The 62,515-nt window shown below is 40.4% G+C and overlaps 1 protein-coding gene across 3 annotated transcripts; it reads right to left on the bottom strand.

Moving 5' to 3' along the window:
- Positions 1–3,212: 3,212 nt before the first annotated feature.
- Positions 3,213–41,095, bottom strand: LOC124125080 (ras-related protein Rap1-like). Of its 3 annotated transcripts, none has more exons than XM_046488400.2 (8): positions 41,016–41,095; positions 22,959–23,045; positions 9,615–9,683; positions 8,910–8,966; positions 8,159–8,299; positions 7,565–7,705; positions 6,558–6,655; positions 3,213–5,672 (listed from the first exon to the last, which is right to left on the bottom strand). In XM_046488400.2, the coding sequence occupies exons 2-7, from the start codon at positions 23,013–23,015 to the stop codon at positions 6,566–6,568; spliced, it is 555 nt and encodes a 184-aa protein (XP_046344356.1). In that variant the 5' UTR covers positions 23,016–23,045; positions 41,016–41,095; the 3' UTR covers positions 3,213–5,672; positions 6,558–6,565. The 3 variants fall into 3 exon arrangements, with proteins under 3 accessions (XP_046344356.1, XP_046344358.1, XP_046344357.1); XM_046488402.2 differs by lacking the exon at positions 41,016–41,095 and adding an exon at positions 29,528–29,684; XM_046488401.2 differs by lacking the exon at positions 41,016–41,095 and adding an exon at positions 29,449–29,483.
- Positions 41,096–62,515: the final 21,420 nt, after the last annotated feature.

Raw genomic sequence — 62,515 nt, 5'->3', positions numbered from 1 at the left:
GGACAACTGCAGCATTGTATCTGTGTACAATTCACACATCCATACTAATTGTTATGAAAAAATTATACAAAATATTTACTTCGCAAGAATACATTAATTGGAAGTTTGTCAACAACATTGATTTGAAGTATTATTTCTATTAAATTTGTGTTTCCGAACTCAGAAATGTAAAATACAAATTTATTCTGTTTGCTGTGTGGAGTTGTGTCCTTTACTTGTTCATGGGTTTGATCAGTTACATGTGTGTGCTTGAGATACCAAAGTGGTAAACATTTATTTCCTGCATCACTTTGAGCTAACTTGCCACTGTAACAATCCTGAAATACTGTTTATGGCCTTACTCAATATTCAAATGTATGGTTCTGGAGGCATGTGTGGCCCAGTCAGTTGTCTGAGGCGCCGCAATCGCTGGGCAGAGTTGCGTTCCTTGGGCACGCCAGAAACCTATGATTGTGGCTTCGAATCTCGGTTCGCCCCAATTATGTTGTCAGCACCATACCCGTGCTCGTGGGTTTCACCGAAGTGGTAAACATCCGAGACTGCATCACTTCAGGCTTTCCTCGCACCTTAAGCTGACACGCCGTGATATAACTGGAATACTGTTAAAAGCGGCATTAAACCAAACTCACTCACTCAATGTTCGGTTCCAATATCATATGGTTTCTCTTCTCCTGCATTTACAAGGCAAATACAATAGCGGTAATCTGACCGTGGTTGCTGTAAATAAGGATGAGTTGTGCTATCTATCTATCACTTCACTCACGATTTCGCCGAAATGATTGTAAACAATATTGAAAGGAATGTTTAATAAAAGAGCAGGGAGAAGTAAAAAATAGCGGTTGCCCCCAGAAAAACCAAGAGTTGGAAGTGACCTTGTCTCCATGACCACCTGGTACAGATCATGGGATGTTCTGTCACTTTTTTTTTTATCAGTGGGAATATTCAATTCTACTGAACTAAAATAATTAAGGGGTGCCTGGATGTGGACCTGTTTGAAAGATGTTGTAACTTGTGGGTTTTTTGCAGTGTTTGTAGCCTGAAACCTTTACTGAAGAGAGTTGGATATGTTCTGATTAGGTTTGGATAAACCTCTAGCATTTACGTAGACACCCGACTCTTGTTCAGGGATTAGCATACAATACAGAAATCATGGTTAGGTGGTAGAGCTTTGTCTAGTTGCATCTAGTTACCAAGATAGGACCTTGTTATCTCATCGATAGTGATGTCCAATTTCAGTGCAATATTACTTGATGTTACACTAGTTCTGTACACTATACAAGCTAATATGTAAAGTTTAAAGTGTAATCATTTATTTGACATACCTGTTTCTGGAGTAACCTGTTAAAACTTCTCTAACGACTGTAAACTTAGATGCATAATTCTTTCAAAAATCAGGTTATTAAACTCTCTGAATTGGTCATGTCTTAGATTAAGACATCATGCAAAGCTATTTTAGTAGATTAGATATACATGGCTATCAAGTGTTGTCATTGTGTCAAATCAACGGTCTGAAAATGTACAGTATGTATAAATATTGTTGTGTTTAAATGTGCCATTTTCATACTCTAAATAAATATTGTTATATCACCGAGAGACCATGTGTTATGTTTTGTCTTCCCAACCATTGATGGAGGCACCCGTGAACATCCGGGTTAGAATAGGTCTTCAGCAGCCCATGCTTGCCATTTGGTTGATGCTTGCCATCCAATCACTATTGCGTGGATTGATGCTCATGACAATGGTTGTCTGGTCCAGACTCGATTATTTACAGACTGCCGTCATATAGCTGGAATGTTGCTGAGTGCGGTGTTAAACAACCAAACATTGATTGAGGATGTTCTGATATCAGCATCAAAGATCACATGTGGACCTAATTGTTGCAAGAGCCGACTGATGACAATAAGATGGCAGCAATGATTGACCAGGCTTATTTTGCCCCACACGTGGATCATACTGGTCCCTCACTCACTCCATACGTGGAGAGAGCAGGGATCAAACCAAAACGGAAACATTGGTGACCGAGTTATAAAATGACTTCATACCCCAAAACGTGTGACTGATACTCTCAGGAACAGTTGAAGGATGCAAACTTAGGTTCACATTCACATTTGTTATTCATCAGCCGTTCTGTATTGACTGTGTGAGTGAGTTGGTTTAACATTGCTTTCAACAGTTTTTCATTTACAACAAGGCATGTCTGCTTGTTGTGGGAGGCAAGCCTGAAGTTATGTCGGTCTCAGACGTGGAACACAAGCATTGGACAATCCAAACTACGATCAGCGTCATGTTTTGTCCAGAAAGTAGGTGCAACATAAGAATTGCATTACTTCTACATGTCAATATTTTATTGCATTGTCTGAGTGTGTACACATGTAAGGATTTTTACCATCCACGTTTGTTCATGCTCTTTTATGAATATCTAATTTTGACCAACAGTCATTGGATTTGCATGTTCTATACCATGTATACTTCTTCCATCAGGGCAGGTTAAAATCTATACGATAATCAAAAAATTCAGATAAACGTAAAACAGAAAATTGATCTGGCATCATTTGGCAATGGGGATGAATCAGAGATGAAATTGGTAGCTGCCTGAACATTGAAAAGGATACTTGTGTGATCTGTTGAGCCACTGCACATCTACTTAATAGACCCCATTACTACAAGGCAACAAACCTTTACTCATAAAATTAAGTCATATTAAATCAATTATTACATTTTAATCTTCACCTCACGACCAAAGACCACTCCTCACATTTTACTGTCTCCAAGTACGTACAGAAAGATAAATTATTACATGTGCAGTCTGTGCCAATTTGAGACTACTAACCAGAATTTGTGTCTTAGAATCATTTTCAGTAGATCTTGGTGTTATTATACTATTATTATTTGAACTTACTAGACCGAAAAGCATTTTACATGGCTTCTGACTAGTGGCTGACATCACCGACTGCATATGTGTTCTAATACCGGTACATTGTATATGGGGATCCCTAGATTAAGGAACCAACCACAAGGGATCCTGGACTTCACCTGATTTAACTTTGAGAAACATTAAAGTCACAATTTCCAGTCAAATACCTGCATGTATAAAACCAACAACTGAACTTCTAAGATGCATGCGATGATGCTTGCTAATGATTCGAAATAATGTTGTACATCCAACTGTGCACAAACCCACACTGCACCAACAAACACAACTCAAGTCAAACTGAAAGAGCAATTAATTTTTTATTAAGAAAAATAATGGTCCTAAATGAGTGATAAAGTCAATGATAAAATGTAAAGCACAAGCTCAGAGGGGCATGCTCTACACTAAACATGAGGACCGGGAGCTGTTGGGGACGGGCAGGGTACACCATTCCGTTTTAGCATCTCCGACAGTTCAACAAATCAGGTTCTTAGACTCTAAGCAACCCAGAATCTATGCATCAAAAGGAAATTTATACATTGTAAGGGAGTTTATCCATCATGCTAAGGGTTACATAAATATCTGAATACATGCAGTAAAATACAATCAAAAGTGGTATTTTGACTGAAAATGTTGCTCACTGAAAATGATCAAAATTGTAATTGAAACTTGGTCATATATCCAACTAGTTAACTAGCAGAATGTTAACACTGCATAAAGAAAGGAAAGAATGTGGTTACATTAAAACCTGATTAGATGCATCAACAGAGTTGTCTCCCCTTAAACACCACCACCAGGGGGCTTGCTCCTCCATTTTCTCTTTTTTCCTTCCAAGGAAAGTTCCTACATTGCTTGCACAACTAAACCTTTACCACACTTGCAAGATGCTCAACGTCTTCACCATCACTTTGATGAAAGAAATCTAAGCATAGGAATGAACTTCAACAGTTTTTATTTCAGATTTTGCGTTGACATCCAAAAGACATTCACATTGCCATTGAAATCAGACAATGAAATGTGTTGTTTGTGTTGATACTGCATGTCCTCTGGTGGTGTGATTGGCTCAAGGGCAAATAACTCCAACGTGACGTGTCACACTTTTCTATGTTATCAACTACCGTCCTATTTTCTTAATACTTTGTAAGCGTAAGAAAGAAATTTGCAATCGGATCTTGGCTTCGAAGCTTCACAAGGAATTTCAAATAGAGGCAATTAAACCATTAAGGCTTCAACCAACACCATATTTAAAAGCCTCCCACTTCTGATAAGCAGCTTGTATGTGGCCTTTTACCAACAGCAAGTTCCCAACAGGCTCTAGTGGGCTAGCAAACTTATATAGTCAACACTAACTTCAAGTACACCAACAAGTGAATCAACTTGATGCTTTGCACCTGAACCAACATGCTACAGCACTTGCAACCAGCACATAACTGTGCTTGCACCCATCACGTCACCGTGCTTGCACCCAACACATCACCGTGCTTGCACCTGACCCAACATGTCACCGTGCTTGCACCCAACATGTCACCGTGCTTGTACATGTTTCCTGTGTTTCAGTGCTTTCAAGTGAACTAATGTTTTGCAATGCTTCCACCTGAAAGTGCCTCACTGCTTGCATCCCATGCCATATTTTGGCAGGTGCTTTCACTTGAACAAACTTGTGCAGTATACTTGTGACTGAACCTCCAAGTACTGCAATACTCTACCAAAACTCACGGCAAGAACCTCCTCAAATGTAGCAGTCTTTATGCAAAAGACTTTTGTTAATTCCACTAGCTACCAGTGCTTGAAAAAAACACTCAATTATATACAAAAAAGGGCAGGGCAGGATGGGTCTACAATGTATAGGGTTTGGGGCTAGGGAGTTGTGTATCCACCATTTTCTTCTTACACAAGAGTACTCAGTTTACAACAATAAAAGATTAATATAATGTAAAGGAGTCTATTAAAGTTTTATTGAATTATGTTTCATCATCAGCAGGGTACTTAAGTCCTCATTAACTTTATCGTCTTCGTCAACATCTTCAATTTATCTCATGATACTATAGCAATACAAGGAGAGAAACTGGGAACCGAGGAATTAAATGGGGGTATTTTGGTAAAAAATATTGTGTAAACATCCACACTGTACAAGGAATAAATACAGAATTAGGAAAAGCGGGCTTATCAACGGTAGAAACTACACTATGAGAAACAAGAGGTTATCACATACGTTGTGTTCTACAAATAACTGACGTTACTGAATGGCCCATAGTTAAAACTGGAGAGTTATATACACAGGCAGGTTGGTGCAGTGGGTACGAACTGAAAGTTTTGTGGAATACTTGATGTTTCTATCAAGACATTATTACATCAACGTTTAACAATACATGCTCAAGCATATAGTAAAGAGTTCCATAAACCAACAAGTAGATGATGAAAGCAACAAAAAGCACTATCACCTGGCTTAAAACGCATCCTTTCACTGTGCACAGATGCTTCGTCAGTTTGCCAAACAACTGCATCAGCACGAGACTGATCAGAAACCTGCAACGGACAGCATTCAGTTTTCCCTTAAATTATCAGATCCTATGTCAATGGGAAAGTTGTCCGAATAAAAAGTAGTAAAGACTAGTGGTGAAAATATCTCTGGTCCTTGAATGCCCTGTTGTGGAGTGGTCACTTTGTCCTTCGATATTCCCACTGCTAGTATCCCAGGCTGTCCATGCCTTCATCTCTTACACTCTGTTGCTTACAGTAGTCCTATCTCAAACAATGGAGCCTGCAACAGGATATGGCATGGGTTAGCGGTGAGTTGAGATGGGCTTTAACATCGCATTCATGATGATTTCACTCAAATAGCATCAGCATGCATGTGTGTGCGTGTGTATGTGGCTGCTTATAGTAGTACACCTTATCATTATGCCTGTTTGAAAGTGCTAGCCCACTGAATACCATTGCCACAGTTAAACATGGATACTCGACTCAGATACATTATACTGTCTCCGAGCTGGCCAGTCTTAGTTTTATCCCAATAATGCTGAGCACCAGGCAGAGTAAAAACAAGTACCATCTTGTGACGCCGGCCAGGGATCGGACCACCAAACTTATTCTCTCCAGGCAGACGGTCTATCCACTACACCAGAGAGGTAGCGGCATGGGTTAGAGCTTGAGCTAGTGAGTGAGTTTTGGTTTTATGCCTCTTTCAGCAATATTCCAGCAATATCACGGCGGGGGACACCAGAAATGGGTTTCTCACATTGTACCCATGTCAGGAATCGAACCCCGGTCCTTGGCGTGACAAACTATGCTTTAACCACTTTAACTGCTTCAGATAGAGTACTTGACGTTTGCCACAGTCAGCAATATTCCAGCTATGTCACAGCAGCCAGTAATTTTAAGTCTGGGCCCGACAAACCAATGCTTGATCATGTCGCATGCAAATCAATTTAGACGTATCAGAACATGATGGCACACAATCAATCAGGTTCCTAACTACCTAGCGACCCCTAATTTCAGTCAGGTCCTACTACAAGCATGGGTACTTGGAGCCTGATGCCGAATCCGCACTGGGTCAAAAGCAAAGAGGGAAACACATACTGATCACACGTTTCACTTCCCTCACATCCAACACTCACACAAGGCGAGTAGAGCATGGCATACTTACCACAAAATTTAGAGTAAAGTGCAGCCGGATTTCTTCTTCTTCTTGGTAGAGTGCTCTGGGTTCTTTTTGTTGATCATCCGAACTAAATCACAGAAAATCTGAAACAGGAAAAAAGCCCTCAGTTTATGATTAGTCTCAATTAACATCACCTTTGTAATTGGGCGAGTAAAATGTCTGGCCCATACAATCCAGTGATTGATAACAGATATTGCGAGCAACACGCCATCAGGGTACAATGACACACCATCAACCAGGTCACTGACCAACCAATCTATTAAGTTGCCTGTTACAACCAGCATAGGTTGCTGGGGACATATTCTAACCTGGAATACCCACAGTGATTGTCATTAAATACAGAAAGTTGTAGGACTTTGTGATCAGAATTGTCCACATGTGGTTACTGCATTTTTTCAACATACGTATTTTCACTTGAGCAGGGATTTAACATTGAAACCAAAAACCTTCTCCTATTGTTTGGGAACTGCCGTCTTGTTCTCACAAACCATGTGTTAATATTTTGATCTGTTCATTTTGGTTTATGAGTGAGTGAGTGAGTTTGGTTTTACGCCGCTTATAGCAATATTCCAGCAATATCACGGCGGGGAACACCAGAAATGGGCTTCACACATTGTACCCATGTCGGGATTCGAACCCGGGTCTTCGGCGTGACGAGCGAACGCTTTAACCACTAGGCTACCCGATTTTGGTTTATGATCTATGGTAAGGGTAACTCAGCTGATACCTCATCAAATGACATGGGCGACTGGACAGGCACACTTCAGGTGTTTGTGGATTTTGATCAGTGACATTTCCCTTTGTGAATTGTGAAGGGTTTTTTTATATAAAGGTATGGTATCCTTAAGATTTTATTAGTATTTCAATCTAGAGACCCCTTGACTTTTAAGTTAAATTTCAAACAAGGAATTGTGTCCATCTGAGAGCCTTTACACTTTAGAAACAAGCTATTTATATCCCTTGTGCTTCGAAAAGAAACATAGAAAACCTACCTCATTAACATTGATCTTGGCTTTAGCTGAAGTCTCGAGGTAGGAACAGTTGTTGTGTCTGGCCAGATTGATGCCCTGGTCCTTTCCCACCACACGCTCGTCCTCAAGGTCACACTTGTTGCCCACCAGGATCATCGGAACCTGCACATCAGCAAACAGTTACATATCATCCTTCATAGCTCCGACCAGGGTCATCGGAACCTGCACATCATCACACAGCTATAGATCATCCTTCATAGCAACAACCAGGGTCATTGGAACTTGCACACCATCACCCAGCAACAGAGTTCCCTGTTACAAGCATGTGACCAACCATTCCAACAGGCCCTTTTTTCATGGACATGAGCTAAAAATTATCTCTGCACCAAAAGATTAACCATCATATTTCTATGTAATTATGTATTGAAGGATTTGTCCGGATTATGATGCTGAAAATGACCATAAGGCACTTCAAATGCCCAGTGACCTATTTCAAACCTTAATAACCCCCAGCTTCTCCACACACCTCCAACATGGAACTCCAACATCACCTAAATGGTGCTGCAACATCAACCCACTTACTACATCACTTGGAGCTTCTGAACAACTACTCACACATTCAGTGTCTTTCACTCGTAGAATCTGTTCTCGCAACTCCTCAAGGTCGTTAAAAGTGGACTGAGCGGTTATAGAGTAGACGAGGAGGAAGCCCTGGCCGTTCTTCATGTACAGGTCTCGCATGGCTGTGAATTGTTCCTGGAAAAAGAGAAGCATAAAGATGACAATACTATCTCAGTAGTCGCCATCTTCCCTTCTCAGGTAACACTCATGAAACTCACAAAAAATAATATTCAAACCTACGTGTTTCTGATCAGGTATACATGGTATAATCCTGGTTAATGTTTCTGAGCATTACTAGTAGGGCTAGTATTTGTTGTTGGTTGTTTAATGCTGCACTCAGCAATATTCCAGTTATATGACAGCAGTCTGTAAATAATCAAGTCTGGACCAGACAATCCATAGATTAATATCATGAGCATCAATCCACGCAATTGGGATACAATGACATGCATCAACGAAGTCAGTGAGCCTGACCACCCGATCCTGTTAGTTGCCTCTTACAACAAGCATAGTCACTTTTTACGGCAAGCATGGTTTGGTGAAGATCTATTCTGCCCCGGTTCTTCACGGGTCAGTAGGGCTAGTAGATGAGTCTTGACTACATGTAGCTAATGAAGCCAGAAACATGAATCTGAACATGCAACAATGTCTTCTTTTTCACTAAGACTTAACAAGAGTTGGGCCTTCACAAGCCAAGCCTACAGGACCTACAGACATTGTACTAGTGGCCCAGGCTGCTACTCACCGTGCCAGCGGTGTCCAGAATCTCCAGCATACACTGTTGGCCATCCACTTCCACTTGCTGAAAAACATATCCACATGGCATAAAAAATCTTTTCACAATTTTTGCTCATCATGTACACATTTCGGTTAACAATGGATAATTTAGTGTTGATTTGACTGAATAACATATTATGGAAGGTGCAGTCATGATTGCATTCACCAAAAATGTTGACCTATTTCATGACCGAGTGATTTAGATGTCTAACTAAAGTGTCATTTCATAAACATTCTCTAGAAAGTAAAATTGATAAATCCATCAAGATCAAGACACCCTGCAACCAATATAACATCTAAAAAACACTGTACAAGGTATGCAATTTGTTATGAACTGTTATTAAAATATTTTAAGTGGCAGTTATAAGACAGTGCAGACATGTATATTGACTTCAAATTCTCTGACGGACATTTTGGCACATGTGTCAGTACCTTTATCAAACATTCAAAAAATAAAGTCTTCATTTTCATAAAATTGTTACGAAAGGAAGCCGGTATGGAGATACCTTGTATCTCCAGTTTGAGCTCAGATGATTCAAAACTAAATGTACAGGTATAAAAATATTTTGCCACAAAGATTCTGGAGCACATGCTTGAAATGGTTGTGACTTCCCCAGTAGTCAGGACAACTCTAGCATACCACCCCAGGTGTACCTGAAGGGATTGTGCTCACCTTCCTGTAACTGTCTTCTATTGTTGGATCATACTTCTCCACGAAAATACCCTGGACAAACTGCACCGTCTGAAAACAGAAGTGGAAGGTAAAAGGATGACAAAACAAAGCCAGCATGAACAGTATCTGCGCTGCATTTGAAATCATTTAAACAAACATAACCTACAGTGTTTCCATGCTTTCAAAAATGTGGGAAGTGTTGGGAAATGTTTGAGATTTCATCATGTGCCACTAATATTAACAGTTGGTGCCCCAAACCACCAGCTTTCTGCTCTTCTCGCCCAAAATTGTATCATAGCATCATTTTGAAACATGTTCTGGTGTAATTAGCTGAGTGTGCTAGACCATACAAAATTTCACTAGATTCGTGCACTGCAGTAGTTCATCAGTTTGTTGCAACTGATCAGTTAAATTTAATAACCACCTCATAATACTTTCACTTTTCTGAAACCGAGCCTATTTTAATGTCCTACATAAAAATGCCTTATCAGTTTCACATTGAAGATGTCTGCTAATATATATATCATTTGTACATTTAATGAATGATTGAACATTTGACATATACATAATTTTAACTTAACATTTGGCACAATCAATCATTGCAACAGTACTGGGTATGTGTGTCACAAACCAATCATTGCATCAGTAAAGGGTATGTGCGTCACAAACCAATCATTGTTACAATCAATCATTGCATCAGTACAGGGTATGTGTGTCACAAATCAATCATTATTGCAATCAATCACTGCATCAGTACTGGGTATGTGTGTCACAAACCAATCATTATTGCAATCAATCATTGCATCAGTACAGGGTATGTGTGTCACAAACCAATCATTATTGCAATCAATCACTGCATCAGCAACTGATCAGTACAGGGTATGTGTGTCACAAACCAATCATTATTGCAATCAATCATTGCATCAGTACAGGGTATGTGTGTCACAAACCAATCATTATTGCAATCAATCATTGCATCAGTACAGGGTATGTGTGTCACAAACCAATCATTATTGCAATCAACCATTGCATCAGTACAGGGTATGTGTGTCACAAACCAATCATTATTGCAATTGATCCTCAGAAAATCACAAAGGCTATCATGATAATCATCGCTAATGCCACAGTACAAGAGATCAGCACTTATGCTAATACAGGCAAAATGTCCGCTATCAAAAAAGAGAAATATCCTCTCACTAGAGGATAACATTATCAGGGGGAAGGCAGCTTTAAGAGAACATTTGATATCTTCTCTGTTGTAGTGAGTCATGCCAGAGTTTTAGTTTAGAACATGTGAAGACATACAAACGTCATCAATCAGATAAGCATGTTACCTATGAAAGACTATCACTACCTCTTTTGACACTGAAAATAGTAGGACATGATTTTGTTACTATGGATAGTTGAGAAAAATATCTGTGTTGATGGGATTACCACTATTAGTATTATGCTCATAGTCATCAGTTTGTAACTTGAATTTCAAGGAAATGTACATGTATTAACAGAATACTGAACTGGCAGGCCCAAAAGTTTAATTATAGCCATATGGCTGCAACTACTTTTTTTCCAGATAACCACTGGTAAAATCAAGTCAAGCCAATATTGTAGGTAGCCAAAAACATTTGAAATTATCTCTTAAAAGCATTTTAATCAGATCCCTGTTGTAATATGTACAAGGCATAAGCATTAGTCTTGGAATCTTATATCATGTTCTATTAGGGCACTGTGACCACCCAAACACCCAGCCTGTTGTGACAAACCCACACCAATCCCCTTCTCCCAACACACAACCTGCTGAGACACCAACCCCCTACTCCCAACACACAACCTGCTGAGACACCAACCCCCTACTCCCAACACACAACCTGCTGAGACACCAACCCCCTACTCCCAACACACAACCTGCTGTGACACCAACCCCATACTCCCAACACACAACCTGCTGTGACACCAACTCCATACTCCCTACACACAACCTGCTGTGACACCAACCCCATACTCCCAACACACAACCTGCTGTGACACCAACCCCATACTCCCAACACACAACCTGCTGTGACACCAACCCCATACTCCCAACACACAACCTGCTGTGACACCAACCCCATACTCCCAACACACAACCTGCTGTGACACCAACCCCATACTCCCAACACACAACCTGCTGTGACACCAACCCCATACTCCCAACACACAACCTGCTGTGACACCAACCCCATACTCCCAACACACAACCTGCTGTGACACCAACCCCATACTCCCAACACACAACCTGCTGTGACACCAACCCCATACTCCCTACACACAACCTGCTGTGACACCAACTCCATACTCCCTACACACAACCTGCTGTGACACCAACCCCATACTCCCTACACACAACCTGCTGTGACACCAACCCCATACTCCCAACACACAACCTGCTGTGACACCAACCCCATACTCCCTACACACAACCTGCTGTGACACCAACCCCATACTCCCTACACACAACCTGCTGTGACACCAACCCCATACTCCCAACACACAACCTGCTGTGACACCAACCCCATACTCCCTACACACAACCTGCTGTGACACCAACTCCATACTCCCTACACACAACCTGCTGTGACACCAACCCCATACTCCCAACACACAACCTGCTGTGACACCAACCCCATACTCCCTACACACAACCTGCTGTGGCAGTCCAACCCCCAACCCCTACCACTGAAGAACCCGCTGTGACATTACAACCCTTCTTTGAGATCCATCCCACTCAATCATCCCCTTCATAATGTGAGGTGAAGCAGGGTCTTCCCAGTATCAAATGTCAGCCTACATACAGGAGATGACTTCTCCCGTACTCCCAGCAAGAGTTAGCTGTGTTATGTGAGGCACACCCTCGCTGTTGACTCCCAGTCACTGAGAATCTTTCTGGTACTATCACCTCACGTACAGTTTACATTCCCTCAATCTTGATACTGATGCCACACACATAGAATATTCCTCAGAGGACTGGGTTAGTTGGTTTGTTGTTTAGCACCGCACTCAACAATATTCCAGCTATGTCATGGCAGTCTGTAAATAATCAAGTCTGGACCAGACAATCCAGTGATTAAAACCATGAGAATGGATCCACGCAATTGGGATCGATGACATGCATCAACCAAGTCAGCGAGCCTGACCACCCGATCCCGTTAGTTGCCTCTTACGACAAGCATAATCGCCTTTTATGGCAAGCATGGGTTGCTGAAGACCTATTCTACCCCGGATCTTCACGGGTATTCAGAGGACTGGGGAAAATGTGAAATCTGACACATTTTAGACTAGTTTTCCATGGACTCTGACATGCCCTCAAATGTATCTAATGCAAGAGTATTTCACTCTGAAATATATATACTCAAAGAATAAAATAAGGGAACACATAACATACTCCAATCCTAACAACAATAGTTTTACATACATCATAATCTATAAATACAGCGTAACGTGACACGAAGAAGCCGCTGCATACCATTGACAAACTATCACAGTCTTTCAAATACTATGTCAACAGTAACTTGTTAATCATCCCAATTAATAGTAATTAGTACCCCAGCGTCAAAACAAAATCAGAGGCCAAAGAGTGCAAGGATAACTGGATACTATCTGGGATTCGAGGAGCACGAGGAGCATTTATCAGTACCAATAAACTATTCTCAGGGTTCATTCTAGACTGTGAACAATTGTTCTCACGCTCATTACCGAAATACAACTATAACTCATACAATAGTGCATGGTACTGGTAACATTATCAAGTAGAACAATGGAACAAGTTCAGATAATGTCTTGTCACGTAATTATGGCAAGAAATTTGCAGAAAATCGGTTTGATTTTATAAAATATTCATTTCCATTATTAAACATGATAACCCAACTTTGGAGGGGTTGGAGATTCATGTTGAGGTTGAGATTGAGGGTGGAGGTAGATCAACATCTAGTCTCTGAAATGAACACATCTTACAGAAAAAAAAGCAGTTATTAAATTATCTTAATAAGAACATAATAAAAAGGAGCCCAGAAACTCTCTGAAACTGCAGTAATCTAGACTTGCCAAACATTATAGACTTGCCAAACATTATAGACTTGCATGGGCTGTATTGGGTATATTTGTTTCAGGACAGACAAGGATGGAGGGTGAGAGTGGGGGTGGGGGTGGGTTTATTTTGAGAATCATAGGGAGGGGGAGGGATACACACTCTTATCAGCGATACTGTGGCAAGGGGATGGGCTACTTATATAAGGGAAGGGTCTCACTTACATGACATACAGTTATGTGTCTAGACTACAGCATACTGATACTATGACAAAGATTTAACCAGACACCAGATCCACTGGCATTGTCTGCCTTTCTACGACTGTCAATGATACATACTGGCTGTTGATGTAGTATCCCCTCTGCTCTGCTATTTATATCTACGAGCAAACAATCTAGTGAATCCCATGAGAATGTTGTTTGTGACATTTGACAGTCTGGAGCAAAGTGAATTACCCAATACAGCTGGGCTCGGCTCTATCCATTACTAATGGCCTACCGTATATTATGGGGCATAGGCCAAGCATTTCATATAAAAATGGAAAAGGAGGTCACCCAATACCATAAAACAATGTTCTTCAGGCTTAGAAAATAACACTAGCTCACTAAGCCCTTGGGTAGTACAAATTCCCGTGGGCTAGTACAAATTCCGCAGGCTAGTACAAATTCCCGCAGGCAAGTACAAATTTCCCAAATTCCCCATTGTTTTAACATAAGAATGGTATTTTATCTTACCCGGGCTAGTAAAGATTTTTTAGTTTAGATCTCAAACTGTTCTTTGAAGTATTTTGCAGAGACACTGATTTACAATGAGTACGGACAGAAATCGGCCGCTGAATATTTTCACCTTCCGTTGGTTGTATACAATACCATACATCAACTGGAAGAAATATCACAAACCTTTAACAAAAACCATAATTCATACTTTTCAAATTATATGTTTTGTAAAGAACTTGGATTTTCTATTCCGTTTACAAAAGTATAAAACACCTTAAACAGTTACATTATTGATAATGATAAGCAAATACGCATATATACATATACTGAGACACTGAAAAAGCATATTCGATATTTTTGTGATGCTTGGCAAAATGGCCACAAAACTAAAATCACGTTTTTGGGGTGTTTAGGCATGAGGTGACCACATACAATCTTGTCATTGTACAGGTTCGAATCTCATTTGTTAGGAGATGGATTTGAGCATAAAAACACATCTTTTCTGATTTCAAGTTAAAGATGATTGTGTGTTCTCAGTGTCTCAGCATATATATGATGCAGTTTTCAAAATGAACATATTAATCCACTAGTCAGGGATATATTAGTATTATTACATTGTGGACTACCACTTTTACCAAGTCAGCGAGCTTGACCACCCAATCCTGTTAGTCGCCTCTTACGACAAGCATAGTCGCCTTTTACGGCAAGCATGGGTTGCTGAAGACCTATTCTACACCGGATCTTCACAGGTATAAAGAGTATACAGGGTATGGATGTATTTTTTTTAAGCCTGCCAGTTACAGGTACTCATTAGTTTGTTTGTTTGTTGTTTAACGCCGCCATCAGCAATATTCCAGCTTCCAGCCTGATCTTCACAGGTGATGTGCTTTTTGAGATGTATGTCTGCCAACCAGGCAAAATATTTCAATGAACAAAGAATTAGGTTATATGAAAGGTTTGAACATAACTTGTGTTCATGATCATAATAATTAAATGTAAAACATAGAAATGTTTGGCCAAATAACTTGGCTTGACATAACATAAACTGGCACAAGGTTTTTCAGTTTAAAATATGCCATTTCAAGATGTACCTAATAACATGCAGTAAGGCACAGGGAGTTCACTTAAATGTGCCATTATGATTGTAACCTTGCCATTGGCATTTTAAGACCAATAATATTGAACCCTGAGTACTGCCTGCCAGGCCATATCCTTCATCCAAGGCCATACTATCCCTCCAGCCCTCAACCCACACGGCAACCTATTCAGCAACCCCATGACATTCACAGGAAAACACAACTCTGACTCTAGAAATTATTGCTAGCTTGCTAGCCACTGGCTACAAAAAACACTCAAAGGCAGGTCAAATATAGGTCACAACTAGCAGACTTACTTTGTAAGGTTATTTCAGAGTGACATTTTTTTCATTTATTCAATGGACTTGATGGATTGCTACACATCTTCAGCATGAGTACTTGTCGCGACAGAGCAATCACTGTCTGTTTCCATCTTATGAAAAAGCATTGGGTCAAACCAGTGTATGATCATGTTCATCAGGGCCAGTACATGTCTCTGTTGGTTGTGAAACACTGCACTCAGCAATATTCCAGCTATATGATGGGGGCCCTCAAATAATCGATTCCGGCTATATGATGGTGGCCCTCAAATAATCGATTCCGGCTATATGATGGTGGCCCTCAAATAATCGATTCCGGCTATATGATGGTGGCCCTCAAATTATCGATTCCGGCTATATGATGGGGGCCCTCAAATAATCGATTCCGGCTATATGATGGTGGCCCTCAAATTATCGATTCCGGCTATATGATGGTGGCCCTCAAATTATCGATTCCGGCTATATGATGGTGGCCCTCAAATTATCGATTCCGGCTATATGATGGGAGCCCTCAAATAATCGATTCCGGCTATATGATGGTGGCCCTCAAATTATCGATTCCGGCTATATGATGGGAGCCCTCAAATAATTGATTCCGGCTATATGATGGTGGCCCTCAAATAATCGATTCCAGCTATATGACGGGGGCCCTCAATCAATTCCAGCTATATGACGGGGGCCCTCAAATAATCGATTTCTGCTATATGACGGGGGCCCTCAAATAATCGATTCCGGCTATATAACGGGGGCCCTCAAATAATCGATTCCGGCTATATGATGGGGGCCCTCAAATAATTGATTCCAGGTATATGATGGTGGCCCTCAAATAATTGATTCCGGCTATATGATGGTGGCCCTCAAATAATCGATTCCAGGTATATGATGGTGGCCCTCAAATAATTGATTCCGGCTATATGATGGGGGCCCTCAAATAATCGATTCCGGCTATATGATGGTGGCCCTCAAATAATCGATTCCGGCTATATGATGGTGGCCCTCAAATAATCGATTCCGGCTATATGATGGTGGCCCTCAAATAATCGATTCCGGCTATATGATGGGGGCCCTCAAATAATCGATTCCGGCTATATAACGGGGGCCCTCAAATAATCGATTCCAGGTATATGATGGTGGCCCTCAATCGATTCCGGCTATATGATGGGGGCCCTCAAATAATCGATTCCAGCTATATGACGGTGGCCCTTAAATTTTCAAGTCTGGACCAGATTATCAGTGATTGATATTATGAACATTGATCCAAACCATCGGGGTACAATGAAAAGTCAGACCACCCGATCCATGAGTTGTCTCTTATGACCAGCATAGGTAGCTGGGGACCTTTTCTATCCTGATATCCAAAAAGGTTCCCGATTAAGTTGCTTCTTATAACTAGCCATGGGGTGTTAGAGTTACACTCTACTCCAGTGAGTGAATGAGTGAGTATGGTTTTACGCCGCTTTTAGCAATATTCCAGCAATATCACGGGGGGGGACACCAGAAATGGGCTTCACACATTGTACCCATGTGGGGAATCAAACCCGGGTCTTCGACGTGACGAGCGAACACTAAAACCACTAGGCTACCCCACCGGCTACGACACCAGCTACCCCACTCTACTCCAGAAACCCAAAGGGGTCAATGTAGCTGGAATTTTTCATATCAATTTATTATGTTGTTGACACAGGAAAACTAATACTAAATAGTTCTGCACAATGACAACTATGCAACTTCCCAGCAGAGAGATACTATTACCACTTTGGTGAAACCCAAGAGCACTGGTTTGGTGCTGACAAACCTAGAAACATAATCAGTGCAAATCTAGGATTGGAACCCACAATTAGATTTCGTGAAGGCCTGAGGGACTTTACCCTATAAAGCAAATTGAAGAGCCTCCAATGCCCCCAGCTCTTAAGTAAGTAAGTCTAAACAGGTTTATGAACTCACCATGGTGGAAACAGACTTTAAAAGAATAAAATCAAAACAAATTTAAACAACGGATTTCATCACATTCATAGAGAATAACGATCTCATGGACTAAATGTTAGTCACAAAAAACTATCAAAGTTTAGTTCTTAAAATAAATGCCTGAAGCAGATGGTTCGTGGCAAATGAGCAGTGGCAAATTCTGTATAGATCACATGCTGCGGATGAGTATTCAAAAACCAGACTTTAGACTCAGGCCTGGCATACTGCGTTACCTGTAGCCTGACAATGAGTTTTGCACTGTCAGCGATACGTTTATAATGTTAGACATATCTGCAGGCAGCATTGTGGGAGATTTCCATTCAGGGTCTGAGAGCTATAGTGCAAGGAATATATTGCATCAAGGCTCTGTTGCTTCTAGTCCAACTCGTGTAAACAAGAAACACTAAATGTTAGGAGGGATACCCATAGAAACACTCATGATCTGGTGGTTTCCTTCACTTGAGAGTGAGCTCGTTCCCTTACAGTAGCATCATTAGTTATGTCCAGGTTGAAAATGAATAAGTTGCCCAGAAAGGTAGGACAACATGTACAGCAGATTGAACAGGCCCAGGGAGGCAATACATGTAGTCTCTGCATTGTCAATAGGTGTTAGTTTTGCAGAGGGAGAACGGTAATCTTCAGAGAGAAAGAGCAAATGTTGTCTATGCCAGTCTGAGCACATACAGGGACACAGACAAGTCAGCATGACACACTATCAGCCAATCACGATCTGTAACCACCCAATCTCTAGTTTAGCTGGTTCACTGGACAAGAAAGAGGTACGAGGACCTCTATTGCCTAAGAATTCCCACAGCCTAAGATCCTAATTGTAAGAATCAATCAAACCATGGTAACCTGACCTACCAACACTGTCTGGCTAGGGGTCACCTCGGTGGTCACTCCTCGTGTACAGGGGTATTATACACTCCCAGGAGAGTACTAACCATGCTAACAGTGCTCCCAACTTGTGTTACCCTGGATGTACACGAGTCCATCAAACATGAGCCCATCTGTCACCGTCACATGTCAGGTCATTCATCAATACCACTAAAACTAATACTAAATAGTTCTGCACAATGACAGAGGGAACTATGCATTCCTAGCAAAGTGATATATTTACCACAAACCTAAGAGCACTGGTTTGGTGCTGACAAACCTAGGATTCAAACCCACATTCAGATTTTGTGCATGCCAAAGGGCCTCATTTCTATAAAGCAAATTGAAGAGCCTCAGACACCATGGCTAGTCAGTGGTCACTCCTCATGTACAGGGGTATAACACGCTCCCAGGAGAATACTAACACTACTACTGTGCTACTAACTTGTGTTACCTACACGAGTCCATCAAGCCCATCTGTCACCGACACACGTCAGGTGATTCATCATTACCATAAAGAGACATGTGACCGCAAGACAAACACGTGGATGTACTCTCTGAATCAAGTAACTTTCACACAGCAATATTCTAGCTGTATGATGGCAGCCTGCAAAGAATCGAGTTTGGTCCAGATAAACTAGTAACTGATGTCAGTGTTCAATAAAACCAACTGCCCGTAGGCCCGTTACAGGTAGATCTCATGCTGGGCACATAGTTTCAGATTTGTATGTGTCTTTATAGCCTGCAGTTAATTTACGTGTCGATTTATTTGTCACCATACGCTGCAGTTTTTTTTAAAATGACGGCCTGAAGTGTTTAGTCAGGGCCTGCAGCTTCTATAAAGTCTGTGGCTCCAGATGAGGACCTGCTCTGTAGGAGTGAAATGATACAGCAAGGTCATGATACGATACGTATCTCGATACATAGGTAACGAAATAATACGTATCACAATACACATATTCACGTCAAATTGCGTGGAAACATCTTCACTATAATTTATAAATAATTCGGGGCATGATCTAAATGGAAAGCTCCCTGTAGACATATGTTCATTATATTCATAGCCGCTATTTTTAGTAGTGAACTTGGAACTCTAAGTATAACACATTTTGTAATATTTGACTGACAAAATTGCTTGGGGTCAATAAACGAGTAGTAAGTAATATATTTTAGCAAGTGTATTGTCTTGTATCGAAAAAAAAAAAAAAGGACTTTGAACAGGTTTTTTATCATAGGTTTTGATCCAAGTTTTTTTTTTTAGTGAAATGGGCTTTACAATGACAGATTGTGACCTGTTTAACCATTATGATAGCTTCAAAATATAAAACAAGAATCATCAGAAGAGGACAAATCCCCCTGGCCCCTACAAATTCGAAAAAAACAAATCATCTGACTGTTATTTTAAGTCCAACTTGATGAGAGAATCTGTCTGTCCGATTACAAGAGTAATTTTGGAGCTATCAAAACAATACCATGAAATTGTGATTCGGAACTTTGTTCTAGGGGTGTAACGTTAAATCAAAATATCAATATACTGCTATTGGTAAGCACTTTAAGTCAATAAATTGATTGTTAAATCAGTTTCTGATCAATGGTATCGATTTCAGTTGGGAATATTGATAGTTTGGATTGTATTCACCATAGTTTTACAGTTTCAATAAAATACATACAATGCTGTTCAAATTTGTTTTTCTTTAGAGCATGAGTGGAAGTAATTTACACATGGTAATGTGGGAGTTTCTTTTTCTTAAATTATTTGGGTAAAGAAAAAATAAATCAGTAAAATCTCAAACTTTACTTTCTATTTGATGTTATGGTTATCACATTCAAAGGAAACTTCAGTTCCAAGGTTTAATTCAACTCTAAAATCCATCTAAAGTGAAAGTGAAACTTGTTGCCGAGGAAATGGTGAAAAACATATATTCTAAAAATCCCTAAATAGCAAAAGGCACCAGTTGACAACCTGGTCTTTGTGTGTGCACAGTTTCATGAAAGAATACCTGGTTATTGTCTAGACACACCATACCACTATGAACAGAGTCAAAGTCAAACTTGTTGCCATGGAAACAGGAATTTAAAAAAATAAATAATTAAATTCCTAAATAGCAAAAGGCACCACTTCAGCGCTGTAGTGGTGCCTTTTGCTATTTAGGAATTTAATATATTTTGTTCAATCGTAAAAGATCAAGGCAACTTAAACCCATTGACGGGACCCATCAAAGTTAGGTTTTGGTTTCTTTTAACGTCTTTTGGTATGATGGGCCGGGGATCAAACACCCGGCCTGCCGCTCCCCAAGCAGACCATCTACCATGAGATCACAGAGGTCGTCGGTACAGTGTTGAAAACGCAAGGATGACCAAAAGATCACGTCATTGCTAAAGGAGTGAGTTAGTGAGTGAGTTGGGTTTAACACCGCTTTTAACAGTATTCCAGTTATATCATGGCGTGTTAGCTTAATTTGGAAAGCCTGAAGTGATGCAGGTCTCAGACATTTACCACTTTGGTGAAACCAACGAGCCCGGGTATGGTGCTGACAAACCTAGATACATAATTGGGCGAACTTGGATTTGAACCCACAATCATAGTTTCTGGCGTGCCCAAGGGACGCAACTCTGCACAGCGAATCGTGGCGCCTTAGACGACTAGCCCATGCGTGCCCCCCATTGCTATAGGATACAACTCGGAACAGTACACTGCATTACACCATGCCTTCCTCTCTAAGGAAGTGTTGACAGGCTGTTTTCCATTACTAGTCATAAAGTTTATCAGAATTGTTAATAAACAGTTTTATTCACTTTTGCTGGACCAAATCACTAAATTTTGAAAATGCCTACCATAACAACTTAGAGAATTCTAAAAGCCAAACAATCAAAATGACTGTCATGATCATCACACATTATCAAATTGCTTGTCAAGTGTCTTAACAATCTGTCTATAAAAACATCTATTATTAGAAGTCAAGTTGAACAAATTCATTTGACATTTGGCTTAAGTATGTTCAGTGTCAAACATGGTAAAATGACAAATATCTTCTCTAATTAATCTTGACTTTTGTATTGATTTAGTGTCTCCAGAAATATTTAATTGATACATTGATTTCCTACGACAGTAAATCAACATGATCAAGTTAAATACAGATAGATGGACATGGTGTTCGTTGTTATGCTTGTGCAGAGAGAAAACTAGATGACTGTCTGTGATGTTAGCCACTAGTCCAAATTTTGTTGGTCTAGTAAGCTCAGGTAATAATATACATTGTCGAACCGATCTCGAGGGGTATATGGTTTGATGTACCCTGTGTGTGAGCCTATGTACATAAATAGGCTCACACACAGGGTACATCACACTATATGCCCCGAGGGATCGGTTGACAACAAAGTTACCTCACCGACATTCCTTCATATAGACCTGGAATAGATATCTGAAGTGTCACCGATTAAAACGCTTTGATTCAGCCATTTTTACCATTAGCAGATGACGCAAACAAACAGTTACTTCCCTTTACCAAATGCATTCAAATAAACATCGGTTCATTTCATTCCATGGTACTTATGCGAGATAAGCAAGTTACCAAAGGTGTGTTCCGATTGATTTTCCAGCAGGGTATATGACATCTTCCAGAGGCAAGTGAGTGAACTGACTGTAAAAGTCCAGTTTCCACCCTTGCCGAACTAGGCTGGTAATATGGAGTTACATTTTAGCTGGACTAAAGAGTCTATGCATAGTCCAATCAAAATCGCGCACCAAAATTGAAATCCGGTTCGTAAAGTGTCATGCATAAGTCGGTTGACTGCAGGATTTGCAAAGCATGTGCACCGCTAACTCGTTGTCAACAAATATTTTCTATATCTTTTCATGTTTTTGATCAAGGTGCTCACGTGATTTGATGCACTTCGCGATGTAAGACTCGTTTGATCACAATATAGATCTTGATTATCGATCAGATCGTCTTGAGTGGGCGCCACCGTTTTGTTTGAAGCAAATGTTAGTGATACGAGAGGCTGAATCTGATTGGTCAATAGGAGAGGCATAGAAAGGACATTACGATCGAGCCCAGCAATTCCAGGCTAGTTCGGCAAGGGTGGAAACTGGACTTTTAAAGTCAGTTAACTCTCTTGCCTCGGGAAGATGGGTATATGAGGGGGCTACATGAGCAGGCAACATGGAAAATAACTGCTCTCTCCTTAACCAATCAGAAGCTAGTATTTTAATATAAATGAGATAATAGTCCATATACACGACATTCTACTGAAAATGATGCCAAGAGGTCAGGTTAGAAGACTGAAAAGACTTGCACAGATTGAGATGTAATTGAACTTTCAGTACTTACCAAAGCACTCTTGCCCACACCTCCACTGCCGAGAACCACGATCTTGTATTCCCTCATCTTGTGTGTCTACCCTAGAAATGATCTCACCTGCAAAACATGGAAAAAACCCACTAAGATAAGCAATACAGTTGGTCAAATACTATATCCTTGTCTTAAAAGTAAATGTAAAACTGAAGTACACGTCACCTTGTCTTGGAAATGGAGCAAGTGTCGGCAGTATAGCTGTCAGTCTTTATATAATGCTGACCCTATGACATCAATGGATGTGTCATCAAGGAAAATCAGTTTTATGACGGGTGTGAAAACTTACCGGTACATGAGTCTCATACATGTCATTAGCCACGTTGACCTGGAGATGAACGTCTCCTTGTCTTTTTATGGAAGTTACCCATACTTATAAGGTCATAAGTACATGTATTCCTCAAACATGTAAAATACATTGAGTCACAGAGAACATTTGGATCTTTAGAACACGAAATTTAACCTGTAACCATGGTAACTGTTTGACTGAAGACCCAAGCCAGTGCTTGTAAACTTGCAGTAATCTATACCTCTGACAAATTTACTAACCACAGGCAATCTGGCTAGTGCTTATATCTTACAATGACAAGCCTTAAGCACTGAAATACCATGTCATCTTTGTTAAAATATATATATATATATATAGTAACTGCAGACCTAGGATGTAAACCTTGATTAGCAGGAACTGTTACAATTAGGGTACACAATTCTGCACGACAAACTGTGGTGGTTTAAGAGTTCGACCACTTGACCATCCATGTCGCAAGAACGTCAATAAAACTAATAGGATTACAGCCACTAGATGGGTCTGTGGAGTAGTCCTGATCGCAATTTACAACATGTACAAGGGTCATATGATCCTACACACTGCACTTTGATTGTTGACATTGACCTGGTTAAGCTGCTAATTAACAACAAAAACTGTCAACATGGATACATCCTGTTCCTGGCTATCACATGCACATGGTGACATCAGGCTACAACTGCTGCACACATCTCTATCATGTCTGTGTACAGTGAACATAGTGTTAGAAATTAAGGGAGGGTTCCTTGGTTAGGGATCGCCTATTTAGTATACTATGGACACCCAGCTCCAATTTTTTTTATTTAAACATGTTCAACATGTTCAAAGCTGATGTAAACAAATAAATCAACATTTTTCTGGAACAAACCTTCTCCCTTTTAAAAATACCAGGCCTATCACATAACGTCAAAATTAATGGTCTGTCCCTCATGTTTTATGCTACTGTAATTTAATCTAGAGACCCCTACAGTTTTTTAAATTAGGGTTATGACAAGGACCTCTCGACGTTTCTGCTTAATTTTGAACATTAAACCTTCATGGCTAAATATGGCAATAAAGGACCAGTGGAGTCAGATGTGATCATAAAACCGTAACCAATTCAATGAATGTTTCTAGGTCAGCATGGTCAGTTGGTCATGAGCATCATGAGGCAGACAATGAAAACCAAAACAGTACAAAAGTTGTTCATTTAGAACTGACCATGCTGACTGCATAAGAAAACGCTTGAAATAATATTAACAATCTGACACTGTTTTTACTTTTGAAACATATGTGGAACCTTTTGTGTAAAAGAAGATAAAAAAATGACCTTGCGTAAACATGCTATAGATCCTCATACCGCTGTCAAGCAAAGGATGTATTGCTTGTCAATGGTATAAGGATCCATACCAAAACATTGCCTTTAAATTACAGTAAATAAAGGAGTTGTTATCCATAAATTGTGTCTACTTCATCATATGTAAACCTGTTCATAAGCAAACACAAATGCATTAAGGTAGCCCTGTTCTTGCCTAAAATATTGCCTACAATTTCCAAATGGTGAAAACAAAATCCAATACAATGTACCTCATCTTCGTCTTTCAGCAACGTTCTAATCAGATGATAATGATTATAATGATGCTAAAGATTAAATGTCACCTCCTGATGGTAAATTCCAAGTCCACAAGGAAGAACCACTTGTGAATTACAAATCTTACAAGTCTTGAACTTTGGACTAAAAGTGTTCATTTTGTACTCTGTATACGGACTAGTAGCTCAACCTAACTATTTACCAGCCAAACAAAAAGTTGACAGGACTTACTGGACCAGATGCGTTATCCCACACACCCTGACCTAACATGCCACCATACCTGTCAACTGTCCAGCAACCACCGCAATGCTTTCCCCTAGAACCTATTCCTCTGTTTATGTGAAAAATGTATCAAGGATTACGTAATACCCTGACATGGAATACACCCTACCTGCACTACTGACCTTATACAGTGAACCAGTGTTATCAATGGCTAGCTGTATACAACAATCAAGGCCATCCAAACAAGACAAGACAGTGATATCTGTAGTTATGACAACACTCTCACAGCTAGACAAGGATTAACTGATTGGCCATTAAATGCCCTCTTTGATGGCACGGACCACAAGCATAATAACAATTCATGTCTTCGGGATTAATGGGTGTGGATCTAGATACTGATATACAGTTAAGTAGCAGAGTATTATTATTGTGATTATGTTTGTATTGGGCCTTAATAATCACTTGTTTTCCTTATAAACCATAACAGTGATTAAGCCATCTTGATTACAATTGGACAAAACAGCTGGTGATAAACACCTAGAAACATGATAAACACACACAGTCTGAATCTAGGGACAAATACTAAATGAAAAAATAAAAAAAGGAAAGAAGAATGATTTGGTCTTTCTCAAAGTCACTGTCAGTAGAAATCTTTCTTGGAAACAAAATGGTCTAAAGCACAACTAAACAGTGAGTGGGTGAGTATGGTTTTACAATGCCGCTAAAAATATTCCACCACTATCATTGCAGGGGTCACCAGAAATGGGCTTCTGTACCACCTTGTACCCTTATGGGAAATTGAACCCGAGCGAGTGGACGCTTTAACCACTAGGCTACCCCACCGCCCCTCAACCCAAGAAGCAGCATCGTTGTTATTTAATGTTCCACTTAGCATGCTTTTTTCGATTATCACAAACACCATTAAAAAATCGATAACAAGGCTTCTGATCAGTTTATATTTTTTGTCCAAGATAGTCTAAAATGTACAAATGATTGTTTATGCTAATGAAGAATGTCCCATCAAAAGTTGATAAAATCATGCAATATTCTAAATACTAACTGCCTCTCACAAAGTAACTGTTTAATAATATATATTCCTTGAAAACATGGTTATCGTAAGAGGCGACTAACGCCGACTATGCTTGTTGTAAGATGCAACTAACAGGATCGGGTGGTCAGGCAAGCTGACTTGGTTGATGCCTGCCATCGTATCCGAATTGTGTTGATCGATGCCCATGACATCAGTCACTGGATTGTCTAGTCCAGACTCAATTATTTACAGACCTCCGTCATATAGTTGATATATTGCTGAGAGCAAACAAAACAAACAAACCACACAAAATATATATGCATTTCTCTGAGTCTTCTGTACGGTCCGTCGATCACAATAAAACAAGGTACGATTACAGGTCAACACTGCAATAGGGATGGTCCGGTAACACTACAAAAACAGCAGACACATCTTACTCAATCTGTATTACAAATGCTGGTCTATCCCTGTAATCACACACTTAGCATGCTTAGTAGGTCAACTGTTGTATACAGGCCACACATGACTACTATCGACCAGCTGGGTCTCAAGGGTTGGTTATGACTCACAGGATTACACCGCCTGGCTTACCCTGACTTACACCAACACAGATAATTAGCTCGGCTCTCCTTCTCTGAACACCCACTGATTTGTAATCCCACTCTTGTCGTAAACACCATGTAATGCCCTTCTGGATTCAATTGCCACTACGTTTTACTGCTAAGACACAAGATCAGTAATGCTGACATCAACTAAACTACACTGAACTATGGCCGACAGGTTCTTCAAGCACACAGATCCATATCTGCTTACTGACAGGGCTTAAGTTTATTCACTGTAAACCCAAATATTATGACCCTTATGGGGCTGGGTGTACAATATCAGCTTTAGAAATTGGCACTAGTCCTGTAGTCCTTGCCAAACTGCCCAATAGTTAAGGTATTATAAGGAGTAGAAGAAATTTGCCATTTTAAGGGGTTTTGCTATATATGAGAGAGAGAGAGAGAGAGAGAGAGAGAGAAAGAGAGAGAGAAAGAGAGAGAGAAAGAGAGAGAGAGAAAGAGAGATAGAAAGAGAGAGAGAGAGAGAGAGAGAGACTTGAACCCCAGTGATGTTTGTTTATTTGTTGTTTAACGCCACACTCACAAATATTCAAGCTATAAGACCACGGTCTGTAAGTAATTGTGACTTGACCAGACAATCCAGTGATTGGCATCATGAGCATCAATCCACGCAATTGGGATGTGACGACATGGATCAACCAAGTCAGTGAGCCTGACCACCCGATCCCGGTAGTCGCCTCTTACGACAAGTACGGCAAGCATGGGTTGCTGAAGACCTATTCTACCCTGGATCTTCACGGGTCTAACCCCAGTGAAATTGAGTTGTTCCAGTGAAATTGAGTTGTTCAAATCATGAACTGTTAATGAACATCATGAACTGTTCATTAGAAGTTCATATCGTTCATATAGCAAGTTCATGAACCTGGTCAAGAACACTGGAACATCAGTCTATCTTACATATTTGTTATCTTGCATGCCTCCATGATGAGCTTGTCACACTCAAAACAAAGCAGGTTGCCCAAAATTGATTTCATGCATCTAACTTTCATATTCAGTCAGTTAAAAAGTACATCACGCGTCAGCTGAGTGCTGCCATTCAAACATGTGGTGTGCTTGCCGACCTTAGATAATTGATTTCCAAATTAATTTCCATTTTCACCGATCAAATCCATGAAATAAAAATACCCCACATGAGCATGATGACAGTGTTATGTTTTATGATAAATTACTCTATGCTGGTTGCCATGGTTACATATGATTGATGATTGACAGGAATGATAAACCATGCGCATGCAATCTCAACTATCTACTGGGTCAATGTAATCGTAGCAGACAGTCGGAATCAATCCTGGTCTGGCTATTCACTGTTGGGCAGTCCCAGCGGTCACATATTTATCTCAGAAACCCCAGTCGTAGTGAATCAGCATACCATGTATAACAGCACCCATACTCTCAATGACCATTGAGATCAAGTCGTATGAACTGTAGGATGGTCTTCAATTTCCTCGGATGCACAAAAGCCCATAAAGGTCAAGGTCATGTTCCACAAAGCTATTCCCGGTTCAGGGGTCAAGTGAAGTCTCACGTGAACATGTAAGAAATATGATGTTCATGTTGCAAAGACTGCTTGTCGCAGCTGGGTCAAAGATCAGTCTTGAATGGTCATGTCAATCATGTGGGATGCTCGGGGAATGTAAGTAAAAATTGGACAAAATCGTGATATTGTTCAAAAATTTATTATTTTAATGTCCACATTTTCGTAAAATCTGAGGAATTGGCAAAATTTTAATTCAAATTGAAACTTTTTACAATCACTTGCTGCAGACTTGTGGCTGAATATCAGCCTCTGAGCAGGTCAACATAAATCCCTGAAGATAATCAATGTTTGAAGTTTAGTGGGGTTCTGGGGTCCTTGAGAATTGCGACCAGTGTTCAAAGATCCAGGGTAGAATAGGTCTTCAGCAACCCATGCTTGTCGTAAAAGGTGGCTATGCTTGTTGTAAGAGGCGACTAATGGGATCGGGTGGTCAGGCTCGCTGACTTGGTTGAAGCATGGCATTAATCCCAATTGCGTGGATCAATGCTCAAGATATCAATCACTGTATTGTCTGGTCCAGACTCGATTATTTACAGACCGCCGCCATATAGCTGGAATATTGCTGAGTGCGGGGTAAAATAACAAACCAAAACAACCAAACCTTCAGAATTGCTGCATATATATGTAGGATCCCCCTAAATCCTAATTATTTAAACATTAGGCCAACAGGGTTATCACATTGAGCATGTTGAGGGCCCCTTGATTTTTATGATTAATTGCAAACACTGTTAGTATGTTGAATGTTGGTCATCTACAACATTTATGATCTATTAGTCTACAGTTCCATCAATGTTTCAACCAATCAATTACCTGCTATTTTCAGTTACTAACATTTGGTCTGTTTTCAAAAATATTCTCATGCTACATTTCAACAGGTCAACCTATTTCAAATCATGTTATTCATGTTAATCGCAATTTGCAATCTTAAAAATAGCATGTCTCATTAAAATGTCTAACCATGCTAACATGATCAAGATATCAATAATAATTTCCCCTTCAATGATCATGATGATAAAATAAGCATGCCGAATATTCACCTTTTTACAGCTGTACAAAGTAAAAAAAAGTTTTGCACTGCATCCAAGTTATTTAACCACAGAAAATGATGACACACTTGGATTAACCAATTTCCAAGAATACGAGCATAATGGGGAGCGTCATTTAAGTTTAAAATATCCCTTACCAGCAACTTTTATAGGATTTCCCAAATAAGTGGCAGGATGTCATTATCACAATGATAAAACTTGAAATTCATTCTGTACCTGCTCCAGTGAACAAATCTTGTATTGTATGACACAGCAGATTAAATCATTTTGTTTGATAAAACCTGTTAACAATCCTGAGCCGGTAATATTCCTCCTACTTCCTCGCCCTGGCCAGACGCTGTTATTCTACAGACAGTATAATGATGGAGTCGACATTTCAGCAGCCGAATCCTGAGCTGATCAGTCGGCTTCAACTCGTCAAGTGGGGACAGACAAGAACGCCAACTAAACATAGGAACACCACTTCCTTCCTTGTGCACTCCATCGTGGCACAGATAACATTGTTTCTACTGACCACAGTAGATCTTGTCATACAACCCAACACATTTCAATCATTCAATCATTACATATTCTATGATAAGTAACATTATTCTCATTGATTCTAATAACTACATTTTTTAAAACTTTTTCTGTGCATGATTCAGCATGTTTAGGCCCAACCAGTTATACTACTCAACATTTGATAGGAATAATCAGGTATACTCTTCTATTCAATAATTATATACACTCGACATATTATGAGAATCAGTTTTGTGTACTATTGTCAGATAAGGTGAGGTGAAATTCGGTTTAATGTCGCATCCAAGATTATTGCACTTATATAGTGACATGCATGCACATGTGTGTGTGTGTGGCTGGCACTGGCTGCCGATTATTCAGTGCTAACCCACTGATATACTATGCTGCAGTTGAACTCATTATGCATACCCCACTCAGACACAGTAAACTGGCTCTTTGATGTCGCCCGCCAGGGAGGGTAACAACAAGTAAAATCTATGTGTGTCGCGGCAGGGGATCGAACCCCCAACATTGATTCCGCTCTTCACGAGGACACTCTACCACTATACCATGGAGGCAGTCCAGTATGGAGAGATAAAAAAATATTCCTATCTTAATTGGAGTAGTAGATAATTCTTGTTTTCCATTCCAGAGATAAGGCATAAGGCCAAAAATCCCATTGCAATAGCTCTTGAAATTATATCTAAACACCAGACTTCATATTTCATTATCATGATTATTACTTCTTCTTAAATGTTAAATACTTGATCAAACATTTAGAAAAGTTCATCTTTAAACATAGTAGAAATATGAGAAACATGGTCTGGTCTATTACATGTTACTGAATGTTCACAAGATATTGCCTACTGGATTAAGTTTGAAAGCCACTCAACTATGAAGCTCAAATTGAACTTTCAATGATAATCATTTAATACTGATAATCAGGGTTAGAAACTAACAGCTTTTGTCCACTAGTCCTTATAATGATAACATATAGCAAAACCCTTAATATGGGCCAATTTCTACTAGTCCTTAGGATACCTTTACTATTGGGCAGTTTGGTAAGGACTACAGGACTAGTGCCAGTTTCTAACGCTGGATAATCATAATACTTAAATAGATCTGACAGGTTATTTTGAGATTTCACTGATACCTTGAATTCCACAACTACATCAAATGTCAGCCCTTCTCTTAGCATGCTTAGTGCATGTTGATATTAACATACATAACAAATGATGAAAAATGGTATGCTCTATTAGAGACAAATAACAAATAATTGACAACAGTCTGCTCTAGATTTGAGCTGTAACAATTCAGGGGCAGCAAATATGATCGGTATAGCAACAATATTCTTCAGATGCTGATGTGTAATCATGGCAATGTCTAAAATATACTTTCTTCTTTCTGTCAGCCATTTCTACATGAGTATGACTCGCAACAATATAATTGTCCTGGGGTCTTCGAGGTTTGCCCCTATCATGCGTCCCTGTGATATCGGTTTTCGGACACTTAAGAAACATTTGTCTGAAAACCTACGACGTCCAAAAACCTATGATGTGACGATACTTGAATCTAGCGACCCCTCTATCATGCTACATTTAAATAGGTTTATGACAAGGACCAGAGTTGACACTAGTCATATAGTCCCTGCCAGTGTCCGTAATAACTGCCTGCCCGCCTTTTCTGTTGGGCTGATTGAAATTTGCACTGCAAGGGCCTGTTGTTTGTGTGTTTGTTTATTTGTTTGTTTTTAACGCCATTCACAATATTCCAGCTATACGACGGGAGTCTGCAAATATAAGCGAGTCTCGGCCATGCCGCCAGGGTATGAGGACACGCTATCAAACAACTCCTGAAACCACCAGATTGACTGTCTCTTTTACAACCAGCATAGTTTGGGGACAAATTCTAACCCGGAATCCCCACGGAAGACAAGGATCCGTTGATTTTCAAGCTTAATTATGAAAACTGTACAGTGATAGCTAATCATGTGAATGAACCAACATGTTTAACTGTGCTGCCAATGTCATATTCATGATATTCATGATATGAATGACATCATGTGATATGGGAAAAACTACTTTAAATATAACATGAACTGTTAACATGTTAAGGTGATGAATAATGTTTCAATGCTTAGGTGAACTTGGGTCATGTCATATGTATTGTGGAGGATAAGAGACTTGGTGAAAAGCACCTGACAATATCCAGGTCATAGCTTGCAAGGTCTAAAGCACGTACAAGTCAGTTATTCATTCTGTGAAAATGTTCCTGATAAGAATGCAGTGAAAAGGGTCCTTGGGTCTTTAAGAAGTATGATATTTATTAATCTAGCACACAAACATCAGCCCCACCCCCTAGACCATTTTAACATTAGACCATCTTTTTTATTAATTTTAACTGTCTCTGCATCAATTACTTCTTAAGCATCAATCATGATGAACTGAAAGATTGTGAGTCTATCAATATTTGCAAGCACACTGACAAGTATGCACAATAACCTGAAAGAATTGCTATTCCTTTCCACATGTTCCATGGTCGATTGATTGTTAATCAATCAGTTGCTCATTCAAACAAATCAACCTTGAAATACTACCAATATCAAACACTACTGAATACACCAGCCTGCTCTCAGAACTACATGCACTTTCCCACAGCCCTATATCATGAGTACTGCAACATTACCTTTAGGCTAGCAAAATCAGTCATGAATAGTTCACTGATTAACATTAAAATATATTTCAAAATAGAGTCAAAATACTCCTGCAAAGTCAAGAAGCAATCATGATGATGATCATGGACTAAGAATAAAATCAAATTGAAAAATAACAGCACAGATTGAAATATGAAAAGCTTCTCGAAACACTGTGTGACTAGATTCAAATTCCTATCTTTCAGTGTTACAGCAAATTCTTGGAGAAGAGTGGGTTTTCTCCCAATTCAAGGTTCCTATCATAAAGAATCTGGTTTACTGTTGGTTGAAAATATAATCAAATGGTGGACTCGCTGCTAGTTGACTACTAATTTCAAACACTTGTTCATAACCCAAGTATCCCTGCTACAGGACTTAGAACATGCAGAAATATTATTCAGTCTGACATGGGAATACTCTCCCATTCCAGAATCATTATACATGTACTTGTCAGTGAAGGTAATGACTTTGTAGGTATAGTTCCAAGGAAATTGTAGAGCATGTTTACATAGTCAAGACATGTAATATGACATGGTGATCACCATGACGACATGTGTTGAGATGCTGGCCGGTACTGGCATCAGTGATGGGGATGTTGCATTCCTTGACTGCCCCTCCTGTATCCTGGGCACAAGGCGTGTCCAGTCTCTCAAACATGTATATCCGTGTCACTGCTGATTAGATAGCCCAACCATGTAAAGGAAAATTGTGATAGAACACAGGCACTTGCTCCTTACAACATTTACAGCTAAATGAGCCATAGTTGTTTATCGGGTTTGGAGTTAGTTCTTAAATATTTTAGCATTTCTTAAGCATTGTCTATCAGTTGATGACCTCCTGTCTCTGAGACTTTTCAATGGTCAATTCCCACAGCAAAGTGTAGGAATTCAATCACTAATGTTTCAGATCTAGGACCAGAAACCGAGGGAGAGGGAGCGATTTACTATAATGGTGTATGAGCATGATCAGAAATAGAGCGCTCAACAAAATGCTTAAAGCATCAAAAAAGTATTAATAATTAGGGGGTCTGACTGAAAAGTTTAGCATCAATATATTGACTCAGAAGTATCACAATACATGTACATGCTTTTACTTTGTACTTTTCTTGATCAAAAACACCACATATGCAGCGGTAGAAACTATGATTTTTAGTTCAATAGTCCCTATAATTATAACAAATAGCAAAACCCTTAAAAAAGGCAAATTTCTACTAGTCCTTATGATACCTAACTATTGGGCAGTTTGGTAAGGACTACAGGATTAGTGCCAATTTCTAATGCTGAAGTGTAGTCCTACGAAACACTCACACTTCTTCATGTTCATGTGATTCACATTGATAGTTAATGTACACATAATGGCACATAATGGTTAATGGTACATAAATGAAGAGTTTGTTTGAAAAATAAATAAAAAGGCTCCCACCTTACATTTTTGTAAAAATTAAGATGAATTAATTAAATAGTGGCCTATAAAAATTAGATATTTTCAATTATTAAATCAAAATTTTCACTACAACAATCATAATTACCATGATTACAGGCCTCAAAGTTGCGACTAAAACGGTAGCAAATGCGACCTAAATTTAAGTTTGTCTACTGTCAAAAATTCAGAGGTAGCCAAATGACTACCTAGAATAATATCTTGTGATGTCTAGATTCTATTGCTTCACATCTGTAAACACAAAAATAATAACAGCTGATATTGTAAAACATGTCTGCTAATAATTGTACTCGCAAATAATTCCTTCTGAAGTCAACAATGAACCAAAATACAGAAAAATTAATGTAATTGGTACTTTATTTTAGTTGACAATGCTCATTGGATAAGAGAGAATATACCTATATAATCTAGTAACATAAATTGCATCATTGTTCAAGTCGCAAGTAGCAAAATTCAAGTATAGTGCTGTAACTTGTACATATGATGATAGTTATTTGATAAAGATAATTTCAAATGCTTTTGGCTACCTACAATATTGGCTTGACTTCTTGATTTTACATGGCTACCTGGAAAAAAATACTTGTAGCCATATGGCTACTTTGAGGCCTGTATTATGATCATGATTAACAAAACCTGTATTATGATTATGATTAACAAAACCTGAATTGTCTAAATAGTAAATACTCAAACATGTTAAACCATGTCAAGAGAATTAATAGACGCTCTAAAACTGTTATGAAATAATCCAAAAAAACATGTTTTAGCAATGAATGAATGAAAAAAATAAATCACGTAAACATGATAAACACTGTGATATTTGCAACACATTCATATTTGCACCCATTACACTATAAATATGACCACTTCAGACCACTTCTACTTTTTCAAATAAATGCCCCATTCTCAACGATCAGCTGCTCACGTCACACAGTTTCAACAGAAATAACCACTTGTGGCATTCCATCTCAGTTGTCTTTGTATTTCTGGAATTTCTGCTAGATGCTGCAGAATGGTAAACATGGTAAATAGCTTGACATTCCTGACCCTAAATGAACCAGCGAGAACCCCCCCTCCCCCCCTTCTATTTCCAACCAGGACTGTTCTGTCAACAGATTCCTGCAAATCAGGTCATGCTCCCCGTCTCATTCTCAATACTTCACACATAGCTTTTTAACTTGTTGCTAGGCAACCAATCTTTAAATCTGAACTAAATATTTATGAGGGCTATCAAAGTTGACATATGAAACTCAAAACATTAGAAATATAAATAAATTATCATCAGTTCATCTTCAGCAAATGTGTTATGTAACCATTACAAGTAACAGGATACTGCAATTACCAATGGCTGGGTCAAATTATGTTTTCATTCCAAACTTTCCCACATCATAATTTCCATTTCAGGGTGACATGTTAAATATACTTTCAAGAAATCTAAATCATATCAAATAACTGTCTAACATGTGACAACAGAAACAAGAAATGATTACTAAGCAGAAATTGCTAATAACATGATCACGCCATCAAGCCTAAACAAAAATCAGTATATAATCACTGCCAATCATGTCTGTGCCAAAACGTTTGAAGACCACGACACGAATTAGCCCAAGCTTGTCTGATGGCATCCTTTTAGGTGATTTGTGTCCATCCATCACATATTGCAGTCTGTGGCATGCATGTCTCAGAACTTCAGTATTTACAGCACTAGTCCAAAATGGCTCTTCATCATTTTCAGTTGATTTTAGTCTCACCAGAGACTGGAGATTCGATACTTTTTCAGTTTAAGCTGATTTGTTTTCTTCAAGAGTTTTCTGGGACAATATATTTTTTAAGATAAAATCCCAGCCCCCCTCCCCCCATCTGAATATCAAATGGTCTGTCTCTTAAGACTGCTCTGGTTACAATTTCCAAGAATGAGTAAGCAGTTATGGCACCATCAACGTAAAACTTGCCACAATGAATCACTGTAGATCCAAATATCAATTTCCCACATCGGGGCCCACCATGGGACTTTGTGCATTCCAGAAGAAGCTAAAAGGACATCGACCCACATTTCCTTGCAAAGGCCGAGTGAATGAGATCCCATACAGGCTATCTATCGTAAATGCATCTCCAGTACCAAACAATAACTCCCCAACATCTGCCAAAAACCAGCACCAATTCTCAAAAAGAGATTGAGATGGAATGAATACCTGCTGGAGTTGCTCCACCCCGAACTGTGGTCGGTATTCCAGCACTGCTGGCCTCTCTATGTGGAGTCTACTGACTGTACAGTGCAGACATTTGACAGTTATTATGGATTATCAATTATAGTATTACTCCGTGGAAATAAATGTCATATATAATCAATACACTCCCATAAGTGTGCCTGCTTTATTAAGCAGAAAGATCTGTGGCGGTCCTGAAGGTAATGGCAAGCAACTCAATTTGCCTATGTCTAATGTGTATCTACTGGCAAAGTAATTAAATAGAAATATATTGGAAAGCTGGCTCATATTTCTGTCCAATACAATCACAAACATGTTTGTGAAAAGTTTTAATCATTTCCCTATATTTACATGATTAAATAACCAAATCCTAAAAGACTTTGAAGACATGATAGTTCCATGAGTCATTGATAAACAATTCTTACATGTAATAAGTATTCCCTGAAACCAACATGAAACCTTCTCATCAGAAAACTTAAAGCAATGACACCTCCTTATCAGTGCTACTGGTACATAAATTCTATTCTTAACCATTCTAACAGCCTGCAGCTTTAACCACTAACCTGAAGCCTGAGTCAAGTAAAATTCTGTTTGGTCTACTTAGCTCAGTTAATAGTAATCCATATACCAGTAATAACACTAAAACCTACTAAAAATTATGATGACAAGTATTTGTCACAAAGTGACGAAATGTCCCCCGCCTGTATATACACCATAGTACCAAATATGAAGACAATCCAGCGATTAGTTCTTGAGATATTGCGGCAACACTGTTTTCCAACTCCAAAAACAGATTTGCCTGCTGTGACCTTGAAAAAGGGGTCAAGGTCACCAAAACCAACTGGTGTCTGCGGAGTCTGTATATACACCATAGTTCCAAATATGAAGACAATCCAGTGTTTAGTTCTTGAGATATCGTGGCAACACCGTTTTCCAACTCCAAAAGCAGATTTGCCTGCTGTGACCTTGAAAAAGGGGTCAAGGTCACCAAAACCAACTGGTGTCTGCGGAGTCTGTATATACACCATAGTTCCAAATATGAAGACAATCCAGTGTTTAGTTCTTGAGATATCGTGGCAACACCGTTTTCCAACTCCAAAAACAGATTTGCCTGCTGTGACCTTGAAAAAGGGGTCAAGGTCACCAAAACCAACTGGTGTCTGCGGAGTCTGTATATACACCATAGTTCCAAATATGAAGACAATCCAGTGTTTAGTTCTTGAGATATCGTGGCAACACCGTTTTCCAACTCCAAAAGCAGATTTGCCTGCTGTGACCTTGAAAATGGGGTCAAGGTCACCAAAACCGACTGGTGTCTGTGGAGTCTGTATATACACCATAGTTCCAAATATGAAGACAATCCAGTGTTTAGTTCTTGAGATATCGCGGCAACAAACAGGTGGGACGTACGGACGGTCGTGAATACTATATCCCCCGCTTCGCACTTTCGCGCGGCGGGGGACAATAACCTCGTTCAGGCTAGTAGACATACAACTTTTGGGCCCAAACTGATACAATAGTGTTTGTTAGTGAATGTTGTTTTATACCAGTCAGCACCGTTCCAGTCATTTCACCCGAGTCTGGGCCAATCAAAGCACCGGTTGACAGTATGTCAGAGATTTATCTAGGATTTCAAACTAAGTGCCCTTGGCAGGCACAGTGAGAAAAATATTTTCAAATTCTTATAAAATTGCATTCAATGCAATAACATTAAACTAAGCATTAAAGCCTCTTCTTTATTGGTCCTGTTATCAGTGAAATACAAGTCACCTCTCCAAAGCAATAACATTTGTTGAAAAACATGCAATGGGATTTTTTTAAATCCCAATTTTGGAATGGTTACTGATGTTCATTGCAGATTTTGGGAGAATACTGGCCTTTGAGCAGGTGCAGATATATCCCTGTATGATCAAAACAATGACATACTATCTGGAACTGTGTTCAAAATTAAGGGTGGTCCTAGGTTCTTAGAGGTCTTTTCTTATGCTTATTTTTATTGAATCTAGGGACCCCTTAAATCCTTAACTTTTAACATTAAGGTAATGACAAGTACCCCTTGACCATGTTGACTGTCAAGCCCAATTTTGAGTGGGGGGGAGTAAGTGAGTAGGGTTTTAAGCCACTATTAGCAATATTCCAGAAATATCATGGCGGGGGGACGCCAGAAATGGGCTTCACACATTGCACTCGCATGTGGAATCAAACCCAGGCCTTTGGCGTGACAGGCAAACGCTTTAACCACTGAGCTACCCCAACGCCCCTGTCTCATTTTGAACACTGATTAAGTAATAGTTTATACTGTAACCAGTCAAAGCAAGTGTGCCCACTAGCCTCTATCGAAACCTAGCTTCTGATAAATAGGCTAGTGGACGCTCTTGGTCAGGAAGATACTGTTCAGTCAATCATCAGTCTACATCAACTGTTCTGTGAAGATCCGGGGTAGAATAGGTCTTCAGCAACCCATGCTTGCCGTAAAAGGCGACTATGCTTGTCGTAAAAGGCGACTAAGGGCAACGGGTGGTCAGGCTTGCTGACTTGGTTGATGCCTGTCATCAATCCCAATTGCGTGGATTGAAGTTCATTATGTCAATCACTGGATTGTATGGTCCAGACTCAATTATTTACAGACCGCCATGATATAGCTGGAATATTGCTTAGTGCAGTGTTAAACAACAAATAAACAAACAAAACATCCACTGTTATTCTGATATTGGCATTGTTAACATATGGTATATATAGCCCATGACACATAGACACAGACCATACTACAGAAATTGAGTGACTAGGATACTTATTTATAGATTATCAGTGTCTAACAGTTGTCAGTGACAGTCTTTCCTGCTAACGTGACAATAATTTTCATAAATGTTTGCAGAATATAAAAGATCAATTTTTTAAAGTTACTTATTATCTGTGGTCTGTAACAAATCATTAGAAACTCATTAAGTTGTAATAAAACGGGCATATCATCATTTGATGTCCTCTATGACAATATGTCTGTTGTCTGCAGGTACAAAATTAATTAATTTCACACCCAAATCAGACTTGTCAGGAACTTTCTCATCAAACATGTCACGTTGATCCACCAAAGTTTTGGTCCATAATATCAGTGTTATTGACACTGTCAAGGATGACTTTGATCCATCCACAAGGTTTTACAAATGCCATATTTGTTGTAGTTTGACCATTATATGTCAACATAGAGTTTTCGCGAGTTTTCAACAATGACCGGTTACCGGTATATTGTTCCATACGTAAAATATATCTGGCAATAGCGATAAGCTCATCGATGCCAATCACTGGATTGTCTGGTCCAGACTTGATTACTTACAGACCGCCGTCATATAACTGGAATACTGCTGAGAGCGATGTTAAACAACAACAAAAAAGCATATAAAACAATGACTAGCAGAACTGGAAATACAATTAAAATGGTAAATCTTCAAGTCTTTATATTTTATCTCAAATTTCAAATTTGAATTAATTATCTATTATCTATTTATTTGTTTACCTACGATGTAAAAACATTCCGCTCATAATATATGAATCTCCCTCCCCCCACTCCCTGCAAAAATAATATACTGAATGCCCAAGAGGGTGTTGAGCATATGTAATAGACATACATGCACAACAACTAAAAAGTATTATTTATTGTTTATTAACCTGTTTAGACGAGAGCAGCAATGTTGTGGTGCATATCTGAATGAAATTCAAGATTTATCCATTAAATTCCATTCAGTAACCTAAGTGTACTCCTTAGTTTTGCCAGTACTCCTATATCAAAATAATAATGAGTACATACTCCTGATGATGAAAAATTACCTGGAGCCCTGTTAATTTCAGCGACAAATGACAAACACTTTGATGTCTTCAGTGGGCTTTGAAGTGACTACCTTCATTACAATATTAAGCATGAGGTTACATGTTTTGAAAGAGCCCGAAAAGAGGTGAGGCTCGAAAACATGTGATGTGACGACATAACTTGAATGTTGATGCGGTTCAATTTTGGAATGTTTGTCTCATCATTTGTCTTCGCAATCGTGTGGAATTATTTCGCGTTAATTACAACAGACCTGTTATGCATTATTTATACAAAATTTATCCACCATAACATGCACACAGTGACAGCTCCAATATTGCCACGCCCACTAGTAAACACAGATATAGATCAATCCCCATCAGCATCTTTTCAGTCATATCAGCAGTAACTGGCCTATCCCTATGAGGGCAAACTGTGAACACATACATTAGCAATCAATTATATAGTCGAAATGAGTAATATGAGGCTAAGCATTAGTTGGTTATGATTCTAGTATATCTTTATGAACCTAAGATTTGATATAATCAGTATAACATATCACTGTGATCAATATGAGCTACAACCTTTCACACAACAGCCTACTTGATATGAGATTACTTGAAACATTTGAATATGTACAATTAAATGCTTGTAACAATATGCTTTCACGAGACTTTCATGATATGTTTCAAATTGAGTGTGTATTTAACACGTTTGGGCCACATTTACTGGTATTTTTGCGTATCTTCTCTATTGATACAAATTGGTAAAAACACTCACTGACACCTTAGTACACAACTGAAAAGTTTAAGGGTGTTGGAGTTCCTATTTTACACAGAGTTGTTGGGAAGGTTAGAATCAGCCAAGCAATGTGTGTTTAGTCTGTCAGATCCACCGCCTCGCTCGCCATCGATGTGTGTTTCTCGCCACACACCGCGACATATGGGCCAATCGCTTGTACACATACACAGATAAACGGTTCAAACATCGTTATTTACTAATACGGAACCATTACTAGTCTATATACACGTGTTTTGCGAAATTTTTAAAACAATCAGTGACTTTACTTACGCCTTGGTGTTTGATGGATGTCGGAAGCTTCCGCAGCTTATGACGTCACATTTATATGGCCGACTCTTTCTATATTTGGACATTGTCCCAGCAAGCACTTGCGGCCATTCCCAAGCACTTCCTCTTCCTCTTTCTCTCTACACTCACATGCACGGTGTCTGTCACACGCTCTCTTCTTTTCTCTCTCCTTTTCTATCCACTCAGGTCTTTTATACCCTACACTACTTTGATCTTATTTGATCAACCTTTGCGGGTTGAAATGATATGAAATGCAGGCTAGCGCTCTGCGCGATGAAGCCACCCAAACTTACTGGAGATGATGTTTTGAACGGATAGACTATGGCGTCACGCGTGGTTTGAGCTGCTTGTCCAGTTCGCTGTGTCTGATGCTAAATGAGTTTAGTTACGTGCTGATCCAGTCTTTTGACCACATGTGCTTTTATTTCATAGAAGATGCATTAAACGTTACTGTAGTGCTTGTTTCATTTGTGAAGCGTAATGGCCGCCCTCGGTTTGTGTGTGTTGTCGATCCAAGTGGAATGTTTCGTGCTATGGCAGCACGTGTTTCTCGTTGCAACTGTGTGGACATCACAAAAACCATGGAATTAAAGTACTCATGGAAATGAAAAAAAACCTGTTTTGCTGGATTTAATAATCGACACAAAGCATTACGTAGATGTAAATACGAAATAACAAAACAACTGGAAAAGTACTAGTCTGGATTTGCTAGTTTTATCTCCGTGCACAATACAAAATGTACTTTACTGGAGGTAATTTGTAGTCACTTTCAACATTCAAAAAAATAAAACTAAGTCCAAAATGTACATCATAATAATAACATTTAAGTTGTTGTTTGAGAAGGGAATATGTTACTTTTACGTTCTGATATTTTGACGATGATTCACTATCCCACAATGCCACTCACAAATCACTAACCACTGACAAATCACATGCACGTGGGTTTCAAGCACCTGTTTTCACCTGTCGTCAAGTTGTCATAGGTCATGGACATTCACCTTGATCTACTAACACCTGGTTATGCTCAGTTTCACAATAGTCTGTTTTGTTCATATTTTTACACACTTTATACGTGTAAAAAGACATAAAAACCTTTGATACGCTGTATTTGTGCCAAGGCCCAAATTAGTACTAATTGAGTAGTTTGAATATTTATATATTTTGTATATTACCTGCATTTATTTAAAATCTGAGATCGAAAAAACAGGTGTTTTTTCATTTCCGTGAGTACTTTAAGTATTTGATTTGTAAATATCTATCTTAAACATGCTGTCCCGTGAAATCTGTTTCTTCTAGTCACACAGACACGGAAATGTCGAGAAACAAGGTTTGCTGGTCCCATGTTATCGTTAATTCTGAAGACTTAATTCAAGCTTCAAATCATCTTTCCATGAAGTATTTATAACACAGAACATATATACGACACCATTATTGCTTATCATTGTCTCACTAAACGCAGAAAACAACCCTACGGTTTTAACGGGAAAATCATCGCCATTTCAAAATAGTATTTTTCTCGCCCTGACCCCATTTTTAGGATGGCAACTTCCCCTGAATCCCGAGTACCATCCCATTTTTCACTCTCGAGTCTCATTGCTTACCCCTGAATCCCAAATACCACGAAACACAAATCTCGATATTGAGTAAACGGTGTGAAGTCAAATTACTGAAAAATAAAAAAAAAGTAAAACATGTTTACGAAGGGATACTTAACGTACACCAATATTTTTTTAAGATGTTGAACATTGCTGAGTACGGCGTAAAATTAACAAAAACTATGACTTTTCATAATATTCATGTTATTTCAATGTCGGTGCACGTCTAGAGTGAATACACTGGGTCCTTGTACTGGGTTCCGTTTTATGTAGTCACTTCAGACAAGAAAGATGGAGATTAGGTGTGTCATACATTTCTTGCTGAAAGTATCTTCATGCCTAAATTTTCATAAACGCAATTTACGATGTCAGATGTCTTAATATATCTACACCAGTCGTATCTATCTATCTATCTATCTATACACGCGTCGCCAGTAAAATTGTATGTATACAAGTGAAAAACATGCACACTTTGAGATCTACAAATTGCACACGTTGTACATGAACAGGCGGAATCTGAATAAACTGACGCATTATATCCGCCAAACAGTTTGGTCACAGATAAATCTGATTTTTATGAGATTGGTGTCAGGTGGCTCTTCGGCATGCCCGAAACCTTTGGTCATAGGTTGGAATCGGGGTTTGCCCTGAATATGTTTCTAGGCCTGTTGGAGAGCGGAAGGTCCGGGGTTCGATCCCCGGCCGCGTCATACCAAAAGACATTAAAAGATGGTACTTGTTGTTACCCTGTCTGGCGCTCGGCATTAGGGGCTAAAACAAGGACTGGTCGGCTCGGAGTCAGTATACTGTGTCTGAGTGGGGTATTCATGTTAAACTGCGGCATGGTATCTCAGTGTGCTAGTACTATAAATCGGCATCAGTCCGGACTAGTACAAGCAACAACACAAACACACACACGTACATGCATGTCGCTATATGAGTGCAATAATCTTGGACGCGACGTTAAACCCCATTTCACCTCACCTCTAGGCCTGTCAGCACCATTGCCATAACTTACACTAAAGTGGTAAACGTGACCTGCATTAGGTCGCTGCTGGGACTCCTCCCACATTTATATCATTAATCTAACATATTCCCGACGGATGACCGCTTTCACAATTCGATCTTATCATCACTGTATACTGTTCTATTATACGGAATCGAAGCACTTAGATCACTTTTGTGCACCTTGGTCTTGGGTAACCTGACCTTTACGAGGATGCACCTGCACATGAAAATCCCGTGCATTCAGCTTTAACTCTCCAACCGCGTGTACAGTTCTTTTATCCAGGGTGACCTTGGCTGTTTAAAGTCGGCTTAGCAGATTGGCAAGTTGTGTTTTCACGTTGTTACACCAAAATATGTATGAGGATAGAGACAGATTCAACTTCTCGCCAACAGTTCGTCACACTTCACAAACAAGCTTGCAAATTGTTTTCGAAGTGTTCACACACACAAACTTATGTTTGTAAACATAAATTGACAAACTTTAACTTCTCTTCGTGTGTGAATCCACCCTAACACCACACAAAGCAATGTTCCAGCTATAACACGACACGGCCTGAACAAATATTTAGCCTGGACCAGACAAACCAGTGATTGGTATTTTGAGCAACGACCCACGTCGTCGGGGTACGATGTACGATAACGCAAAATAATATTGAAGACTATTCTTGTAAATTAATAAATAAATAATAAACACTTCACGGACTGCCGCATTCTGCAATATTCCAGCTATATGACGGCGGTCAGTAAATAACGAGTCTGGACCAGACAATCCAGTGATTGACATCATGAGTATCGATCTATACGCAGATGAGATGCGATGACATGCATCAACCAAGTCAGCGAGCCTGACTACCCGATCCCGTTAGTCGCCTCTTACGACAAGCATGGGTTGATGAAGACCTATTCCCACCCGGTCTTCACAGGACTATATTTTATATAGTCGCGAGCATGCACGCGTATGTGGCTGCTTGTACGAGTCCGGTCTTGCGCCGGTTTTATAGCGCTAGCCCACTGAGATACCATACCGCAGTTTTACATGAATACCCCACTCCCAGTATACTGACTCTGATCAGACCAGTCCTTGTTTTATCCAACCAATAAGTACCATCTTTTAACGTCTTTTGGAATGATGCGACCGGGGATCGAACTACCGACCTTCCGCTCTCCGGGCGGACACCGTCAACTAGATAACGGAAGCAGTGTTTACATCAGAAATGATTGTATGGCTACCTCTGTAATATGTTACCTATATGTTGACCCCGGTTTTTTTTGTTAGGGGTCGAACATTTGATCCTCGACCCAGGATATAAAACATTCCCTAGATTTACAACACTATTCCCCTTGTCGCTACCAGGGACATCAGTTGTGTTTGCAACACTGTATGCGCGATACTAAATTATATTACTATGGGAATTCAGGGTTAGCATAAACTTTATTGATCGTGTGTCCGGGCTCGGTGACTTGGGATATCTAGACAACAAGGGCACATAGAGCGTGGACCCGTGAAGATCCGGGGTTGAATAGGTTTTCAGTAACCCATATGCTTTCCGTAACGACTCACGGGATCGGGTGGTCAGACTCGCTACTTGGTTGATGCATGTCATCGTATCTCAATTGCGTAGATCGATGCTCATGATGTCAATCACTGGATTGTCTGGTCTAGACTCGATTATGTACAGACCACCGTCATATATCTGGAATACTGCTGAGCGCGACGATAAACATCAAAGAAACATAGAGTGTGGGATATTTTTGGGACGCTTCATTCACTTTACCATTCTTGCGGTCACTGAAAGCCATTTTCTGTTTTGCATTGTATTCTTTGTTCCCTTTTCTTGGGAATTTAGGGACAATGTTATGTGTTTTAGCAAAACACCACCCAACCCCGAAAAAGCCTGTCAAACTTAGTTTACAATGTGTGACAAATATGTTCTTTCACTTCATACTGATCTCGTGGGCATTTCGGGTTATAGTCAAAGGGCTAAACCAAATTCTTGTTACAAGGTGGATAAAAGCATCAATTTGTCACTCTGAAACAGCCACACATACTGATTAGTTATAGGACAGGAGCCGTCTTGAAACATATTTGTAACTTTCGGTAGCCACTAAAATCCAATATGGCAGCCAAGTCACTTTTCCGGCAATGTAAAAATAAGTGAAAATTTTAACCTTGCTTACAACTGTGAGTGAGTGAGACTTTACGACGCTTTTAGCAATATCCCAGCAATTTCACGGCATGGGACACCACAAATGGGCTTCACACATTGTACTCATGTCGGGAATCGAACCCGGGTCTTCGGCGTGACGAGCGAACGCTTTAACCACTAGGCTACCCGACCGCCCTACTCTCAACTGTGACATGTTAAATATTAAATTAAAGGTCTTTTCATACTGATAATGCGATTATGGTTTACATTTATGTAAATTAGAAAAAGAAGATGTAAAAAAGAAAGAAAAAATATACACAAAGAAAAAAGTTAAGTACACCCCTATTTCTGAACCATGACAAATGGAAAAATCATGGCATGGGATGACTGACCACAGGAGCTGGGCGATTCCAATGTCATCGGACAGAACAAACATTTGACAACAAATAAAGAAGATATTGGTGAGTTGTGATTGAAATTTACTGACAAAAACATCATGGTACCACAGGTACTGCTTTTGACCTCAGACAATACCTAAAAAAGAGCTGCAGGATTAAGTAAACGAGTTACGTTTGATGTTTCATGTGAAAATGTTCCTTAAAGTCTCTACTTGACATGACAGGTGAAACAGATCAGTAGGGGTATAACCGCTACGTGCCCGGACGACGCATTCCACTCTACGTCTCATGCCTTCAGTCAAACGATGGATCTGTTGATGGGTCAACAACAACCACTCCTGATGCAATGTTGCTTCCAATCGGCGTACATCTGGTACAGGAGGATCTCGTGCCTGTATGTGCCGCCCCAGAATATCCCAAACATGTTCAAGCAGGTTCAAATCTGGGCTCATTGTTGGCCAGGGTGGAGTCGTTATTGCATTGGCCCTCATGTAATCCACGACTGCATGCGAACGATGAGGCCTGGCATTGTCATCCATGTACTGAGGTCGAGTAGCAAGAGGGTGGTTGTCAAAACGAGGAACGACGACTGGCCTCAAAACGTCCCGGATGTACTGAGCCCCTTTTAAGTTGCCCCTTATAGTGACCAAATCCAACCTGCAATCATGAGAGATACACCCCCAAACCATTACCGAGCCCCCGCCGTAGGCAACAGTCGGTTTAATGTTCCTTGGGGTGTAGGCCGTGTTCCGGTGCCTCCAGACTCTCGTTCTTCCATCAGAGACGTGGAGCAGAAAACGACTTTGGTCTGACCAATGGATCCAAGTTCTCAGATTCCAGTTCTGTCGCGCAATACACCATGCTTTGTGGCACTCTCTCAACAAGGGACGCTTTATGACTCGTCTAGCCCTCAGTCCTGCTGCTTTCAGCCGGTTCCTGACGGTTCTGGTGCTGAAACGACGATTGGGCAACCACAGCTGTTTCAGACGAGTACTTGTTAAACAGGGTTCTCGGCGTATGAGACGAAGAAGGTCCCTGTCTTCGCGATGTGTCGTCACAGGAGGTCTTCCGGATCCGGGAGGTGAGAGAATCCCTGCCCTTGAATGTTTTGCATGTGTAATTGGGTTTTGCATGTGAGAGGGAGTCTTCAATGCACATCGAGAGATATCTGCAGGCTGTGCTTGGATGATATTGTGTAAGATCTTTATGTCTTTTAAATGTACATCCATCCAGCTATTAAAACTGACCATGCTTTTCTATATTTAGTACTGTCTTTTTCAACATGATGACTTATGTTTGATGTGACCACAGATATTTTCAAGTAGATGACATTTGGCGCGGAACTTGGGTTGGTGTGTTTAGCTTCCTGTACTCGGAAAAGGAGGTGGCTAAGCAAGTAATTTTTTGGGGTTTTTATTGCTGCTTTAAGGCCAGAATGTGCCCACACGTACAGGTAATAGCTGTTGAATGCTTAATTATTTAAAAAAGATATACATGTATAACGTTATTATATAAGTCTGTGGGAAAACATTTGGTTGTGTAACCACTGAAGTCGGACTAAGTCGCCGACAAGAGTGGCCTCCCTTTGGTCATTGATCGAGAAGAAGGTGAATAAGGGACCGGTCCATCCATTCCCCACAAATACACAGGAGATATAAGCTAATTAACTTACCTGTGGCATTACTTTGTTTATTGTATTCATGATTCGTTTAAGAATTTAACGCCGGCTCTACATACTATTTCCAGCTGTATTACCACTCATCCAAATGCCAAGGCAGGGGCCCGGCTTTTTAACGAGAGTGCTAAGCCCCACTCCCCTGAATCCCGAAAACCATCTAATTTTTCACTCTGAGTCTCATTGCTCAACCCTGAATCCCGAATACCGACAACTAAACACAAATCTCAAAAGCATTGACAAAAGGGTGTGGCTTGAGGTTTACTTGCTAAAACAATATCTATAATACATTAAAAATATACAGGAAATATTTACGTGCACCATTTTTTTTATTTAAATGTTAAATCTGCGAACCAAAAGCGATTATATTTGCGTCACACGTACCACATTGCTGAATCCCCAATACCCTCTAAATAGACCCCAGAATCCTGCGTACCAAAAGAGGGGTGGCAGCCTCTTTAATTTTAAGGCAAAGTACGCGTTCATCTGGTCGTAATGAGTGACCTGTTTTGACATTCATCATTGTTGTCCGTGCATGTATTTGGTCAGTGAACCTGATCTACCATCTGGTCAAGATTAAACGCATCACTTTAATTTTAAGCTTCCCTACTTTTTAAATCAAACATGATTATAGGTAGGCCATATATTTATACCACTACTACTACTACTACTACTACTACTATTATTACTACTACTACTACTGCTACTGCTACAACTTCTACTACTACTACTATTATTATTATTATTACTACTACTACTACTACTACTACCACAATTAAGGGGTAGCCTAGTGGTTAAAGCGTTCGCTCGTCACGCCGAAGACCCGGGTTCGATTCCCCATATGGGTACAATGTGTGAAGCCCATTTCTGGTGTCCCCCACCGTGATATTGTTGGAATATTGCTAAAACCGGCGTAAAACCATACTCACTCACTTGGAGTCATGGCCATGCATATGCATGGGGATATTGGGATCGTCGTGGCTCAAGGGGAGACTAAACATGCTCAAGTTGGCAGTTCTTGTCGGGTTGGTTCACGTTTTTCAAACATAACTTTGTTTGCTTCATCGGATTGTATGTAGTCAATATCTATCTAAGAAGTAAGGAGTGCCCCGATTGTCCCAGTCTCATACAAGGCTTAAGTACTACGTCTGTACCTGGAGTGAAAATGAGCGCGAGTCGAGGAGCACAAGCCCCCTTTCAGTCTTAAAATATATCTAAATATCTGAAGACTCGGTAACGGTAAAACAGTCTCAAACAACTAAGGGAGATTACTCTCGATCATTCACGTTTTCATGAAACTTATAGTAAGTGAAGTGATCGTAAAATAACCAGTGTTCCGACATCAACTTTGTAGCTATGGCAACCCATGTTGATCTATTAACTTCGGGTTTGCCGTCACAGACTGCTAGTAGAATACTCTCGGCTAGAAGACAGCAACACAGCGGGATAGGGCAAATTACCCCCTTAACTTCTTCAGTTGTTGATTAGTTTACTCTCTATAACAACTTCAAGATATCAATAGGCCAGACTCGGTACAGCCGCCTCACCTGCTGTGTTGCTGTCATCTTGTCGTTATAAGATCCAAGGAAGGAAGGAAAACAGACTCGTGTGTATACCATTCATCAATATTTATTTAGATATAATCAAGTAATAGAATGGCAAGTGCTAAAAGAAAGTATCTGAATCGGGGCCAAAAAGGAAGAACAGTCCTCTGAATAGAAGACAAATTAACTTGGAAATGTCAGCCAAAGGGTATGCCAAAACATACTAGATCGAAAGAGTGAGTCCAAACATAAGCCAAAAGGGTGCAGCCAAAATAGACCAAAAGGGGGAATAGTTTACTAGACGAGCACCAAAACACACCCTCTCACACAAAATCACTTACACCCGAACATGCACGCAAAACACATCGTCATTACCCATACACACTCACACACAATCAGACAAGCAAAACACACCCTCTCACATGCACACACAATCACAAATGCAAAACACATCCTCTCACATGCAAAACCCAATTGCATATGCAAAACACACCCTCTCACATGCACACAAAGTCATACATGCAAAACACACCCTCTCACATGCACACACAATCATGCAAAACACACCCTCTCATATGCACACAAAGTCATACATGCAAAACACACCCTCTCACACAAAATCACTTACACCCGAACATGCACGCAAAACACATCGTCATTACCCATACACACTCACACACAATCAGACAAGCAAAACACACCCTCTCACATGCACACACAATCACAAATGCAAAACACATCCTCTCACATGCAAAACCCAATTGCATATGCAAAACACACCCTCTCACATGCACACAAAGTCATACATGCAAAACACACCCTCTCACACAAAATCACTTACACCCGAACATGCACGCAAAACACATCGTCATTACCCATACACACTCACACACAATCAGACAAGCAAAACACACCCTCTCACATGCACACACAATCACAAATGCAAAACACATCCTCTCACATGCAAAACCCAATTGCATATGCAAAACACACCCTCTCACATGCACACAAAGTCATACATGCAAAACACACCCTCTCACATGCACACACAATCATGCAAAACACACCCTCTCATATGCACACACAATCACACAATCATGCAAAACACACCCTCTCACATGCATACACAATCACACATGCAAAACAAACCCTCTCACATGCACACACAATCACACAATCATGCAAAACACATCTCGCATGCACATCCATGCAATCACTCATGCAAAATCCACCCTCTCACTAAAACACACTTCCACCTAACCACTCATGCAAAACTCATCCTCTCACATGCACACCCAAACAGACAAATCGCACCCTCACACACATACACACTTACATCCAATCACACATGCAAAACACGCCCTCTCGCACGCGCGCCAACACACATACACACATACATATACACACGCACGCACACACAAGCACACTGGATGAGAAATCTACGAGAAGATTCTCCTCCAGAAGGCAGCCACTCTCCTCAGTGCCTTCCTCAGAGGATGAACTTCTCGGTCCTCCACGAAGCTGTCGTCGTCCTCGTCCTCATAGACCCAGTATTCACTGTCGTCGTCACTAGGGGCGGGATAATAATCGACGTAGGTGATGGTGACTGGGGCTGGGAGCGTCTCGCCTTGGTCAGGGCGGGCCCAGAACGGGGTGAAAACACTCAGAGGATTGGGAACGGGGGTCGGGGACGCAGCCTTGGGACGCTACATCAATGATGGGGGAGGGAGGGAGAAAGGAGGGTCATTGGGCGAGGTTTTAAGCAGGTTTTAAAGACAAATTGCATGAGAAAGTCAGAGTGCAATGCCCCTGGTTACACATGCTATGAGACGGTAGCCCACGACAAACAAGTTGATAGACTGTTAGAAAGAAGTGTTAGTGGGTAAATGGGAGAGGGGTACCCTGAGACTCATTTACAGCACATCATAACGGTGGAAATATAATATAATGTCACTAGTATGCGTAAGAGGACATCAATACAAGGCCAAAAGAAGCAAGATATTCGGTCGAATCTGAAGAACAGGTAGATGAGATACATACACAGTCGGATTCCTCATCCAGCGACGGCCATAAACTCGCAGCAGGAGTGACATGATACCGGATCATATCTTCCCGTGCTGAAAATCATGAAAACAACACATTTGAATAAACTCTACATACATGACGTGTACAATGGAAACAAAATGAATTGGGGCCGTCTGAAGGAAAGCGAGTCAAGCAGATTCCGCCAATATAGACCCTTAGGGGACACGTATAGGCCACGAGAATGCGTTCCAGGAATTAAAACGCGCATTTAATCGTTGTGTTGATATACAGTGCATCTTTAAGTAATAGACCACACGTTTGAAAGAGAAGTTCACAAATATAAATGTAACAAAGTTAAGGGGTGTCTTATATATATGAAAAAAACATCTTTAGTAATTTAACAACATCGTTCTTCATATGTAAATACCAGCAGCTCTCATTTCAGTCGCAGAAAAGACATTGACAAGATATAGATTTCTGAATTTTCACAAATTGCAAATGGCGGCCAGAGTTATCCCCACCGATCCAGCTGATGAACAACGGCCAATTTCAGTGTAAATCTACAAACTAACACTTTAAAATACAATAACTGTCTTCTTAAATACCTTGAATATGCAGCCTAGTAAACATCTTGTTAGTAGAAGTCCTCGAAACCATGTTGTAGTCAATGAAATGCAGAGCGATAGCGAGCAAGAGCGATAGTGAGTCTGTTAAAAACAGAAGGGGACGTTGGCAACGACAACGGTTACTATGTTATGGAGACGAAGTCAGAACGAGGCGTCATCGTCCATTTCCGGCAACGTCAAACAGCCAGGAGTAGGTGCATGCCATGGGGCCAAACACTTGGCGACTTTTAGGTTTCAAACCTTTGCCTATACAGTGTATACCCAAACGGCGGATATATGGTACTTCACCGCCAATTCGTGCCTGTTAGCTGTTGAAAACAAACTATTCACTCTCTAAAGCCGTGTTAAGATTTGTACCAATAAGAACAATTAAGGATTCGTTTTCAGTCAGAAAGATTTGAGTCTTCGGATTCCCTTTTCGCTATTTCATACATGTTTATAAAAGAAACAGACGTTGCAGTCTATAAACTTGCAGTCACGATTATAATGGCCAATTGTATTTCGTTATTAACACCAATTGCATGATGCTGAAATATAGAGGATAAGATTTCTGGACGGGGCCTTTTGTTGTGATAAAGACTGGAAGAAAGTCCTAAACTGTCGGCGCAGAAGCAAACGACTAAATAAAAGGAAGCAAATGGTCCTGGTTAGACGGCCGTTGTCATGGTTTCCGGCGGTGATAAAATGAAGGCCAGGTTGTGTTTGTTTTGACCGCGAGTATTAACTGGCTAACTGGGGAACGTATCTAATTGCTGGCAAAGACAATTCCTCCGACCTGGGAACGGTCTGCGCGTGTGTAGCTCGTGATGTACGTTTAAGGTTGCCGGTAGCTGCACTAATTGCTGCGGAAAGACAAGCTGCGCAATTCGTCTACTAGGTTCTACTACAGCCAATCAGAACGAGGTGTGACTGTGCCGTTTTCGTAGGGAGCCTTCAATGCAGATCGGGAGATATCTGCAGGCTGTGCTTGGATGATTTTGTGTAAGATTTTTATGCCTTTTAAATGTACATCCATCCAGTTATTAAAACTGACCATGCTTTTCTATATTTAGTACTGTCGTTTTCAACATGATGACTTATGTTTGATGTGACCACAGATATTTTCAAGTAGATGACATTTGGCGCGGGACTGGGGGTGGTGTGTTTAGCTTCCCGGAGCTGGCTAAACAAGTCATTTCTTTGTTTTTATTGCTGCTCTAAGGCCAGACTGTGCACTCACGTACATGCAATTTCTGTTGAATGGATAACAATTGTTAAAAGCATTATAACGTTATCATAGAAGTCTGTTGGAAAACATTTGGTTGTGTGTAACCACTAAAGTCGCACTATTAATCCGACAAGAGTGGTCTCCCTTTAGTCATTGGTCGAGAAGAAGCTGGATAAGGGATCGGTCCATCCATTCCCCGTAAATACACATGAGATATAAGCTAATTACCTTGCCTGTGGCATCACTTTGTTTATTGTATACATGATTCGTTTGAGAATTTAATGCCGGCTCTTCATAATATTTCCAGCTGTATTACCGCTCATCCAAATGCCAAGGCAGGGTCCCGGCTGTTTAACGAGAGTGCCAAGCCCCACTCCCCTGAACCCCGAAAACCATCTCATTTTTCACTCTCATTGCTCAACCCTGAATCCCGAATACCAAGTACTTAACACAAATCTCAAAAGCACTGACAAAAGGGTGTGGCTTGAGGTTTACTTGCTAAAATAAATATATATAATACATTAAAAATATACAGGAAATATTTACGTGCACCATTATTTTTATTTAAATGTTAAATCTGCGAACCAAAAGCGATTATATTTGCCACCCCCGTACCACATTGCCGAATTCCCAATACCCTCTAAATAGACCCCAAAATCCCGCGTACCAAAAGGGGGTTGGCAGCCTCTTTAATTGTAAGGCAAAGTACGTGTTCACCTGCTCGTAATGAGTGACCTGTTTTGACATTCAGCATTGGTTGTCCGTGCATGTATTTGGTCAGTGAACCTGATCTACCACCTGGTCAAGATTAAACGCATCACTTTTATTTTAACATTCCCTACTTTTTAAATCAAACATGATTATAGGTAGGCCATCTATTTATACCACTACTACTGCAACAACAACAACAACAACAACAACTACTACTGCTACTGCTACAACAACAACTACTACTACAACTACTCCTACTACTGCTACTGCTACAACAACTACTACTAGTACTACTACTACTGCTACAATTACTCCTACTACTACTACTGCTACAACTACTATTACTACAACTACTCCTACTACTGCTACAACTACTGCTACAACTACTCCTATATCTACTACTGCTACAACTACAACTACTACTATTACTACTGCTACAACTACTACTACTACTATTACTACTGCTACTACTGCTACAACTACTACTATTACTACTACTACTGCTACAACTACTACTGCTACAACTACTACTATTACTATTACTACTACTACTACTACTACTACTACTACTACTGCTACAACTACTACTACTATTACTGCTACTGGTACAACTACTACTACTACTACTACTACTACTATTATTATTATTATTACTACTACTACTACTACTTCTACCACAATTAAGGGGTAGCCTAGTGGTTAAAGCGTTCGTTCGTCACGCCGAAGACCCGGGTTCGATTCCCCATATGGGTACAATGTGTGAAGCCCATTTCTGGTGTCCCCCGCCGTGATATTGTTGAAATATTGCTTAAGCCGGCGTAAAACCATACTCACTCACTCACTTGGGAGTCATGGCCATGCATATGCATGGGGATATTGGGATCGTCGTGCCTCAAGGGGAGACTAAACCTGCTCAAATTGGCAGTTCTTGTCGGGTTGGTTCACGTTTTTCAAACATAACTTTGTTTGCTTGATCGGATTGTATGTAGTCAATATCTATCTAAGAAGTACGCAGTACCCCGATTGTCCCAGTCTCATACAAGGCATTAAGTACTACGTCTGTACCTGGAGTGAAAATGAGCGCGAGTCGAGGAGCACAAGCCCCCTTTCAGTCTTAAAATATATCTAAATATCTAAAGACTCGGTAACGGTAAAACAGTCACAAACAACTAAGGGAGATTACTCTCGATCATTCACGTTTTCATGAAACTTATAGTAAGTGAAGTGATCGTAAAATAACCAGTGTTCCGACATCAACTTTGTAGCTAGTGCAACCCATGTTGATCTATTAACTTCGGGTTTGCCGTCACAGACTGCTAGTAGAATACTCTCGGCTAGAAGACAGCAACACAGCGGGATAGGGCAAATTATCCCCTTAACTTCTTCATGTGTTGATTAGTTTACTCTCTATAACAACTTCAAAATATCTTAAGACCTGACTCGGTACAGCCGCCTCACCTGCTGTGTTGCTGTCATCTTGCCTTTATATGATCCAAGGAAGGAAGGAAAACAGACTCGTGTGTATACCATTCATCAATATTTATTTAGATATAATCAAGTAATAGAATGGCAAGTGCTAAAAGAAAGTATCTGAATCGGGGCCAAAAAGGAAGAACAGTCCTCTGAATAGAAGACAAATAAACTTGGAAATGTCAGCCAAAGGGCATGCCAAAACATACTAGATCGAAAGAGTGAGTCCAAACATAAGCCAAAAGGGTGCAGCCAAAATAGACCAAAAGGGGAAATAGTTTACTAGACGAGCACCAAAACACACCCTCTCACACAAAATCACTTTCACCCGAACATGCACGCAAAACACATCTTCATCACCCATACACACTCACACACAATCAGACAAACAGAACACACCCCTCACATGCACACACAATCACAAATGCAAAACACATCCTCTCACATGCAAAACCCAATTGCATATGCAAACACACCCTCTCACATGCACACAAAGTCATACATGCAAAACACACCCTCTCACGTGCACACACAATCACACAATCATGCAAAACACACCCTCTCACGTGCACACACAATCACACAATCATGCAAAACACACCCTCTCACATGCATACACAATCACACATGCAAAACAAACCCTCTCACATGCACACACAATCACACAATCATGCAAAACACATCTCGCATGCACATCCATGCAATCACACATGCAAAATCCATCCTCTCACTAAAACACACTTCCACCTAACCACTCATGCAAAACTCATCCTCTCACATGCACACCCAAACAGACAAATCGCACCCTCACACACATACACACTTACATCCAATCACACATACAAAACACGCCCTCTCGCACGCGCGCACACACACATACACACATACATATACACACGCACGCACACACAAGCACACTGGATGAGAAATCTACGAGAAGATTCTCCTCCAGAAGGCAGCCACTCTCCTCAGTGCCTTCCTCAGAGGGTGAACTTCTCGGTCCTCCACGAAGCTGTCGTCGTCCTCGTCCTCATAGACCCAGTAGTCACTGTCGTCGTCACTAGGGGCGGGATAATAATCGACGTAGGTGATGGTGACTGGGGCTGGGAGCGTCTCGCCTTGGTCAGGGCGGGCCCAGAACGGGGTGAAAACACTCAGAGGATTGGGAACGGGGGTCGGGGACGCAGCCTTGGGACGCTACATCAATGATGGGGGAGGGAGGGAGAAAGGAGGGTCATTGGGCGAGGTTTTAAGGAGGTTTTCAAAGACAAATTGCATGAGAAAGTCAGAGTGCAATGCCCCTGGTTACACATGCTATGAGACGGTAGCCCACGACAAACAAGTTGATAGACTGTTAGAAAGAAGTGTTAGTGGGTAAATGGGAGAGGGGTACCCTGAGACTCATTTACAGCACATCATAACGGTGGAAATATAATATAATGTCACTAGTATGCGTAAGAGGACATCAATACAAGGCCAAAAGAAGCAAGCTATTCGGTCGAATCTGAAGAACAGGTAGATAAGATACATACACAGTCGGATTCCTCATCCAGCGACGGCCATAAACTCGCAGCAGGAGTGACATGATACCGGATCATATCTTCCCGTGCTGAAAATCATCAAAACAACACATTTGAATAAACTCTACATACATGACGTGTACAATGGAAACAAAATGAATTGGGGCCGTCTGAAGGAAAGCGAGTCAAGCAGATTCCGCCAATATAGACCCTTAGGGGACACGTATAGGCCACGAGAATGCGTTCAAGGAATTAAAACGCGCATTTAATCGTTGTGTTGATATACAGTGCATCTTTAAGTAATAGACCACACGTTTGAAAGAGAAGTTCACAAATATAAATGTAACAAAGTTAAGTCTTATATATATGAAAAAAACATCTTTAGTAATTTAACAACATCGTTCTTCATATGTAAATACCAGCAGCTCTCATTTCAGTCGCAGAAAAGACATTGACAAGATATAGATTTCTGAATTTTCACAAATTGCAAATGGCGGCCAGAGTCATCCCCACCGATCCAGCTGATGAACAACGGCCAATTTCAGTGTAAATCTACAAACTAACACTTTAAAATACAATAACTGTCTTCTTAAATACCTTGAATATGCAGCCTAGTAAACATCTTGTTAGTAGAAGTCCTCGAAACCATGTTGTAGTCAATGAAATGCAGAGCGATAGCGAGCAAGAGCGATAGTGAGTCTGTTAAAAACAGAAGGGGACGTTGGCAACGACAACGGTTACTATGTTATGGAGACGAAGTCAGAACGAGGCGTCATCGTCCATTTCCGGCAACGTCAAACAGCCAGGAGTAGGTGCATGCCATGGGGCCAAACACTTGGCGACTTTTAGGTTTCAAACCTTTGCCTATACAGTGTATACCCAAACGGCGGATATATGGTACTTCACCGCCAATTCGTGCCTGTTAGCTGTTGAAAACAAACTATTCACTCTCTAAAGCCGTGTTAAGATTTGTACCAATAAGAAAAATTAAGGATTCGTTTTCAGTCAGAAAGATTTGAGTCTTCGGATTCCTTTTTCGCTATTTCATACATGTTTATAAAAGAAACAGACGTTGCAGTCTATAAACTTGCAGTCACGATTATAATGGCCAATTGTATTTCGTTATTAACACCAATTGCATGATGCTGAAATATAGAGGATAAGATTTCTGGACGGGGCCTTTTGTTGTGATAAAGACTGGAAGAAAGTCCTAAACTGTCGGCGCAGAAACAAACGACTAAATAAAAGGAAGCAAATGGTCCTGGTTAGACGGCCGTTGTCATGGTTTCCGGCGGTGATAAAATGAAGGCCAGGTTGTGTTTGTTTTGACCGCGAGTATTAACTGGCTAACTGGGGAACGTATCTAATTGCTGGCAAAGACAATTCCTCCGACCTGGGAACGGTCTGCGCGTGTGTAGCTCGTGATGTACGTTTAAGGTTGCCGGTAGCTGCACTAATTGCTGCGGAAAGACAAGCTGCGCAATTCGTCTACTAGGTTCTACTACAGCCAATCAGAACGAGGTGTGACTGTGCCGTTTTCGTAGGGAGCCTTCAATGCAGATCGGGAGATATCTGCAGGCTGTGCTTGGATGATTTTGTGTAAGATTTTTATGCCTTTTAAATGTACATCCATCCAGTTATTAAAACTGACCATGCTTTTCTATATTTAGTACTGTCGTTTTCAACATGATGACTTATGTTTGATGTGACCACAGATATTTTCAAGTAGATGACATTTGGCGCGGGACTGGGGGTGGTGTGTTTAGCTTCCCGGAGCTGGCTAAACAAGTCATTTCTTTGTTTTTATTGCTGCTCTAAGGCCAGACTGTGCACTCACGTACATGCAATTTCTGTTGAATGGATAACAATTGTTAAAAGCATTATAACGTTATCATAGAAGTCTGTTGGAAAACATTTGGTTGTGTGTAACCACTAAAGTCGCACTATTAATCCGACAAGAGTGGTCTCCCTTTAGTCATTGGTCGAGAAGAAGCTGGATAAGGGATCGGTCCATCCATTCCCCGCAAATACACAGGAGATATAAGCTAATTACCTTGCCTGTGGCATCACTTTGTTTATTGTATACATGATTCGTTTGAGAATTTAATGCCGGCTCTTCATAATATTTCCAGCTGTATTACCGCTCATCCAAATGCCAAGGCAGGGTCCCGGCTGTTTAACGAGAGTGCCAAGCCCCACTCCCCTGAACCCCGAAAACCATCTCATTTTTCACTCTCATTGCTCAACCCTGAATCCCGAATACCAAGTACTTAACACAAATCTCAAAAGCACTGACAAAAGGGTGTGGCTTGAGGTTTACTTGCTAAAATAAATATATATAATACATTAAAAATATACAGGAAATATTTACGTGCACCATTATTTTTATTTAAATGTTAAATCTGCGAACCAAAAGCGATTATATTTGCCACCCCCGTACCACATTGCCGAATTCCCAATACCCTCTAAATAGACCCCAGAATCCCGCGTACCAAAAGGGGGTTGGCAGCCTCTTTAATTGTAAGGCAAAGTACGTGTTCACCTGCTCGTAATGAGTGACCTGTTTTGACATTCAGCATTGGTTGTCCGTGCATGTATTTGGTCAGTGAACCTGATCTACCACCTGGTCAAGATTAAACGCATCACTTTTATTTTAACATTCCCTACTTTTTAAATCAAACATGATTATAGGTAGGCCATCTATTTATACCACTACTACTGCAACAACAACAACAACAACAACAACTACTACTGCTACTGCTACAACAACAACTACTACTACAACTACTCCTACTACTGCTACTGCTACAACTACTACTATTAATACATCTACAACTACTACTACTACTGCTACTGCTACAACAACTACTACTAGTACTACTACTACTGCTACAATTACTCCTACTACTACTACTGCTACAACTACTATTACTACAACTACTCCTACTACTGCTACAACTACTGCTACAACTACTCCTATATCTACTACTGCTACAACTACAACTACTACTATTACTACTGCTACAACTACTACTACTACTATTACTACTGCTGCTACAACTACTACTATTACTACTACTACTGCTACAACTACTACTGCTACAACTACTACTATTACTATTACTACTACTACTACTACTACTACTACTACTACTGCTACAACTACTACTACTATTACTGCTACTGGTACAACTACTACTACTACTACTACTACTATTATTATTATTATTACTACTACTACTACTACTTCTACCACAATTAAGGGGTAGCCTAGTGGTTAAAGCGTTCGTTCGTCACGCCGAAGACCCGGGTTCGATTCCCCATATGGGTACAATGTGTGAAGCCCATTTCTGGTGTCCCCCGCCGTGATATTGTTGAAATATTGCTTAAGCCGGCGTAAAACCATACTCACTCACTCACTTGGGAGTCATGGCCATGCATATGCATGGGGATATTGGGATCGTCGTGCCTCAAGGGGAGACTAAACCTGCTCAAATTGGCAGTTCTTGTCGGGTTGGTTCACGTTTTTCAAACATAACTTTGTTTGCTTGATCGGATTGTATGTAGTCAATATCTATCTAAGAAGTACGCAGTACCCCGATTGTCCCAGTCTCATACAAGGCATTAAGTACTACGTCTGTACCTGGAGTGAAAATGAGCGCGAGTCGAGGAGCACAAGCCCCCTTTCAGTCTTAAAATATATCTAAATATCTAAAGACTCGGTAACGGTAAAACAGTCACAAACAACTAAGGGAGATTACTCTCGATCATTCACGTTTTCATGAAACTTATAGTAAGTGAAGTGATCGTAAAATAACCAGTGTTCCGACATCAACTTTGTAGCTAGTGCAACCCATGTTGATCTATTAACTTCGGGTTTGCCGTCACAGACTGCTAGTAGAATACTCTCGGCTAGAAGACAGCAACACAGCGGGATAGGGCAAATTATCCCCTTAACTTCTTCATGTGTTGATTAGTTTACTCTCTATAACAACTTCAAAATATCTTAAGACCTGACTCGGTACAGCCGCCTCACCTGCTGTGTTGCTGTCATCTTGCCTTTATATGATCCAAGGAAGGAAGGAAAACAGACTCGTGTGTATACCATTCATCAATATTTATTTAGATATAATCAAGTAATAGAATGGCAAGTGCTAAAAGAAAGTATCTGAATCGGGGCCAAAAAGGAAGAACAGTCCTCTGAATAGAAGACAAATAAACTTGGAAATGTCAGCCAAAGGGCATGCCAAAACATACTAGATCGAAAGAGTGAGTCCAAACATAAGCCAAAAGGGTGCAGCCAAAATAGACCAAAAGGGGAAATAGTTTACTAGACGAGCACCAAAACACACCCTCTCACACAAAATCACTTTCACCCGAACATGCACGCAAAACACATCTTCATCACCCATACACACTCACACACAATCAGACAAACAGAACACACCCCTCACATGCACACACAATCACAAATGCAAAACACATCCTCTCACATGCAAAACCCAATTGCATATGCAAACACACCCTCTCACATGCACACAAAGTCATACATGCAAAACACACCCTCTCACGTGCACACACAATCACACAATCATGCAAAACACACCCTCTCACGTGCACACACAATCACACAATCATGCAAAACACACCCTCTCACATGCATACACAATCACACATGCAAAACAAACCCTCTCACATGCACACACAATCACACAATCATGCAAAACACATCTCGCATGCACATCCATGCAATCACACATGCAAAATCCATCCTCTCACTAAAACACACTTCCACCTAACCACTCATGCAAAACTCATCCTCTCACATGCACACCCAAACAGACAAATCGCACCCTCACACACATACACACTTACATCCAATCACACATACAAAACACGCCCTCTCGCACGCGCGCACACACACATACACACATACATATACACACGCACGCACACACAAGCACACTGGATGAGAAATCTACGAGAAGATTCTCCTCCAGAAGGCAGCCACTCTCCTCAGTGCCTTCCTCAGAGGGTGAACTTCTCGGTCCTCCACGAAGCTGTCGTCGTCCTCGTCCTCATAGACCCAGTAGTCACTGTCGTCGTCACTAGGGGCGGGATAATAATCGACGTAGGTGATGGTGACTGGGGCTGGGAGCGTCTCGCCTTGGTCAGGGCGGGCCCAGAACGGGGTGAAAACACTCAGAGGATTGGGAACGGGGGTCGGGGACGCAGCCTTGGGACGCTACATCAATGATGGGGGAGGGAGGGAGAAAGGAGGGTCATTGGGCGAGGTTTTAAGGAGGTTTTCAAAGACAAATTGCATGAGAAAGTCAGAGTGCAATGCCCCTGGTTACACATGCTATGAGACGGTAGCCCACGACAAACAAGTTGATAGACTGTTAGAAAGAAGTGTTAGTGGGTAAATGGGAGAGGGGTACCCTGAGACTCATTTACAGCACATCATAACGGTGGAAATATAATATAATGTCACTAGTATGCGTAAGAGGACATCAATACAAGGCCAAAAGAAGCAAGCTATTCGGTCGAATCTGA

Source organism: Haliotis rufescens, unplaced genomic scaffold (assembly GCF_023055435.1).
Source record: "Haliotis rufescens isolate VD_foot unplaced genomic scaffold, xgHalRufe1.0.p SCAF_23, whole genome shotgun sequence".
Taxonomy (NCBI): domain Eukaryota; kingdom Metazoa; phylum Mollusca; class Gastropoda; order Lepetellida; family Haliotidae; genus Haliotis; species Haliotis rufescens.
This window is presented reverse-complemented; position numbering and strand designations above follow the sequence as displayed.

Bases quoted from the DNA above. Each gene is read 5' to 3' on its own strand.
- LOC124125080 (XM_046488400.2), bottom strand. From the start codon at position 23,015: ATGAGGGAATACAAGATCGTGGTTCTCGGCAGTGGAGGTGTGGGCAAG. The intron at 7,706-8,158 runs GTGAGTAGTTGT...GCTGATGTGCAG, and splicing joins GAGTGAAAGACACTGAATGT to GTTCCGATGATCCTGGTGGG. The intron at 6,656-7,564 runs GTAGGTTTTCTA...TTCCTGTTTCAG, and splicing joins CCAAGATCAATGTTAATGAG to ATTTTCTGTGATTTAGTTCG.